The sequence below is a fragment of the Carlito syrichta genome, unplaced genomic scaffold (genome assembly GCF_000164805.1).
Source record: "Carlito syrichta isolate Samal-C Ts95f unplaced genomic scaffold, Tarsius_syrichta-2.0.1 Scaffold315432, whole genome shotgun sequence".
Classification (NCBI taxonomy): Eukaryota; Metazoa; Chordata; class Mammalia; order Primates; family Tarsiidae; genus Carlito; species Carlito syrichta.
The window spans coordinates 196,998-259,716 of NW_007259528.1; the positions used below are offsets into that span (position 1 = coordinate 196,998).

At 37.9% G+C, this 62,719-nt stretch overlaps 1 protein-coding gene and 1 pseudogene across 5 annotated transcripts; both read right to left on the reverse strand.

Moving 5' to 3' along the window:
• Positions 1-1,197: 1,197 nt before the first annotated feature.
• LOC103275407 lies at positions 1,198-1,864 on the reverse strand (annotated as a pseudogene).
• A 14,924-nt stretch (positions 1,865-16,788) lies between these two features.
• On the reverse strand, positions 16,789-33,310 carry ZNF322 (zinc finger protein 322). Of its 5 annotated transcripts, XM_021706327.1 has the most exons (5): positions 33,002-33,310; positions 32,301-32,366; positions 32,070-32,156; positions 24,283-24,353; positions 16,789-21,131 (listed from the first exon to the last, which is right to left on the reverse strand). In XM_021706327.1, the coding sequence occupies exon 5, from the start codon at positions 20,955-20,957 to the stop codon at positions 19,749-19,751; it is 1,209 nt and encodes a 402-aa protein (XP_021562002.1). In that variant the 5' UTR covers positions 20,958-21,131; positions 24,283-24,353; positions 32,070-32,156; positions 32,301-32,366; positions 33,002-33,310; the 3' UTR covers positions 16,789-19,748. The 5 variants fall into 5 exon arrangements, with proteins under 5 accessions (XP_021562002.1, XP_008070999.1, XP_008071000.1 ...); XM_008072808.2 differs by lacking the exon at positions 32,301-32,366 and having other exon boundaries at positions 33,015-33,310; XM_008072809.2 differs by lacking the exons at positions 32,070-32,156; positions 32,301-32,366 and having other exon boundaries at positions 33,015-33,310.
• Between the last annotated feature and the right edge of the window lie 29,409 nt (positions 33,311-62,719).

A 62,719-nucleotide genomic window follows, 5' to 3' on the forward strand; every position in this document is an offset into this window, starting at 1 on the left:
CCCCCTCATCAACAAGGGGACCTGCATAATGAACATTTGTATCCTAACCCTGAATTGTGCCCCCCGTCTTTAAAATAAAAACAGATTTTTAAAAATGTATGCTTAACCTCCACCTCCTCAAAACAGAGACGACTTTCTGTTCCTCAGCCTTGGAAACAAAGTGAAGAATAGCCTATAAGTAACTTTAGGCAGGCGGTTGCCAAAACAAAGCACAAGAAGTTGAACATGGATACCTCAAAAGAATTTGGGGGAAGCTGCTCAAAGGATCCAAATTCTATTTTTTAAAACTGAGCAAAGGTGAAGTGGCTCCTCCTAAGCAGCAGCGCTGCCAGGGCCTCGTCCAGGCCCAGTTCTGTGCTCACCTATGTTATGCTCCCAAGTGAACCCTGATGCTCCTGCCCCAGGGGAAACCTTTTCCTTTAGAGGTTGAGTGTCCAGGGAGCTCTTTGTTTGAATGAGGTGAGCACCGACTCCATGTGGGTATTTTAAGGCTTGGAGTCAAAGTATATTTCCAATACGGTTAGGCAAAGTTCATGTGTCAAAGGCCCATCTCCAGTTTGTTCTAAATTTTCGGCACGCATTTGTAGATCTAGGACCACAGACCTTCACTATATCATCATAATCACATCTAATATCCATCCTAACTTACGATTCATATTCTGTGCCTGGAAACAGTCCCTGTACTTAACACACAAAGACAATTCACTATTACAACTTATATGATCACAAAACATTAATGATCTCTGTAGACCAACCAGATGTTTTTAACCATAAATGTCACGCATCAAATTCAGTCAGAATCCCCAAGATTAAAAAAAATTGCACAATACAAATAACTTTAAAAATACACATATACACACTCTCATACACACTTCTTGAAGAACTTTGTTTGAGAAAACTCGACTTATCGAGTGCCACTGAAGGCATATTTTGCTAAACTGCTGCTCCAGGTATTTTTGTTTGGAAAATCTATTACAGTAGGGCCCAGCTGTTTGTTGTATGAGCAGAAAAGAAAGATATGCTTGTGGCAACCACAAAGTTGTGAGGTCTTCCAAGTTGTATAAAATGGACCTGCAGAAACACTAAGTGTTCTCAGGACACAAAGTTGGAGCTGAAATGTGATATCAAATCAGTTGCAAAAAGTGTACAGCAGCCATCTCTTGAGGTCAAACCTGGTACCCAGATATGCAACAAAGCTCAGGATACATAGCTTGTTGGCCTTGTCTCATACTGTCGCATAATCTGATCATGTGTGAATTTCACAAAAGATTCATATTGTTCTGCGAGTTTGGTATTGAGGATTTGCTCATACTCCTCCCGAATCTTATGTTCACAGTCTTTTAAGAGACGCTCACATATTATTCCAACTTGTCAGAGGGTAAAGGTGGGCTGGTCCTTCTTCATCCAGGAGGAACCTGGAGAACCAGGTGCTGTGAGTGCTGAGGACTCAGGTTGACTTTCCAAAGCACAAGCTTCACTCTGCTTAAGAACAACTTCTAAACGTCTCCACCTCTGATAACGACTATATTCTTGTTTTACGTGCTGAAAAATTTGCTCCGGGGTTGGAAGGCGCCGCTCGCCGCTGGGCGGGGCGGGCTGCTGCAGAGTCAGCGGTAGGGTCCGCGTCCGAAGCGAAGTCGGAGGCGGCTCGGCGGCGGGGGGCCTGAAGGCGGGAGTGGGGCCGGGCGGAGGGGCGCAGCGCCGCCGCTTCGGAGACCCGGAGCTCTGCAGCCGCCTCGAACTCGGTGGGCCGCTTCAGCGTCGCCCCGCACGCCGTGCAGCCGACAGGCCAGAGGACTCGGCGGTAACTGCGGTCCAAGCTCCGGCTCCTTAGCGGGGCTCGCCGAATCAGGAGTGTTATCATTACATTATAGCTAAAAGCAGTAAGAAATTTAAGAACAACTCATTTATTCTTCTAATGTTAAAAACTTCAATGGAGTTCACTTTCTTTTAAAAGCTGTCTAAATGTAAATGTTCCTGTCATGTCAGTATAGAATAATGCATTTTAAATTGATGGACTAACATAGAAAAGAATGCTTTAAAAATCATTCATAATGAAAAGACAGTTGACATTTGGTTAGGATTTACATTGAATCTGTAGATCAGTTTGGGTAGTATTGACATCTTAAGTATGTGAGTTATACCTGCCCTGAACACAGGAAACCTTTGCATTTATTTAGATCCTTAATTTTTCAGCAATATTCTGTAGTTTTCAGCAATATGTTCTTTCACCTTCTTGGTTAAAATTATTCCTAAGCATTTGAGTCTCTTAAATGTTATTGCAAATAAAATTGCTTTTTGATTTTCCTTTTTGGATTGTTAATTGTTGGCGTATATTCCAGGATCCAATTCAGGATACCACATTACATTCAGTTGTCATGTCTCTTTAGGACATTCTTGGGTTAGTTTCTCATTTTTAAAAAATTTTATTTTTGAAGACTGTGACAGTTTTGAAAAGTGAAGATGATCAGGTTCCAATGAAACTTGAATCCAAAGTCCAGAGTGCTAATCATTACACTATGGGGTCTGGCAAATTTACCAATTTTTACTTTTATGGATTGCATTTTTAGTAGCAAGTCGAAGAACTCTTAATCTGGCACTAGACACTAAAGATTTTTTTCCTGTAGTATTTTTTTTTCCCAAAAGTTTCATCAAGTTTCAAAAGTTTTTCCTATTACTAACACATTGCATTAGTGTGCTACATTTGTTACAGTTGATGAACTGATATTGATTATTTAACCAAATCCCATAGTTTACATTAGGATTTAACCTTGTACAGATCTATGGATTTTAACAAATGCACAATGTAGTATATTTACCATTATAGTACCATAAAAATTTAGTTTCACTGACTAAAAAATCCCCTGTGCTCTACTCGCTTGTCCTTCTTCCTCTGGGATCCCTACTTCTGGCAACCATTTATCTTTCCACTGTTTCATAGTTTTACCTTTTTCCAGAATGTCATATAGTTGGAATCATATAATGTGTGACCCCTTAAGATTGACTTCACTCACTTAAACTAATTTTAAGTTTCTTCCATGTATTTTTTTTTGTGGCTTGGTAGCTCATTTCGTTCTCTCTCCCCCCCCCCACCCACCCAATAATATTCCATTGTATGGATTTACCACGGTTTGTTTAACCCTTCACCCAATGAAGGGCATCTTGGCTACTTCTAAGTTTTGACAATTATAAATAAAGCTGCTATAAACATCTGTGTGCAGGGTATTCTTTTTTTTTTTTTTGAGTTGGAGTCTCACTCTGTTGCCCAGACTGGCTCTCCCATTTGTTTGTAAGTTATAGACTATGTATCTATTCTTTTTAAATTTGTTTTAAACAGTTAGCATCCATAATTCATTTAATCATATTTAAAATTAATTAACATGTTTACAATTCTTCAAACAATAGCATGGCAGTAGAATACTTTTGTTACTTTTCTCTCAAACTTTATGTTATTATTCAGTAGCCTATTTTTAATGTAAATTATATTCCATTATTTTTATACATTGTATATTTAACTTACAAAGTGTGTGTAATGTCTTCTTCTTTAAAACATATACATAAGTGTAAAATAAGATTGTACAACTGTATTTCCCTACCTTACCAAAATAATATTTTATGTGCACCAGCAGGTGGAGGCTGCGGTGGCCATGAGAGTGCCACTGCACTCCAGCCTGGGTGACAGTGAGACTCTGATTAAAAAAAAAAGAAAAAGAAAAAAATTGTGTCTTTGTTCTTACATGTTTAAACTTCACTCACCTTCAAAATACTCCATGATTGATGCAATACACCTATCAAGATGCTTTTTCCACTGCTCAAAACAGTTTTTGAACTCATCAATTTTGATGCCTTTTAATGCTTCTATTGTTTTTGTTTCACTTCATCAACATGGGCGAAACATTTCCCTTTGAAGACTTTTTTCATTGGGGAAATGAAAAAACTTCACTCAGGGAGAGAATTGGTGAATAGGGAGGGTGGAGCATGACGGTCATGCCGTTTTTTGATCAAAAACTGAACACTCAGTGCAGTGTAAGCAGGTGTAAATCACCCATCATGAAATGAGCAAACACGTTGAATCTCCCTAATAAAATAATAATAATAATAATAATTCACTGAAGGAAACACAGCATCTCACAACAATGCTAGCTGGTACATTGATCCTGATGAGTTCCTAGAACACTTATCTAGTGGGGGATGTCTATACTACAAGGAGACCACCCTCCAAAAAAATAATTTCAGGTTTTTTTGGGTCCCCTCATGTATCTTATGTAATAAGTATAAAAATTTTCCAGATGGCACTGTATAATTTTTGTGGATATATATAAGCAAAACACAATACCATTTCCAAGAATGATAAACTACAACTTAAACTCTCTGGTTATGGCCAAATAAGAGGTGAATGGTTCAGTTACAGAAAGTTACACAGAAGGCATCAACTTTGAAATTGTTTTTCTTGAAAATAGAAAAAGAGATCAAGTTCTAAGATTAAGATAGAATAAACTTTTATGTTGAATAACTATGAATCTGTTATATCATTCTGATTTTACCATGTATCACTGAAGTGCTTCACAATAACACAAACAGAAGCACTTTAAAAAATAATAAATTATGCTGGACATGGTGACTCACGCCTATAATTCCAGGAATTTGGAAGGCCAAGGTGGGAGGATTGCTTGAAACCAGGAGTTCGAGATCAGCCTGGGCAACATGGTGAGACCTTGTCTCTACAAAAAACCAAACAATTAGCTGACCATGGAGGCATGTGCTTGTAGTCCCAGCAACTCAAGAGGCTGAGGTGAGAGCATTGCTTGAGTTCAAAAATTTGAGGCTGTGGTGAGCCATGGTTGTGCCACTACATTCCAGCCTGGGTGACAGAGTGAGACCCTGACTCCAAATAATAATAATAATGTTAACAATAATACTAATTCTTATTTTTTATTTAATTTTATAATTAAAAATATATCCCAAGTGTCTAAATGAAACTTGATTACATGATTTAATAGTTAAGTGAGAGTTATATAGAGTTAGTTACTTCATAGTCTTTAAAAAGAGAAAAACCTAGCACGACTCAATAAATATAATCAGCTGATAGAATAAATGATCTGTCATAATTTAGCTGTAAGTCTGATTAATAGATTATTTTCTATGTAATATTCATTGAATTCATCAGAAAAATTGCTTTTAATTTGAGATGGGCATAACTTTTTTTTTTCTTTCCATGGAAATGTTAAATAAATGGGATAAGGATCCTGGAGGGCATAACTTTTTTGTGATACAGTTTTAACATTACGCTGTTAAATAAGGCTGGTAGGAGACAACATTTATGTCACAGAAGTCATGGCATATTCTCTACAAATTGTATAAATTATCATGAAATGACTATACTGGTTAACTGACTTGGTACATCATTTTGAATGACATACATTTATCACTATTAGGCTTATTTCTCTGTCAGATGTCACCAAGGTAAACAAATAGCATTGTCCTTTTGAGTTTGCTAATTATGGGAATTTTTACCTTTCACTAGTTGTTACTTCACCTGTAGGTCCCAAAGAACCACATGAAGTTTTACCTTTTTTCAATTAGTTATTTAATTAGGGTCCCTGGGTCTTCAACTTTGCCATGTTCATTAAAACTTTTCAGCTCCCACAAGATATTTCATTTAATGAGTCTCTAAACACTGTTTTTTATAAGTGACAGTCCCTCTCTACTGAACATGGAGTAAAGAGACTTAAGCTTCCAGCGATCATCTGTCTGAGATGACAATCATTCCAACCTATGTCAGAGAACATGAAAATCACAGAACTTGAATAAATTTTAGATTCTAACTTGGATTCCAGACATGTTGAAATTTAAAAGGCACATCATATATGTTATCAATCTCATTATGAAAGATATATTTAGAGATATACATGATACACATGAAACAAACTGATAGATGTGCTCGGTGGCTCAGCCTGTAATCCCGCGCCTTTGGGAGGCTGAGGTGAGTGGATTGCCTGAGCCCGAGGGTTCGAGACCCGCCTGGGCAGCGAGACCTCATCTCTACAATTAAAAAAAAAAAAAAAAAAAAAATCAGCCGGGCGTGGTAGCACATGCCTGTAATTCCGGCTACTCAGAAGGCTGAGGCGGACGGATCGCAGGAGCCCAGCAGGCAAGGGTGTGGTGGCCGGGAGCGGCCACTGCACTCCAGTCTGGGTGACCAGGTGAGACTCCAACTCAAAAAAAAAAAAAAAAAAAGATATGTTATTGTAAGAGAAAGATTTATTTCAGAAAACACTGACTAGGTTGACAGTCTGGAGGTGGTAGGCAGTGGTAGTGAGGGCAGGGCTGATGTTGTAACCCTGGATTAGATTGGAAATCAAAAAATCACAGAATGCTAGTGATCGAGTACTTTTGTGATCAACCAATTCAAACCCATTCATCTTTCTGAAGATAAAACTGGGGGCCAAAATTGCTAAATATCTTACTCATTGTCATGTGGTTTATAAGTGGAGTAGTAAATGTTAATTACTAGATTTCCTGATTCTACTTCAGTATTCATTTCTCAACAAGCCATTTTTCACAGAGACGTCCTCTGAAATCAGGCTGTGTGCATATTATGTATTATTGTGTCTATTCACCCTTCAACCTCCATTAGAATATACATTTCATGAATGTATTGACTATTCTGCTCATGATTATTTCTGTAGCACTTAGAGTATTCAGCATATACTAGGCAATCAATACATGCTGTATTTGTTAAATGAAAGAAAACGTTCTGCAGCTGTGATAGGCTATAACCACCTCCCCCCCTTTTTTTAGAAACACGTTAGCCTTCTCACTGAGACAAACAGCCTGTTTCCCACCCAATTAACTCACCTCTAGCTGAACTTTGTCATTCTGTAGTCCAAGTCATCTTTCACTGAGATCAACATGCTACAAGTGTATGGATGCATTTAATTACAAAACACCTAAGAACTATTAGCCCAGCCACACATTAATACCTCTTTAAAATGGAAATAAAGAGGACTACCCATTGATTTTTTTTCCCATTCTAAGCACAATTCACCCTCAAGAATAAAAGCACTGGACAAAAACCCTGTGAGTTCAATAAAATCTCGTAAGATCCCTTCAGTTCAATCCACGGGACACTCTTTTTTAGCAAACGGGTGTTGAGTCATTTCAGAGAGCATTTTAACACCAGATTTAAATGATCTTTTTTTTAAAAAAACAGGTTTTCACACATAATAAGTGATTAACAAATGTCACTTCCTTTTCCACCTTCATTTCTTCTAGGGAGGTTTATTTGTCCACAGTTGTTTAATTTCCTGTTGCAGATACTTCAGCTCTTAGAGTACTTAGTAGGACAGTGGACAAAATTTTCAAGTGAAGAGATCACAGGGATGCATAAAAGAAACTCTATGTTTTCAGCTGTAAGTTTACCTGCTTAGGGCATAGAGGCTGGGAGGCTCTGGCCCTCAGTGTGGAAACTTCCACCTAACCAGAGGTGATGTCTCAGAGATGGGGCTTTCAAGTTGGTTTCCCAATCAGGGATTAAGCTAGGTGATGCCTCTCTCTGAACTTTGACCAAAGTTTGTATCCCAATTATTTACTGGCATCTTATTTTCAAATCATTTCATGTGAGCCTTATCTCAGTAAGAACAAACAATACAATTTTGAGCATAAAAAAATTAAGAGAAAAATATTAGAAGAACTTAAGGAAAGGAGCACTAAAGAATCCTCTGAAGATCTTTTATTAACATAATAGGCCATTTTTTCAAAAGGAAAACCTAATTGTCAGCTTAATTTTGTAGGCAAAACATAAGAACTTTACTTCATCAAGGTTCCAGGAACTACATGAATAACTATTTTTAAAAATACATGAATTAAAAAATTGAAAACAACTCAAATGTACATCAACAGATGAATAAAATGTCAGAGAGATATATACTTTAATATTATTTAGCCTTATAAAGGAATAAAATTCTGATACTTGATACAAGATAAACAAACCTTAAAAACATTAAAAACATTATGCTAAGTAAAACAAGTCAGACACAAAAGGACAAATACTGTGTGATTTCACTTATATGAGGTACCTACTCTGGCAAAGTCACAGATATTAGAACATAGAATAAAGGTTACCAGGGCCTGTGGGTCAGAAGAAAATAAGGAATTGTTGTTTAATGGGTACAGAATTTCTATTTGGCAGGATGAAAATGTTCTGGAAATGGATAGTGGTGATTGTTGTACAACATTGTGAATGTATTTAATGTCACTGAATGGTACACTTACACATGGCTAAAATGGTGTTATGTATATTTTACAATTTAAAAAATGGAGTTTGCTTTTTTAATTTCAAAAACATATTTACTATAAATATGTTTGGGACATAAACTTATAAACCAGAGATAATTACTGTTATCATTTTAATAATTTAATTACTATCTATAACTATATATCTTAAAATAGCAGTCTTATAGTACATACTATTTTTATAACCTGCCATTTGATTTTAACAATGTATAAAGGATATCCCCTAGTGTTAGACAAGTACATTTTAATTAATACAAATATGTAATAAGCATTCTTGTATGTTTTACCATACTTTTTGTTCCTTTGTAAGAGTATGTCCTTTTAAGTAATTTCAGACAAAATCCAAGAGGATTTGGGCATTGAGAAAAACTAATGAAGAAATTCCTTAGAAACCAGGGGTAAATGTAACTCTTGAATAGGTAAAATAAAAATGAGGAAACACTGAGAAAATAAGTTGGGTTTAAATACCATTTTTTACAACAATGTACTAGTGATGTACATATTTTGTAACTCGTTACAATGAATATATTTTGGTCATTTTATCAAATGGACTCCACAGTTTAAGTAATCTTTTTAACTTGGCATTTGAATTGTTTTGAATTTTTTGTTAATCACAGGGTGGCCACAATAAATATTCATACAGATCTAGATACAAGGGGGACCACCCCTTCCCTGCAAAATGGAATTATCTTTTGGAGGGCAGGTTCCTTGTAGTACACTTGGGATTTGTCTCTCCAAATCAAATGGTCAACCAAAGTTTTTAGCTGGAAATTTTGAGAACATTGCATGACAACTTGCAGATAAAAATATCCCGAGTTGTGATCAACATGTGCTAATTCTTCTACCGTGACAACACCCACACGGCCCTGAATGCTCAGCAATTTTTGACCAAAAATGGCATGACCTCCATGCCTCACCCTCCCTCGTCATCTGAACTTGCCTTGAGTGACTTTTGCTTCCCAGATGAAAAAAGTAGTCAAAGGGAAACGTTTTGCCAGTGTGGAAGAAGTGAACCAAAAAATGGCAGAAGTACTAACAGGCATCAGACTTGACTCGTTAAAAAACTGTTTTGAGTAGTGAAAAAAAGCATCTCAATAGGCGTATCACCTCAAACAAAGAGTACTTTGAAAATGGTTGAAGTTTGACCATGCAAGAATACACATTTTTAAAGTGTATTTTATTTTTATATAATTTATTTATTATAGAGTTGTGGGGTAATGCACAATTTTTTATAAATTCTGGGTTTTTCTGATCCCCTTCATATAGATATGGGGGTGTGTGTGTGTGTATACTTATATTAACAGTCTAAAATATACATACCTTAAATGTGAAAGTTATTGCTCTCCTATTTTCAATAAATGTCATGCATAGTTTGTCTCTCCAATAAGACTAAGTAAAAAATATTTACACTCATACTAGTAGTACACTAAGTCCTCACCTAATGTCTTTGATAGGTTCTTGGAGTTACTTTAAACAAAACAATGTATAATACCAATTTTTTTCTCATCAATGTTATAATGAAACAACTTTTAACAAAATGATGCTATTCCAGGACTTGCTATACTGTATGAGGTCTGACAAATTCAAGAGAACTTGCCACCTTGAACTTACATTGGCAACACTATACAAATAACTCGGTAAGTTTCCTAACTTTGGTATATCAGTGTCTGAAAGCTGTGTTTGTGTTGACGTGTGGCCGTATCTTGCTGAGTGGCATTCATTACTGTTGCAAGTTTTATGTGCCATCATAAGAATGTTGACGCTTGAATTAGAGCAATGAACAGACATTAAATTTCTTGTTAAACTTGGCAAGAGTGGAAGTGAAGTCAGGGACATATTAATCCAAGTTTATTGGTATAATGCCATGAAGCAAACAGCAGTGTACAAATGGATTAAATGTTTTTCTGAGGGGAGAGAAAGTATCACTGGCGAAGAGAAGTCAGGATGGCCAGTAATAAGCAGAACTGATGAAAATGTTGCAAAAATTCATCGAATCTGTGTTAAAATCGTCAGCTGACTGTAAGAAGCATTGCAGACCAAGTAAACATCAATAGAGAAATGGGCAAATCTTAATAGAAAATCTTGGCATGAGACAGAGGTGTGCAAAAATGGTTTGGAGGGAGCTCTTGCATCATTACAATGAACCAACTCACACAGCACTATCTGTGAGGGAGTTTTTAGACAGTAAATAAAAAGCTGAATTGGAACACCCTCCCTCTCACCTTATCTGGCTCTCAATGGCTTTTTTCTTTACCAGAAAATAAAGGAAATAAAGAAAGATATTTTGATGACATTCAGGACATTAAGGGTAATACGATGACAGCTCTGATGGCCATTCCAGAAAACGAGTTCCAAAATTACTTTGACAGGTGGACTAGGTGCTGGTATCAGTGTATAGCTTCCCAAAGGAAGTACCTTGAAGGTGACCATGACACAGCAATGAGGTATGTAGCACTCTCTCTGAGCTCGTGAACTTAATTGTCAGACCTCACATAAGCATGTCTATTCTTCCAAATTGTCACCAATATGGCTATTATAATTACTATCTTTGCTGACGTAAACCATTATGAAGTAGTTTCATAATGCAAAATAATTAAAGTTTTTTACATTATTACTTTGGATATTAATACGACTGAGTCTCTTCTCAAGTGTATATTGGCCAGATGTATTTTCTCAACGAACTCCCCATTCACATCTTTTCCCATTTTAGTTATTCATGTGTAGAAGCCCTTTTATATTATGATTGGGAAACCTTATCTATTTTATATGACAAATACAATTCTTTGGTTTATGGTGCAATTAGATAACAATTTTTTTGTTTCTGTACTATAAGTCTGATAAATCTTGCTTTCATAATTTCTGACATTGGCAAGATATGAAGAAAGGTCTTCACAATCCTGGTCGGTGGCAGGGCTTCTAGAAATTTTTTCTTGCTTTTTAAGAAATGACTATATCTAAAAAAATAAAAATTCACAATCATAGAAAAACAGATGAATGAATTCCTTCATAATAACCAAAGTGTAGGAAAGCCTATCTAACAATGACTTGACATCCAGATGCAGTAAAAGATTAACATATCAACTACGTATTTTTTAAAAAACCTTTTGCATAGCAAAAAATACTACAAGCAAAGAACATTGAGAGAACATACAGTCAGTTCTCCATATTCATGGATTCTGCATGTGTGGATTCAACCAATGGTAGACTGAAAATATTTTTTTTTAAAGGGATGGTTGCATCTGTACTAAACATGTGTGGACTTCTCCCCCCCCCCCGTGTCTTTATTCCTTAAACAATGCAGTAAAACAACCATTTATGTGCCATCTACATTGCATTATATGAAGGGAACTCCCAAAAAATCAGAATTATTTTTTGCAGGGTGGGTTACTTGTAGTACAGGCTTCACCAATTCCGTAAGTGTTCTAGGAACCCATCAGCATCAGTGTACCAGCAAGTATTATCATGAGGCTGCATTCAGCTTCCAAGAATTTTTTTGGGGGGGAGCTTCTTTCAACATGTTTGTCCATTTTTGATGGGTGATTTACAAGTGCACCTCCCCACACTGTGCTGAGTGTTCAGCAGTTTTTGACCAAAACTGGCATGAGCCCCATGCTCCACCCTCCCTATTCACCTGTTCTTGCCCTGAGCAACTTTTGTTTCCCCAGATGAAAAAAGTCCTCAAAAGGATACGTTTTGCTGATGTGGAAGAAGTGGAGAAAAATAAATGGCAGAAGTACTAAAATACATCAAAGCTGATGAGTTCAAAACTGTTTTGAGCAGTGGAGAAAGCATCTGGATAGATGTACTGAATCAGAGTACTTTGAAGGTGACTGAAGTTTAAACAAGCATGAATACACAATTTTTAAAATAAACAAATTCCAGGGTTTTTCTTGGGTCCCCCCTCTTACAGTGTAAGTAATCTAGAGATGACAAAGTATATAGGAGGTTGTGTGTATGTTATATGCAAACACTAGGCCATTTTATATCAGGGACTTGAGCATCTGTGATCTTGGCATCCATAGGAAATACTGGAACCAATCTCCCATGAATATTGAGTAATGACTGTATTCGCAAAATATATCACAATAAAGGATTAATATCCCTAATATAAAAAAAAGCTATCAAAAATAAAAAGAAAATGTATTTAAAACTGAATAAAACTTGGTAAAAGACACGAACAATTCACAGAAAAAGTTACACAAATTGCCATTAAACATTTTAAAAGATGCTCAACTGCAAATTAAAATGTGTAATCTTAAAAATACAATTAAAAATACATTGAAATATCAACTCTTATGTTAACAGACTGAAAAAACATTCAATATCATGGTGACAGACTGATAATAAGACTGGGTAAGCAGGTATTTTCATACATTGGCTGGTGGGATGGTAGGAATAGGGTGGATAAAATAGGGATGGGGTGAAATTTGTTTGAATTGGGAGGGAGGGGCATACCTCATCAACAAAGGTACCTGCATAATCAACATTTATATACCTAACCCTGAATTGTACCCCACATCTTTATAATAATAAAAAAAAGAAATTTATTTGAATAAAGGTTTTTATATTGTTTTGGCTTTTGAATCATGGAAATGTTTTATATATTTACAAAAAAAGGTTAAAAAGCAAATCTTTATACTTAATATAAAAGAAACAAATGAACCTAACTACATATCAAAACAATAAAAAATGAATTATTAAAAAAACAAAAAAGAATTCATTCAGATAGCTTTTGAACACAGTACTCTGTCTCTATTCCTATACTGGGATATAGTCTAAGGACAAAAGAACTATAAATATATCTTAATTTTATTTACTAGATTGTTAGTTTTTTAATATAGTTCTGAGACTATCTTGTTTATATTGTAGATAAAGCAAATGAGTAAATATATTAATACTGAGAATCAAGTCCTTACTATGGGAGAAGATACAAACATGGAAAAGAGGAAGGTGAGGGAGTGAGAGGCTGGATTCAAATTGGATTATCTGTCAAACTCATGAAGGTCCTAGAAGTGATGACACCCTAGTAATGGACAGTAAACCTAGCACCCAGATTTTTGTTTCTAAGTACTATTTCCCACTAAAAGAAACCAGGGATCCTTGGAGAAATGGTTAATTCCAAGGCTGGGGTAGGGAAAGTACAAGTGAACTTGGAATATTATGCTGTGCTAGAAAACAAACAAATGCTCAATGTTTTGTAGTGTCATATCAAGATGACACAGGAGCTGGCTTAATAGAATTTCTACTGATCATATCTGGCATAAATTTAACATTAAAAAATGAGGAAAATAGGGAGGGGGTTACAAAAACTCTTTTTTTTACATATGACTAAATCCAAAATAATAAATATGAAATTATGGAAATGAAAAATACTTATTTTGTGGCTACCGTAATAAGACAAAATCCAAATAATACTTATTTTGTGGCTACCATACATAAGACAAAATCCAAATAATAAATATGAAATTATGGAAATGGAAAATACTTATTTTGTGGCTACCATAATAATACATCCAGGCAGACATCATCATGGATGTTAAAACCATGCACACATTCTTAAAAGTATCATACCACAAATCACTTATTAATTACAAAGAGGAAAATGTAACTTTACCATAGACATATATCGTATAAGCCCCTTAACCAATTGCTTAAACTTAGCATTATCAATAATGGGATAAACATATCATGTACCTCCTGAAATGATCTAATCTGAAGTACACAACATTACCTACCTTAGATGTAATAATGTGAATGAATGTCCTATTCTTAGGAGATATATGTTGAAATACTCAGGGATAAAGGGTCATGATGACTACAAACTACTTTTAATAATTCAGAAAACTATATATACTCAGTATGATACAACAAATGTGACAAAATAATAGTAAGTAGTTAACCTATGCGAACTTTCAATTACTCTGTAGGTATAAGCATTTTAAAAATAAAACATTGAGGATAAAACTCATCAAAACCAAATGAATGAAAGAGTGAATGAGTAATTAAATACTTTTTCCCTCTGAAAAAGTAATAAGGCAGATTTTCTACCCCTACAAGAGAAGCAGCAACAAAAGTTATTTGTTCTCTTAGTCAATATATTGTTTTTTTACTGTTGTATAACAAATCATCACAAATTTAGCTGCCTAAAACAACACAGATTTTATTATTTCACAATTTCCATGTGTCAGGAGTCTGAGTTTAGTTGGGTCCTCTGTTCAGGGTCTTACCAGGCTGAAATCCAGGGGTGGTAATTTTATTAGAGACTCAGAACCCTTTCCAAACTTACTGGTTGTTGGCAGAATTAAATTCCTTGCAACTGTAGGACAGAAGTTCCCATTTTTGTGCTGGCTGTCTATCCGGACAACACTGTTTCCAGAGTCTGCCCTCAGGTTCTTGTGACATGGCTTCCTCCATAGGCCTTCTTGCAACATGGAAGCTTAGTTCTTCAAGGACAGCAGGACAATCTCTTTCCATTCTTCTAGGGTAGAATCTTATAATGTAAGTGATCCAGTGACTATCACATCACTTTTGTCATATACTGTAACCTAACCAAGGGAGTGACTTGTATTCTCTGGTCCCACTCAAAAGGAAAGGATTGCACAAGATATGTACACTGGGTGAGTTCTCTTAGAATTCTTATAGCAGTCCACTGATATAAAGTACTGGGGTGAGGGGGAAGGGGGAAAGAAGCTACTAGATTTTTAACAACTAGCTCTCATAGGAATGAATATAGGGAGATTTCATGCCTGCCACCAACTGCCGAAGGGCATCAATCTATTCATGACCCAAACGCCTTCCATCAGACCCCACCAACACTGGGGATCAAACCTTAACATGAGGTTTGGAGGGGACAAATATCCAAACCATAGCAGGCTGCAATTAGCGTTCCATACAAAAGGCTTCTCCTTGTTTTGATATATTGATGCAACTTTCTCAGACAGGCAAAATTAAGACCAAGAGACCAGAAAAAACAGGGTTGTAGGGAATTTGAAAATGGTACAAAAGACAAACAATGGGAGCTACTCTGAGTCCCCTCTTTCCCCCACTAAGCTCTAGTCATCAATTATTTGATGTTATTAGTCACTGCCAGTGGACTGGCATATGCATTCACTTTTTAAGTTTCCTTTGCCAGATGCTAAAAGGATTCCCTCTGCAAGGGTTAATACTTTCTGCCTCCTTCACCTATTGAAAATCCAAATTCCTAGCCAGCTCCGTGGCTCAGACTGTAATCCCGCGCCTTTGGGAGGCTGAGGTGAGTGGATTGCCTGAGCCCGCGGGTTTGAGACCCGCCTGAGCAACTTGGCGAGACCTCATCTCTACAATAAACCAAAAAATCAGCCGGGCTGGTAGCGCATGCCTGTAATTCCGGCTACTTGGAAGGCTGAGGTGGAAGGATCACCGGAGCCCAGCAGGCGAGGCTACGGTGTCTGGGTGACCGAGTGAGACTCCAACTCAAAAAAAAAAAAGAAAAAGAAAAAGAAAAAAAGAAAATCCAAATTCCTGACTGGGTTAACTGATTTCACAAGCTAGTGTTATGGGGACAAAGAAACCTCAGTGTTTCAGAGACAAGGACGCTTCAATTGCACCGAGTTTCTTTTCTCAAGAAGCGATGTGAAGACCATATCAAGGAACACTTGTGGCATATGTGTACTGGATAGCACCTTTCCCTTTTTACTTTGCCAGAGACACTGGGGCATCACATCTCTTTCAGTGACTTCTAAGGGGTCATGGCTAGTATTTTTGCCAGAAATATTTCTCACCGCAGTCTACCTCAATGTTGGGATGTAGCATCACTTTAACTTAGAAAAAAAGGATAAAGGCTGCAGAACTTGCTCACCCACATCACTACGAACACCTGGAGGAAAATCCAAACTTGAAACTACCGTTTTTCCTTTCCCTTTTCATTCATGTCATGTCTCCTTCTCCTCTGGCAATACAAGTCACTTAAAACCCTGGGACCTATACTGTTGGCAGAGCAAACAGACATAAACTGGGGCAAACTTTATAATGGGGTGGGGGTAAATCTGTGCAACCATTTTTATTCAAACTCCTTCACCCCTCTCTAATTCAACAAATAAGACAAAGAGAACCAAATGTGGATTCCATTGGGAATTCAAGTTCAAAATTTTCCTTTATTTTTAGGATATCAGTTACACAATTAAAAAAAAAAACCAAAATACATAATTTTGTTGCCACTGAATTTTAGCAAGGCCCCAAATATGATCAGTTCAAACAATTACCCCTCCCTGTGCTATTTATGCAATGTAGTGGGGGAGGCTAAAAAAAGAAAAAGAAAAAATCCAATGTCTACAGCTGGGCATAGACAACATACTTTCCATTCCTTTCTGCCTCAGCATCAAAAATTCTTGGAATTCTAGAGATGGTCCAATGGTTACCCCTACCACCAGGTCTAAGTATCATATGAATATTTACTTCATTCTAATGCAAATGTAGGGGAAAAGCTGTTTCTTTTAGTACAGTGGAGACAAAAACTGAGCTTTTCAGAACAAAGGTTTATTTAAGAATTAGGGCAAAAAAAAAAACCAAAAAAACAAAGCTTAAGAATACATCAAATGAATACAAATTATCTAGTTTGGTCTGAAATCTTGAAAAAGTTATTCTAACTACTTACCTGAGGTAGACTTAGGTTGGCACTGCTTCAGGGGAACCTCCATCCATGCCAAAAGTTACCTTCTAGTATTGATTACAGGCTCCCAAGTGGTCCTCTCCAACCTCAGGTTATGCTATATGAATTATGCCAACACCTTTTCCTCCCATGGTTAAAATCTCTCAGATTTGTTTCACACCCCCAAAATTCTCTGCTTGAGGGATAGTCCATTGTTAATTTACTTAAAGACTAGACACAATTAACTAATAAGAATAATTGAAAGAAGGGGCAAATCACTGCCCTACTAATGATAACAACTTTGTCCCCTTCTCCAAGTTCTCTCTAATGACTAACAAGTAGTCATAAAGACTAATTTTCATCACCACCATGCCTTACACCCAACACTTTTTAAGTATATTACAACTGTCAAACATATACTAGTGATAGGCATGATTTTCACCAAAGAGAAAAAATACATCTTCTGTGTCTTATCACACTGGGCAACTTTTCATGGTACAAGAGCTATTTATAAAAATTACTAAAATCCATCAATTCAATAAATTTCCAGGACCTGTTTTCTAATAGAAGAAAAAAAATCAGACTCATTATTATTACTATGAGCTATAGTCACTGGCTCTAATATTCTCACGATCACCAACCAGTCATTAGCATCAAAGCTTAGAGCAACACATAAGGTAGCAGTGTGGCAACTGGCCAACTCCATGAATCCAAATGCCAATTCTCTGGAGTTCAGGGATCTGTTAGGATAAATTAAATCAAAACTGGAGGACTCAGACTAGCAACAAAATATTTATTCACCAGTCTGCAGAGTCCAAAATAATATAGAATTCTGCATTGAATGTCTTTTGAGGGAAGAAAAAACTGAGAAGTGACTATTAATATATCCCTAGATTAATTATAGTATTTCTAGGAAATGTTAAAGACAATCATAATTATCCTGTTAAACTGAAGACAAGTTCTTGCTTATTCTTAAACCTCTGATGAATCTACCTACTACTCTTCCCTTCAAGCATTTTGAATCCTGCATACCAAGCCAAATATATACCTTATATTGTGGTGATTGCAATCCTTTCTCTGGGATTAAAAGGCATTTTCTCTTTCCTTGACAGAACTGAAATAAATGAAAGATGTATCATTATGGGGCTTGATTTGTTATAAACAGCAGGATAATGGAATAAAGGAATGTCAGTTTTGGAATCAGGATACTTAAATTTAAAAAAGGTCTTGTTCCTTTATTAATAATGCATCACTAATGTGTTTGTTACTCTGTCTACTCAGGCCTAAACTTTTGTCTTCCCCTAGCCATTTTACTAGAAGTTGACCTTGGATGTCTATCACTGAAAGAGATGACAGTCACAAAAATATGAATACTAACAACATCACAACCATTATCCTGGAATTTGTATTAAGAGTTAAAAAGAAATGAATCTCTAAAATCAAATTTTCATATACCAGTAATAACCTGAAAGATATTTTAGGGAAAAGGAAACTTTTGAGGATATATCTCAACTCACACTAAGTAAAAGTCTGAGTATTCTGCTTCTTTATGCAGTTGATCCTACAAAAGGAAAACTACTGAGAGAGTTTTGATTGGGGATAACTACTCCCTAGCTTCTTAGTTCATTTCACTGTCAGCAAAGAGTCCCTTGTTACTATCAACATACTAGTTCCACTCTAGCTAAGAATAAAAATAAACCGAGACAAAGTCAATATACTCCTTTTCCCCAACAGTAACACATGCCACACCTTCTATCACAAGGTTACAGTCCTTTCCTTTATTGGATTTCTGAATTTTTAGAAAGTAAAAGCAATAATTAAGTGGTTCAGATAAAAGAAAAGCATCTTTACCTGAGTTACCCATCAGGTCTACTCTGACCTGTCCTAGCTTCTCCCAGAACAAGCTTCTGGGTATCTAAAAGAACTATTTCCATACTGATTCCATTTAAAGTCATCTATACCATATTGGCCAACTAACTATGAGAACAGTTCTTCTCACACATATTATATGTACACAGATTCTCACCTACAATTAAATCTCTCACTGGAGCAAACTTCTTTGCAGAATGGGTTCTTTGTGGCCCAATTAAGAGCTTTTAGCAAAGCTTTTTTCAGACTCAAGGTATTTATGGGGTTTTTCACTTTTATGAGTTCCCTGATATACCACAGAGCTGACATTGACAAGCTTTCTCATTCAGACACTTGTAAAGTCTTTCCTCAGATTGGGTCTTTTTTTGGGTGCAAACCCAAATAAGGCTCTCCAACTAATGCTTTTGCCACACTCAAGACAAATACACAATTTTTCACCAGTATGGCTTCTCTGATGAGTAAGAAAGTCAGAGTTCTGTTAGAAGCCTTTTTCATGCTTGCTGGGACTTCTCCCCAGGGTGGGTTTTCTGAGATCCAATGAGATATGCATATCGTCTGAAGCACTGTTGACACTGAAGGCATTGAAAAGGTTGTTCTCCAGAGTGAATTCTCTCACAACAAAGAGGGCTGAGCACTGCTAGAAAGCTCTCTAACACTTACTGCATTTGTAAGGGTTCCCACCTGTATGAATCCTCTTGTGAGCAATCAAATTCAAGTTCAGACTGAAAGTTTTCCAAAACTCCAGGAGTTTGTGGAGTTTTCTCATTGGAGTGACTGTTACGGTGTTTTATTAGGGCAGCTCTCTGGGCAAAGCATTTCTCATACTCCCTACAATTGTAGGCTCTCTGGTTCCCACTGAATTCTGAGCTCTGAGGAAAGTCTGAGATTTACCTGGGATTCTTAATGAGTTATTTCACATGAAAATACACATTTTAGGTTATTATAACTTCTTATCTGGTCAAGACATTTGTGAGGCTTCTGATGCATGGGGAGGGCTGAGCTCAAGACCTTTCTCACCCACATTACAGATATATGGTTTTTCACCAATGTGTACTGTCTGATGTTGGAGAAGGGCTGAGCTCTGGTGAAAGCTTTTGTCACATACACTGTATTTATAATGTAGCTCCTCTGTCTGAGTTCTCATTTTCTGTTGGGCAACAAAGTCCATACCTAGAAGGAAGCCACTTTCACATGTAGACCACTGATGTGGTTTCTCTTCCATGTGAATTCTCTGATGCACAATAAGATCTGAGCTACAGTTGAAACTTTTCTCATATTCAAGGCATTTAAAAGTATGAGTGTGAGTTGCCTGGTGCCTAATTAGGTTAGCACTCCGAGTAAAACTTCTCATACATTCCAAGCATTTATACGGCTTCTCACCTGTGTGTACTCTCTGGTGCACGATAAGGTCTGATTTCTGGCCAAAGCATTTCTCACAGGCACCACACTTATAGGGTTTCTCCCCAGTATGAACTCTTTTATGTACAATGAAGGCTGAACGGTGTCGGTAACTTTTCTCACATTTATTACATTTGTAGGGTCTTTCACCAGTATGAGTTCTCTGGTGGCTAATAAGATCTGATTTCCCACTAAAAGCCTTTTCACACTCTAGACACTTAAATGGTTTCTCACCTGTGTGAGTTCTTCGGTGCCTTATGAGGTTTGTACTTCTGCTGAAGCATTTATCACACTCACTACATAGATATGGTTTCTCACCAGTATGGCTTCGCTGGTGGACAAGCAGATCAGAACTCTGACCAAAATTCTTGCCACAAATGTCACATGTATAGAATTTTTTACCTGCATGTGTCCTCTGGTGTCCTGAAAGGGCTAAGTGGTGCCAAAAACTCTTCTCACATTTGCTACATTTATAAGGTTTCTCATAATTGTGGATCCTCTGGTGTGAAATAAGATCTGAGCTTTGGACAAAGGTTTTCTCACACATATCACATCTATAAGATTTCTCCCCTGTATGGGTTCTCTCACACATAATAAGAGCTAAGTTTTCACAGAAGTTTTGTTCGCACTCAAGGCACTGGTATATTTGATCATCTATTTGAGTAATCTCATGGACATGAATAAAAATCTTTTTACCCTTCTGAGGGCACATATGATATATTTTCCTTTTTTGAGTTCTCTGGTTACATCTCTCTTCTGAAGTGTACATTTTCTATGGCTCTCTCCTAGGGAGTTTTCCACTGGTCTTTGTGACCCATCATTGCCTTCACAGTCATTTTCTTGATAAGAATTTGAAGATACATCTGTTTCAAGACTTTTAGTCATGAGCCTCTACAAGTTTCCAGCATGGTATACACTGATTCCTTAGTTGGTATTTCCAAACCTGTGAGACAAAGTAGAAATATTTATATTCCTATAACTTCGGTCATATATTTATATTCCTATATCTCCTTTAGTCATTAAGATTAAAAGCATTGCACAAAAGATAGAAATTATGTACAAGAAAGAGTCTATAAGCCTTCTAGGTTTTGCATGGACTGAAATCAGTTATTTGGTTTTCCATTTTGTTAAATATAAAATTGATCAGCAATACATATGAAAAACTACCAATAAGAACTCTTTCTTTTATGAATCTGGGTGATCTCAAAACTGGACTCTTTTTCTTCCCCTTGCTGCAGCTGAGAACTCAACACAGGTCTAATAATTAGTATGCCCGCTTATGGAGAAACTAGACCAAAAGAGACTGTGAATAAATATCTCTGCAGTCCTTTCTGCAGAAATGTTTGAAAGGAAGTAATTAACAACCATTAGAATTCCTGGTGATCAGAAAAAGAAGTAAGGTTCCTATGACTCTATCTTCCTAGCTATGTAATGTAAGGCAAGTTTCTTAACCACTCTATGCCTAGTTTCTCATCTGAAAAAATGAATTAATAATAAAAACTAGGGTTTGAGTTGAATAATAAATCACTATAAATCTCATGGCAAGTACTCTGTGTTAGTTCTCATTCTTATTATTATTATAATAAAGGGACCTAAGATTCTGCTTTGATATAATTATATAAGCACAAACCTTGCTCAGAAAGAAAATTCATGGCTGACTATAGATGAAATCCTAGGCTTGGAGCGCAGCTTTTATACCAGGCTTTTCTTTGTAAAACTTTGTAAAGCTTTGCTGGTAGACAAGTAGATCAGAACACTGTGACCAAAATTCTTGCCACAAATATCGCATATATAGAATTTTTTACCTGCATGTGTTCTGTGGTGTCCTTACATACAGAAAAGTCACAGTGATATAATTCTCTTTCATAACATTAATAAAAACGTTCTGTGCTTAGGCTCCAAATGCTTTCACTTTTCCTGGATAAGGATTAATCTTCAAGTGACTAGAAGATTAAAAAGGAGAGAGGGGGTAGATTGTGATCTCTGTAATCAGTAACTGTTTTCCCTAAGGCAAGCCTACTAGAGAGTTAAAGATGTCATAGAGAGATATAGACTAATGTTAAGGAAAACGGTGAGTTGCTTCAAGAGAGAAGTTCAGAAGGAGCAAGAAGTAACTACATTTATCAACTACAACACCATATTAAAGAACATGAGAAATAAAAGAGAGAAAAAGCCATTTTCCATGTCCTTCATGTTATTCAGTGACCTTTTCGCATGTTTGACCCTCTCCTCATACATTCCTCTCACCCCCATTCTTCACCTAAGAAATATAAGCTGATAATTTTGCTAAGAAAATGGAAGCAACAAAACAACAACACACACATGCACAACAAAAAAAACCCTTTCCAATGCTCCTATCACATCAACCAACCTCCTCATCCAAGTGTAGTCATACACTCCACCTTTCCTTCTGTCACCATGGATGACAAACTGCCCCTGCTCAATCTAAGGACAGTCTTCTATCTGTGTACTGGATTATAACCCCTTTCTTCACAAGGACATCACTTAAGCAATTCTATTTTCCCTCTCTTACATGATCAATTTACTCCCTTCTACCAGATCATTCTAATTAACAAACTGGTTATTATTTCTCTTCTAAAAAATAAAAGCACAACCCACAAGAAAACTTCTCTCAGTCACCTAACCCTGGAGCTACTGTCCTGTTTCTCTCTTTCTCCTCACAGTAAAACTCCTCAAAAAGAAATACACCTGTTCAGTATCTCCAATCCTTGTCTTCCAAGGTTTCTGGAACGTATTGTAATCAGACATTCACCCTCACCTCTCCATCAAAAGTACTCCTCTTAGAAGCCCTCAAGAGCCTAAGAAATCTGACTCCTATTTACCACTCTTGACTCATTTCCCTGCTCTTCCCCTACTTACTCACTGTACTCCAGTTACCCTGGGTTTTGCTATTGTTCAAACAAGCCAGATCCGCTCCCATTTATGGTGTTTATACTTGCTATCTTTTCCTGGCTGAAGGGCTCTTCTTCCAGATTATTTTCAAGGCGCACTTCTTAAAATCTTTGCTTAACTGTCATATTCTCAGTGAGGCCATTTCCAGTCATGCTATTCTAAATTATAACACACTTCCATCCAAGCTGACCCACACAAACAACACTCCTCTCTTTTCTTGTCTTGTTTTCTCCACAGAAGGTAAGCCCCTAAAGGACAGGAATTTTTTGTTTGTTTTATTCACTGCTGTTTCCCTAACACCTAGAACAGTGTCTGACACATAGTAGGTACTCAATCCTAGAACAGAGGTTCTTCTTTGGCATCCATAGACTCCTAGATAGCTTATGAAACCTTTAAAATTGACTATAAAATCTTGTTCAATATATGTGCATTTTTCTAAGGAGGAAGTCCACCATTCATTGAATTCTCAAAAGGGTCCAGTATCCAAGAATTTGGATATTAGACCAGAGGCTACACATCCATTTGTAAAGGAAACAATATTAAAACTCACTAAATACAGCACACTAGAGTAAGTGTAATGGACCAATTAGAAAACCAGCCTCCTTTTTCTACTGTTCTTCTCTGCACACCTTCCAATCCAGCCACAATGGCCTCCTACGGGGAAGTCATCCAGACAAACTCCCCTTAGGGCCTTTGTCCTTCCTTTCTTCTGCTGGCTTTCCCCAGTATGTGCCTGGTTCTCTCTTAACTCCTTCAATGACTATTTTCTCAGACGATAATTCTCAGGAAGGCCTTTTCTGACCACCCTACTTAATGTTGTGAATTGTCCCCATGTCCTAGCATTCCTGATCCCCCTTTTCTGCTTTACTTTTCTCCACAGCACTTATCATCTTCTAACACACTACATAATTTGCTTATTAGTTTATTGCCTATTGTTAAAATATGACAAGGATGTGTTTTGTGTGATGCTCTTTCTGTAGTACAGAGAGTAATGCCAGACACAAAATAGGTGCTTAATAAGCACCTGCTGAGTGCATGAATGAATTCTCATTTAAATTCGGCCTCTCTCTTTGTCTGACAAAAGGACTGAATACCACAGGGGTAGGAAGTACTCTGATAGGATGAAGTCTGAGAAACAGCAGGTACATTTCAAAAGACAGACGGAAATAACTGCAGTTTACCTAGAATCCATACGGAAGAAAACATTCACTTCTTGGTGCTGAGGATTTGATTTCTGAAGGAAGAGAGCAATCTGTAAAACACAAGACAAGAAAAGGATAAAAAGTCATAAATGAGAGAATTTTGCACTAGATCATTTCACTCAAAGGACCTATGTAACCATAGTCTTGAACCACCCCACATGATGTTTTCAAAAAAAGGACAATAAAAAATCTATATCCTATCAAAATCCCAGCAACTTATTTTGTTGATATTGATTTACAGATACTAAAGTTTTATGAAGAAGCAAAACACCCGGATTAGTTAACACAATATTAAAAGAGAACAAAGTTGGCAGACTGGCGCTACTCAACTTCAAGACATACTATACTTGAAGCTACAAGACTAAAACTATAGTAATCAAGAAAGTGTCGTATTAATGAATGAACAGAAAGTGTCGTATTAATGAATGAACAGATAAATCAATGGAAGAGAACAGAGTTCAAAAATACACCCACATAAATAAAGTAAGCTGATCTTTGACAAAGGAGCAAAGGCAATACCCGCTAATGTCTGTCCATATTGCCACAGCCCCTAGAGAAGGGCATGGCAAGGGTTCAAGTGCTCCTGTACACTCCCAAACACATTCCTGAGAGCTAATAAAAGGTGCGCTTCCCTTTATCTCCTATGCACTCCCAGTAAGCAGCTTCCAGGGATCCTTGACTTCCCTGAAGATTATGCCCAATCAACTGAAAGATGTAAATCCCCATTCACTCCCTTTTCTTAGTAGTCATAGGTTTGAATAATGTAGTATCAATGTAATGGTAAGTCTTGTGATTTGTATAACTTTTGAATCAATATAACTTGTGTAATGCATGATGTCTTAGGCCTTGTAAACTCCCTTTACTCTATGGCAGGCTTGATTAACAATTCTACCCGGGCCTTACTGATAAAAGCTATGAGATACCTCTGGTACCTGGCACCAGGAAGTCTGGACTGTAAAATGCCAGCATCAATAAAATGCAGCTGTAACTTAAGTTCTATACAATGCTCTGCTAGTCATGTGGTTAATGTATAGGTACCAATAACTCTGGACTAATAAAAATGGATTGTAAAGCCTGAAGGGTGAGCAGAACCATTTTAGAAAGGCCTCGAGTCCAGCTCTGCTCCCTGGATTCAAATTCAGAAATAAACATCTTTCTACCAGTTTTTCTGCCTCTCAATTGATTGGCATCCAGTGTTAGCAGCTGAGTGTTTACTAGGACTATAAAACATCCACATGTGAAAAAATGAATCTGGACACAAAACTTACACTCTTCACAAAAATTAACTCAAAGTGGATCACACAATGGAAGAATGAATAAAATGTGGTATACATACACAATGGAAAACTATTCAGCCTTAAAAACAGAAGAAAATCCTGTCATTTGCATTAATATAGATAAACCAGAAGGACATTATGTTAAGTGAAATAAGATAGGCACAGAAAAACAAATACTACATGATCTCACATATGGAGTGTAAAAAGATCTAACTCATAGAAACAGAGAATAAAATGGTGATTACTAGAGGCTGGGCTTTAGGGGCTTGAATAGAGGTTGGTCAAAGGACACAAAATTTGTTAAACAGGAGGAATAAGTTCTAGAGATCTACTGTAAAACATGGTGACTACAGGTAATGCATGTTAAATAGCTTGATTTAGCCATTCCACAATGTATACAAATATCAAAACTTCATGTTGTATACCATAAACACATCAATTTTTCTTGTCAATTAAATACAATTTTAAAAACCTCAAATAAATCAGAGACCTAAATACAAAACATAAAATTGCAAAACTCGGCCTGGCATGGTGGCTCAGCCTGTAATCCTAGCACTTAGGGAGGCCAAGGAGAGTGAATTGCCTGAGCCCGCAGGTTTGAGACCAGCCCGGGCAACTTGGCGAGACCTTGTCTCTACAATCAATCAAAAAATTAGCCGGGTGCGGTAGTGTGCACCTGTATTTCCAGTTACTTGGCAAGCTGAGGCAGAAGGATTGCCAGAGCCCAGCAGGTCAATGCTGGGGTGGCTATGAGTGTGTCATTGCACTTCAGCCTGGAAGACAAAGTGAAATGCTAAATAAAAATAAATAAATAAATTCTAAAATGCCCAGAAAATAACATAGGAGAAAATCTAGATGATCTTGAGTACGGCAATGACTTTTTAGATACATTAAAGGCATGACCCGTGGAAGAAAACTGATAAGCTGCACTCCATTAAAATTAAAAATTTCTGCTCTATGAAAACATTGTCAAAAGAATGAGAAGACAAGCTATAGACCATAAGAAAATATTTGCTGAAGACATATCTGATAAAAGACTGTTATTCCAACTAAAAAAAATTCCAAGCAGAGCACAGTGGCTCACATCAGTAATATCAGGACTTCGGGAGGCTAAGGCAGGAGAATTGCTTGAGCACAGGATTTTGAGATCAAGCTCGGCAACATGACTTCATCTCCTAAAAAAAAAATCAAAACAATTAGCCAGGCATGGCGGTGTGCACTTGTAGTCCCAGCTACTCAGGAGGCTGAGGTGGAAGGATTGCCTGAGCCCAGGAGGTTGAGGCTGCAGTGAGTCGGAATTGAGCCACTGCACTCCAGTCTGGGTAACAGAGTGAGACTCAGATGCAACAAAACAAAACAAAACCCAAATATACAAAATAGATGATATTCTCTTAAAACTCAACAACAAACTGGATTACAAAATGAGCAAGTCATGAAAGGCACCTCATCAAAGAAAATATACAAATGGCAAATAAGCGTATGAAAAGATGTTCAAACTGGGCTCAGTGGCTCAGCCTGTAATCCCAGCGCTTTGGGAGGCTGAGGTGAGTGGATTGCCTGAGCCCGCGGGTTCAAGACCTGCCTGGGCAACTTGGCGAAACCTCATCTCTACAATAAGTCAAAAATTAGCTGGGCGTGGTAGCGTGCACTGGTAGTTCCAGCTACTTGGAAGGCTGAGGCGGAAGGATCGCCAGAGCCCAGCAGTTCGAGGCTGCAGTGGCTGGGAGCGGCCACTGCATTCCAGTCTGGGTGACAGAGTGAGACTCCATCTCAAAAAAAGAAAAAAAAAAAGAAAAGATATTCATCAACATATTTTTAGGGCAATGCAAATTAAAATCACAGTGAGATATCACTATATATTCATTAGAATGGTAAAATACAAATACTGCCAACATCAAATGCTAGTGAGAAATGTAGAGCAACAGGAACTCTCATTCACTGTTGGTGGAAACACAAAGTAGCACAGCCACCTCGGAAGAGTTTGGAAGTTTCTTATAAAAATAAGTATACATGGGCAGGGCATGGTGGCCCACACCTGTAATCCCAGCATTTTGGGAGGCAGAGGTGAGAGAATGGCTTGAGCCCAGGGGTTCGAGACTAGCCTGGGCAACTTGGCAATACCTCGTCTCTACAATAAGTAAGTAAGTAAGTAAATAAACAAATAAATAAAAATTAGCTGCGAGTGGTGGTGCATCTATGGTTTCAGCTACTTGGAAGGCTGAGGCAGAAGGATCACCTGAGCCCAGCAGTTCAAGGGTGTGGTGACTGTGAACATGCAATTACACTCTAGTCTGGGCAACAGAGTGAGGCTCTAAAAAAAAAAAAAAAAAAAGAAAAAACTAAACATATGCTTACCATATGACCCAACAAGAACATTCTTTGGTATTTACAGCCAAATGAGTTGAAAAAGCATGTCCATACAAAAACCTGCACACACATGTTTATAGCAGCTTTATTCATAATTGCCAAAACTTGGACGCAAACAAGATGTCCTTTAATAGGTAAATGGATAAAGTATGGAACATTCAGACAACAGAATATTATCCAGTGCTAAAAAGAAATGAACTCTTGGTCAGGTGTGGTGGCTCACACCTGTAATCCCAGCACTTTGGGAGGTGGTGGTGAGAGGATTGACTGAGTCCAGGGGCTCAAGACCAGCCTGGCAACTTGGTGAGACCTTGTCTCTACAATAAATCAACAAAATTAGCCGGGCGTGGTGGCACAAAGCTGTGGTTCCAGCTACTTGGAAGACTGGGGTGGAAGGATGGTCTTAGCTCAGCAGGTCAAGCCTGTGGTGGCAGTGAATGTGCCACTGCACTCCAGCCTGGGTGACACTGAGACTCTGACTTAAAAAAAAAAAAAAAAAAGAAAGAAAAGGAAACAGAAATGAACTATTAAGGCATGAAATAATATGGAGGAACTTTAAATGTGTATTACAAAGTTAAAGAAGCAAACCTGGAAAAACTATATACTGTATGAGTCCAACAATATGACATTCAGAAAAAGGCAAAACTATGGAATCAGGAAAAAAAAATCGATGCTTATCAGGGGTTAGTGAGGAGGAAAGGATAAATTGGGGGAGCACAAAGGCCTTTCAGGGCAGTGAAACTATATTGTGTACTATAAATAGTGGATACATGTCATTATACAATTTGCCAAAACAGATAGAATGCACAACATAAAGAAATTAACACTAATGTAAACTATGTAGCTTGAGTGATAATGTGTCCACCTAGGTTCACTGATTCTAAGAAATGTAGCACTCTGGTGTAAGATGTTGACAGTAGGGGAATGGTGTGTGTGTGTGTGTGTGTGTGTGTGCGCGCGTGCGCGCCCGCACGCGCATGTGTGTCTGCTGCTGGAAAGGGGAGTAGTAGCGGACATATGTGGACTCTCTGTACCCTTTACTCAATTTTGCTGTGAACCTAAAAGTGTTCTAAAAGATAAAATCCATTAAAAAGTGATAAGAGAAATACCATTTGTCAACAATCTTTGTTGTCACCGCCTCAGCTCTAGCACAGATCAGCAGGCATTAGACTCTCATAAGGAGCTCACAACCTAGATCCCTCACATGTGTGGTTCACAATAGGTTTATGCTCCTATGAGAATCTAATGCCACCATTGATTTGACAGAAAGCAGAGCTCAGGTGGTAATGTGGTGATGGAGAGTGACTAAATACAGATGAAACTTTGCTTGCTCACCACCACTCACCTCCTGCCGAATGGCCCAGTTCCTAACATTGGTTCATGGCCTGGGGCTTGGAGACCCCTAATTTAGGTATCTATAGAGACATCAGAAATGCGTGTGTGTGTGTGTGTGTGTGTGTGTGTGTGTGTGTGTGTGTGTGTGTGTGAAGTTGTGTTTTCTTTCTAGTAATGTCTACAGAGAAGTCACAGAAACAACGAAATCTTAGTAGTAATGAGCACACCAGGCACCAGTTCTTGGTTTCTAAATACCATTCTCCCCTGAAAGAAATCAATACTCCTTGGAGAAATGGCTGATTCCAGAGTTTGGAAAGTACAAGATGAGCCTGGATCATCCTGTTGTGCCAGAAAGGAAGTGCTGAAAATGGGGTGGAATATGTCAAAAGGATCCATGCATCAAGATAGAGGGGCTGTCACTATACAAATCTGGAATAAATAGAATATCAAAATAAATAATAATAGTAATAAATTAGTAACAAAACAAGAATCCATGAATCTGGACTCCCAAAAAAATATATAAATAAAGAAGGAGAAGAAAATTTTTTTCACTAGAAAGCCAACAATTAAGTGTAGAAAAAGTGATGAATCTTAAAAAATCATCAGGTCAATCAAAAGAAGAATATTGTGTGAAAATCAAGATATTTACACAATCTGAAAATACCTCCCCGTTAGATATTTAATAATTAAAAAGACAAAAAAGTAACTTCACAGTTTATAAACCTGACAGACAACATCTTAATCAAGTGATTAAAGTTAACACTACTAGTAATGAGAAAAAGCAACATCATGTGTCTCCTAATATGATGTAGAGAAGAATATAACATCACTCCTGTAATATCTTGCCAAAAATGTACAAACTGAATCTTGTCATAAGGAAACATCAGGCAAACTCAAATTGAAGTAAATACTACCAAATAAATGGCCTAAATTTTTCAAAAAATGTCAAGGTTATGAAAGACAAAGTCTGAAAATATGTTCACAGTAAAGAAGATATTATAATTAAATAAAAATGAATGATGCTGAATCAGATCTTGGAACACAAAACAACTTTTTTTCTTCCTTTTGCTAGAAATGACATTAATGGATCACCTGGTTAAATTTGAATAAGGTCTGGAGATGACATAATAGTACTTTGTAAGCATTAACTTCATGACACTGATAACTGTAATGATACCTTAAGAGAATATCCTTGTTTTTAGGAAATAAATAACTGCATATTTAGGACAGGCTTTCTTAAATAGAGTTCTGGGAGAGAAATCTTACAGGACATGTATCTGAATAACTGTTTTCTAAATACTCCCAAGGATGGCATGTAGTTAGTAGTACTGAACATGCATACAAGTTAATTCATTATGTATCTTAGAATCTCAGGACTTAATTCTCTCAGTTTGCAAAGAGGCACTATGTCTACTACTTACAAATGGTTCAGAAAAAAGTTATGTGTATATATATGTATGTGCATTGCTAGGGCTTGAATGTGTCCTCCAAAGTTTCTGTGTTGGAAATGTGATCCCCAGAGCGGTAGTGTTGGGAAGTGGGGCCTAATGGGAAGTATTTAATACCATTATTGTGGGAGTGGGTTCCTTATAAAAGGATGAGTTTCGTCCCCTCTTGCGTACTCTCTTGCTTACTCCCACCTTCTCTTTGCCCCTATGCCATGGGGTGACACAACAAAAAGACCCTCACCAGATGCTGGCCCCTCAATCTTGGACTTCCCAGCCTCCAGAATGATAAGCCAATGAATTTCTGTTCATTATAAATTACCCAGTTTGCAGTACTCAGTAATAGCAGCACAAAACAGGCAAAGACGTGTGTATATAGGGAGATAGAATCACAAGGCAAACATGGTAAAATGTTAACATTTAGGAATTATGGGTGAAGAGTATATGGGAGTTCCTTGTACCATTTTGCAATTTTGTGTATGTCTGAAATTATTTCAAAATTAAAAGGTATTTTATTTTGGTTTTTAAAAAACATGATAGCTAAAGGGTGGTATATTTTGGTGGTTAAAACTAAAACTTTAAGCTCTGGACTCAGATTTTGGTTCAAATTCCCACTCTGCTCCTTTATAGCTGTGAGAACTTGGATTAGTTACTTAACTTCCTTCAACTTCAATTTCCCCTTTGGGTAAGATTACATGACTCACAGAGTTGCTATGAGAACTGAGACACTTGGTAAAGGACTAAACTCAACTGAGCAACATAGAACTTGAAAGCAATACAATTAAAGGATGCATGGGATAATCAGACTAAGTAAAGTATTATCCAAAAACTACGTAATGTTTACTGTATAGGCCTTAGGCTCGGGATTACCTTATTTTTTAAATTGATTACATGGACTACCTTAATCAATCCTCCCAAGAACCCAACAAAATAGGTATTAATACCAATGTTTGTACCTTGCAGACAAAAAAAACCTGATGCTTAGAGCAGTTAGATAAACACCTAAGAACTTAAAACTAGTAAGAAGCAGAGTCAGGATTAAATATCCATCTTTTGACTCCAGTCTGCTGCCTAAGCATTGGACATACTGCCTTCTTTGTGCTGAAATCAATCAAGAAGCAATTACTGCACATCTATTATGAATATGCAGGCATGCAGGAAAGGAGTAAAATATACACTTAAATTGGTAGAATAGAGCCCAGTTTTATCACTCTGCTATTTTAGGAGATAGAAAATGGGCATTCTCTTTTTTCAAGTATCTTCTCCCAATCCTTCCTGTCCTCTGCCCTACACCATTTCCCATCCACATTTATATAGGAACAGAGTCTGGTATGCCACTTACCAAAACAAGAAAGACAAGACTGTCTTCCTTTTGGCTCCCAAAGGTCTCTAGTCCAGAACTGTTCACAGCAATCAATTCTCCTCTCCCCTTGGGGAAAAATTAAAAATGTAAAATATGACTGTGAAATTTATAATTTTTCTAGAGCTGGCCATCTAAACATTGGTCCCATTTCTTCTGCAATGTAATTCTTCAACTATATCTTACCTCTTCCCACCTTCAATCATATTTTACCTCCTTCCATCTTTGCTTACATTGTTTCTCCTGCATAAAGTAACTGCCATTGGTAGCCATTAGTTCCTTGCCAACAGCTCCAGACAAAATATCAAGAATCTTTCTGAAAAATAACTAACTTTAACTTCATAACAAAACCTAAGTCCTGTTTTTCTTGTTTGTTTTAATGTTTCTCTTTCTACTAATTGTTTTTGGTTGTATTATCTCAACTTCTAAGGTTAAGGACCCGTTCTTCTAACATTACAAACCCAAAAATGTGTGTGATGTGTATATAATACAAATGTACATATAATTCAGTTTTCCAAAAAGAAGCGGCTATGGGAAAATCAAACAAACCAGATTCTTCTGCAAACAGATTCAACCGCAACCTAACTAATCTCTGCACTGAATATGAGGGGAAAAACTCCACTAAACGTCCTTGGTTACTTCCCCGATCTATATGAAAGATATATATATAGCTTAGAAAAGTGCCTGACAGTGTTTACTATTATTATCTCTAGGAACGACCGTACTAAGGTTCTCTTCTTTCAACTTTCACTGACCGTCTTCCAGTCCTCCATCTGCCGTCAAGGGGGAGCCCAGACCACGCTCGGTGTGGAGGAACAGGGGCTGCTCCCACTCAGCTGTGGCTGGGGGTCTCCAAGCCCGCAGCGTCCCCGCCCCATTCACAGGCCTGCAGGCCGCGCCCCTCCAAGCCCAACCGGCCGCGCTTACCCTGGCAGCCACCGGCGCCGCCCCTAGGCCTGGGGACAGCACTTCCGGTTACTCTCCGGACACTCGAATCTGGGTTTCTAGGCGGCAGCAGATTCCGCGGTGGTGGACCTAAGGGCCCAGGTCTGGAAAGGAAAAGCGCACCCGGGGACCGACGAGAGCTAGGAACAACTCCCTTCGCGCGTTTCGGCTAGGAAAGCTGGGGTCAGGTCGCCCGCTGGGCGCTTTCAGGGCCGACAAGGCCAGCTACGCAAATCCTTTCAGCCCGGCTGGGAAGAGGCCGGCGCAGCCCCACCCCCGCAAGTCACATGATTCCCGTTCTCCGGTGACTAAGGCTCTCCACCCCCGACCGCTGGGCCAATAGGGCCCAAGCCTCCAGAAAGGGGCGGAGCCCTGGGGCGCCTGCGCTCACGGGACCCGGGGCGCGTTGGGGCCGAAGGTACTGTACTGACGTAGTGGGAGGCCGGGTTGTTGCTGGCCGGTCGCGGCTACCTTGTCTGAGGAGAAAGAACGCCAGTAGCTCTGCAGTTTATATTTGCAGTTTCTCCAAGGTTGCGGAAAGAGGACTCAAGCCAAGAGTACCGTTACAGAGATAGATGCCGCGGATCCTGAGGGAAGAGATGGAAGATTGAGGAACACAGCGGAAGCTCTGTCACCCACGAAGATGTAGCCAGCGAGATGGATGAAATGCTTTTGAAAGTGGTGGAGAAAACAGCCGCGGGAGAAAGTACTGTTGGAGGTTCCCCTGTTCTTTCTGATTATGTTTCTGGGCTGGAACCAACTAAGAGTAATCACGTATGTGTGGGCTGGAGCAGAACTGAGAGTTCCTTCAGAAAGAACAGTGTGTATTCTCCCATCTCAGTTCAATGAAAAAAAAAAAAAAACTTTTCAAAGCCTTCGGCTATCAAAGGGGAAAGTTGAATGATAAGAATACATAAGACTAAACCGTGGCCAGTGTGGCCAAGCCAGGTGCTGGGGTTAGGAAGCAGTGAGAACATCATTGGGCTCACGTGTTCAATATTAATTAATCATGTTCGTACTTCTGGAATTCTTCCGCAGAATAGCTGCAGCTTTTTCTTGTTTCTTGTTTGTTTTCAGTGAACTTGCATAGAAAAGTAGCACGTTTCTTTCTTTCTTTTCTTTTTTTGTTTTTTGAGTTGGAGTCTCACTCTGTCGCCCAGACTGGAGTGCAGTGGCCGCTCCCGGCCACCGCAGCCTCGACCTGCTGGGCTCCGGCGATTCTTCCGCCTCAGCCTTACGAGTAGCCGGAATTACAGGTATGCGCTACCACGCCCGGCTGATTTTTTGATTTATTGTAGAGATGAGGGCTCGCTGCCCAGGTGGGTCTCGAACCCGCGGGCTCAGGCAATCCACTCACCTCAGCCTCCCAAAGCGCGGGATTACAGGCTGAGCCACCAAGCCCGGCCGTACGTTTCTTTTTAATGGAACCTCTAAGTAGGGACAAAATATTCCATTCAGGGTTGTCTTAATATTTAAAATAATAACTTTTAATAATTTCTTTTGAGTATGTAGTATGTACTAAACGCTGTTCTAAACACTTTACACATATTATCTCATTCAGTTGTAACAAAAATTGTATGAGATGTGTATTATTCTCTTAGGAGGAAGCTGGTGCACTGAGAGATTAAGTAATTTGCTCAAGATTACATATTTAGCAACTGGTGAAACTGAAATATGAACAGTCTGATACCAGATTCTTTGCTCCAAATCACTATACTTATGACTACCTTAAAAGTGGTGAATGTATTGTGGAAAAGTCTTGGAATAAAAATTAAGCAAACTGGATTCTAATCTGTGCACTGTATATAAGAAGGTCTGAATAAGTTTTGAATTGAGCTCTTCAACCCTTTCAAGAGACATTAGCCCAAGTAAAGAACTTTTTATTCATTGTTTTATTCACATAAACATTTGTTGAGCACCTACAGCCTACCTGACACTATGCTGGGTATTAGGACTTTGAAGGTGGGTAAGACCCAGTACCATTCGTTTAATGACTCACAGTCTAATATGGAGTCCACAGATGTCACAAGTGATGTGGTAAGGTAGAAGTTGCATAAGGTAGTCTGGGAGCATACATGTGGAACACTTAGCTTAGACTTTCAGAAAGAGTTAGAAAAGGCTCTTTAGGGGGTAAAGCATAATGTGAGGCTTGAAGGAATAGAAACAAGGAGTTGGCTATACATGAGACTGAAATGGAAGACAGCATATAACTCACAGGGATATTTGAATGTGATTTCACTTAGTGGATTTTATCGTGTAAGAAATGAGAAGATTCCTGGAATTTCAAGCCATGGAAATAGTTCAATTATCCCCATACTTAAAATTTTTAGAAAGATTATTTAATTTTAATTATGGAGACAAAAATTAAAAACAAGGAGCACCCAGCAATTATCAGGAAAAAAAAATGAATTATGACAACCAAGGGAGGAAAGTTCAATTCAGAGGACTGGATGCAGTGACTCACAACTGTACTTTGGAAGGCTGAGGGAAGATAGCTCAAGGCCAAGAGTTGGATACCAGCCAGGGCAACAAAGTGAGAACCCATTTCTACAAAAAAATAGAAAAATTAGCTGGGTGTGGTGGCACATGCCTATAGTCCCAATTACTTAGGAGGCTGAGGTAGGACAATCTCTTGAGCCCATGAATTTGAGGCTACAGTGAGCCATGATTGTGCCACACTGTACTCCAGCTTGGGTGACAGAGTAAAACCCTGTATCCAGAAAAAGAATCTCAATTCAGAGGTTGTTGGTCAGGTATGGTGACATGAGCCTATAGTCCCAACTACTGGGTGGGCTGAGATGGGAAGATCACTTGAGTCCAGAAGTTTGAGACCATCCTGGGCAATATAGTGAGACTCCATCTCTAAAAAAAAGGAAAAAGAAGTTATTGGTAGTAGTGTCAGACATTACAAAGAGATCAGAAGAGACAGATACACCAAAGAGTATTATTGGATAATATTTACATGGTATAGTATTTACTATGTCCAGGCACTGTTATAGGCACTTTAATAGCTCATTTAATCATCCAACAACACTATGGTGTTTAATCTTAACAATAACACCATTTAGTAAATGAGGAAAGTAAGGTACAGGAAGGTTAAGAAATTTGAGAATAGTCGTGCAGCTGATAAGGAGCAGAGTGGGGATTTAAACCCAAGCAGTCTGATTTCTGAGTCTGTGCTTGTTACCACTATCCTATACTGCTTCCCTGAAAGAAATCTGTGGAGTTTAAGAATCAAGAAGGTTTTTTTTTTTTTTTAACCTTTAGTAAGGGTAGCTTCTGTGGAATGTGGTGGTAAATCAAACAGGGGACACAAGAAGTTTTTTTCTGTTCTTTACTAAACATCAAGGTGACATTTAGCAAAGCTTGGCTAGGGAGATGAACATAGAAAATCCATCTCTATCATAGAACACAGTACTCATACAAGGAGCAGGGCCTAGGGCCTCATGGTAGAAGAAATTTGAACATGTTAAGGGAAAATATCAACAGTGAATGAGGATGAGGATTCAGAAAAGGAGCATTTGATATAGAGAGATCCCTAAGAAGATAGGAGAGGCTGGAATCTGCAACACTGGAGAGGAATTAGCTTTGAACAGGAGAATGAATCTCAAATCAGAGGAAGGAAAATGGATCTGAATTGCTTTGGTCTTGTTCAGAAACTTGTAGAAATTTGGAGGGACCGACCCCAACTAGTCACAGGTATCAGATTCATCAGGCTCCCCATCTGTTGTATTAGCCACTCACCAGAACCTGATTCAGAGGAGCTATATTTTCGGAGAAAAATTGTCTGTCTGATTGGCTCCAAAGATAATCAATAGTATATTTTTAAAAATAAATCACTGTGTTAGTGGTTTAGCAATTCTAATAAGATTGTATTATTGTTCTTCATCTCCCAGTTTCCTAGAACACCTTAGATTTTTTTTTTCACTGGAGTACACCACAGTAAGAGGAGAATGACATACTAAGTTAATTTGGTGTAATATTAATTTAGAGGTTTATTTTATCTTTAAAATTCATGCAATTTGCATTTTGTCTTATGATCTAGTTGGATACTGGAATTAGAAAAGTCAAAAAGTTGGTCCCTATCCTTTAGAAATTACAACTGAAAAGGAAATAGATACATGCATAGTTCAGAGGTCCCAAATCTTTGGGTAAAATTACTGGCATCCTGCTCATCTCCATGACCAACACCAATCAGTGGTGACTTTCTTTTCTACTCAACAAAAACTTAGACTAAGGGTCCTTTTCAATACAATATCCATCGTCAGTCAATCAGAATGCGCTTTGATTTGCTATCTTTGTGCATAACAGACAAGTTTAACTCAATAGGATATGTACTAGAGGAGAGATCTATGCTAAGCATATAGTAAATACTTTAGAGGAATTAGATTACTCTGTGTGGGGGGAGGGGCAATCAGAGGAGACTTTAAAAAAAGAGGTGGACAGTCCATGGCTGTTGTGATAGCTTTGTTCCACAAAATCTTTGGGGAACTCTGCTTTTTATCCCACCATCCCTTATCTGACAGGTAGAGTTTTAACCATCACATTCAGATTTCAGACAGAAGGATGAAGGAAGAGACAGAGAAGAAAAGGCAAAGGGCATGTGCCAGCATTAGTATATCTTGTCCTATCCCATTAATGGCTCCATACTTTTTTTTCTTTCTTTCTTTCTTTTTTTTTTTTTTGAGTCAAGAGTCTCACTCTGTCACCCAGGCTGGAGTGCATGCTCACGACCACCCCAGTATCCACCTGCTGGGCTCAGGCGATCCTTTTGCTTCCATCTATCCTTCCGCCTCCACCTTTCCTTCCGCTTCTGTCTTCAAAGTAGCTGGAACTATAGGTGCGCGCTACCATACCCGGCTAATTTTTTTTTAAATTGATATATGGTAGAGACGAAGTTGCCCAGGCTGGTCTCTAACACCTAGGCTCAGACAGCCCTCTGGTCAGGCCTCCCAAAGTGCTGAGATTACAGGCTTGTGCCACCGTGCCCAACCTCCATACTTTTTTTTTTTTTTTTTTTTTTAACGAGAACACACCTCTGTCCCAAGGAGAATCCAAGGAAATAAATGGAGTTTCTGTCTTGGCCCTCTATCTCATGGCCAGCCTCTTGCTGAAATGGACTTATCTCCCCTTCATGAGTACAAATCAGATTTATAGCCGAAGTGACATTTAGCAGCATCTGGGGCATCTGTCTGTTGTTTTGTCTTGGCAATTATCCTGTCCCTCTTGTGTCTCATTTTGCTAACATCCTTCCAGACTTTTTCTCCTTTTCAGAGTTCTTTGGTTTTGTTATCTGGGAAATCAGTTCGGGTAAGGGATGGAAAACTACCAGATTCCTTTGGTTATGAAGAAAGAAAAGAATACAGGATACTCAATTGTATTTGATTTTTAGATAAACAATGCATTTTTTTTTTTTTTTTTTTTTTTTAGTTTTTAGAGAGTTTTCCCCCCCTGTGGGCCATACACTAAAAGGTGATTCATTGTTTACCTGAAATTCAAATTTAACTGGGCATCTGGTATTTTATCTAGCAACCCAACAAGTAGTTTTTATTTGGAAAGAGAGATATCGTGTGGAAGCAGTTCTTTTACAAGGGGCAGCATTTATAATGAGATGAGACAGAAAATTCCAAATTTTCCTTGGATACCTCCATTTTGGGGGAGTGAAGAGATATCACATAAAAAGGTTAGAACGATGGGAGTGATTGAACTAATGTGATGAGATGTGATTATGGAAGAAAGATGTTGATTTATCTCTCCAGCAGGGGTCAAATATTTGGTAGGAGTAAGGATGTGGTAATTTGGGAAAAAAGAAATACACGTTTGGGGGTTGATGGCAGGTAGAAGGACAAGGGGCTGGACATCCAAGGAAAAGGAACAGGATCAGGAACCAGCTGAGGTTTGGTGTGTGAACCATGTTGAAATGGAAGGGTAAATTTGAGAATGAAGTGACTTCAGATAAGTATATGATCAATTCATGTTCGTTGGACAAACATGCTTTGGCAAGCAAGTCAGCGGTATGAAGGGTATGAGTTGGGATTGGACATTTAAAGTATGGAGAGTTGATAAGCTGTAGAGGAAAGTGATCAATGGATTTGAGATAAAGGAGAGGTGTTTTTGGAAGGAGTATTTCATAGATCCATTGGAATTCCATTCAAAAGCCTTTGAATCCTTATTAGAAACCATGCAGTCTTTTTATTTTTGTAAATCATTTTCCCAAACAATTTACACACTAAAGAGGAAGACACATTGTACCCTTAGACATGCACCAGAGGACAGACAGATTATCTAAGGGACAGGATACAATCAAAATTCAATTGGAACTTTCTAGGACACTTAAGGAAATAGTTGGGATCAGAGGAGGACTAAAGGACACTATGTCATATTTTGGCCACATTAGAATTTTTCTTGCCCAAATCTAAGTTCAAAATATCTAGGAACAGATTCTGAAGAAGAGAACAATCTCTTCTTGTGTCTCCATGGCAGGTATATTTGTAATTCTTGAGATCCTGGTGAACACACTGCTGATGAACTCTTATGGGAGTCAGACCCCAAATCAGCTGTCAGGCTTCATATTTTTGTCCTTGTATGCTCCAACTATTTAGTGAGCGTAATGGTGATTGTCCTCACACCTGTGAATTCAACTAGATTTTTTAACTTAGTCAAGAAAGGGTCTCAATCCATTTTCTATGCTGGAAACAAAACAGGCAGAAACTCAGGGTGGTTAGCAACATACTAAAGATGAAAATAAAAGATTAACATAATGAATCCAAAGAATAGATAGGGAGGAGATAACAAAGATAACAAGATAAACTAATAATACATTAAAACAAATATACAATGAAGAAGATTAACCATGCCAAAAGAAAAAATTAATAAAGTATACAAACACTTGGCAAGATTAAAGAAGAATATTGGATGATAAGTAAATAAGATATATATTTTAAAAGATACAACTATAGATGATGCCATGATTAAATAACTTTGAGAAGATGATGAAAATGCAGTGCTAATATCTTAAAACTTACATATTCTTGAAAAATACAATTTACCAAAAGTTCCTTATAATGGAAAACTTATTTTCATAAGCATCAAAAAAGAGCTGTGATTTTGTCTTCCACAAAAAATACCTGACCCAGAATATCTTAGATATGAATTAACCAAATGTTCACAAAAGCAATTCTGATCTTACAAAAACTTTCAGACAAAGGGATGAGAAAAAAATTCCCATTTTATTTTATGAGATTGTCAGTAATCTTGATACCCCAAATCTAACACAGACTGAAGAAATATCTTCCATAGAAAACTCTCCAAGTATCATGACCTAAGAGATCCAATATGTAAGGAAAGAAATCTGATTTCTATGTCAAATATGAATTGCAGATTGTTACATGAAGCTCAGCATCTTAATTTTGGAACTGAGACTGCATTAACTGAGATAAGGCATAAAACTGCCCAAGTCTTCATATAGAGGTAGGGAAGAATGCATCCCACAGAATAAAATGAAAATAATAACAGAGACCAAAATATACTTTATGTATTGTTATGTCTCGGGGATTGGCCACAATCATTTTACAGAATTTGGAGAGAATGTATTTATAGAGTTAGTGGCTATCCCCTAATGAATTTTGTTATTATTATAATTTTCTCCCATCTGCTTATATACTGTCTATACTGTAATTTTATCCTATCAAGAAATGTCATATCAGTGATCTGAGAGTCAGTACTTCATTTGATATTCCAACCACATTTGGCAAATACAAAAGTGTACATGTCTTAGTCTGTTTTGTGTTACTATAAAGGAATACTTGAAACAAGGTAATTTATGAAGAAAAAAGATTTATTTAGCTCATGGTTCTGTAGACTGTACAAGAAGCATGGCACCAACATTTGCATCTGGTAAGGGCAGAAGGTGAAGTGTAGCTAGTTGGGGGAGGTGCCAGACTCTTTATAACAATTAGCTCTTCAGGGAACTAATAGAGTGAGAACACACTATCCTCTTCCCCACAACAAGGGAATTAATTTGGAATCTATCTCCATGACCAAACACCTCTAATCAGGCTCCACATCCAACATTGGGGATCAAATTTCAACATGAAATTTGGAGGGACAAACATCCAGACCATGACAGTGCAAAACATAAAGAAGCCATTTCACATTCCCAATTTCTGAGTATGGATATACATATGATAAAAAATTTTATTTATAAATGGCAAATAAAGTAAAAATTATGTATTATATGAATAATTCATGAATTACATGTGTCCTAATTATTCTCACATTTAGAATAATATTTTTTCTTGCCTATGGCTCCCATTTATCTGCCTTCAGATAGTCTATACATATGTGAGGTTTTGTAGTTAATACTGGCTACACTTCCTTATGGATATAACTACAACATAAAGATTGTTTAAGACCAGAGCAGAAAGCAGATAATCAATGCATTGTTGTCAACAGTTCCCTATTTGCATTTGTGGTATATGTTTTGACATATAAATATATTTTGTTTATCATTTTAGGTTTCTATTCAAGCTTAAACGTAGGTGTAAAGTAACGCAGAAAGCAGTTGTGGCAAAAATGCTGCCACCCACCCTCACCCTGAGAAAAGGGTCTGAAGAGGATGCTGCATAGAGAAGAGGTTTTATATAAGAAATATATCCACTTGGAATACGAAAATGGAGAAAAAGAACTTCCCTAAATTAAGAAAAATAAAGATTCACCCAAATTTGGACAAAAAGTAGAACATTACATGTACAAACAAGGATTTTGACATAAAGACCCCTTACTGACATGGACCAAGACAGTTCATCAAGGAGAAAGTTCATTAGAAAAGATACTCCTAACATTAGGAAAACTCCTGAGTGTATAGCATTAATTACCCATGGCATGAATGCTATAGGGCTTACAGCTAACAAAACCAGGCAGGTAGAAATAGAAACAGGTTTGGCATTACACCTCTCCCTTCTTTTCCTGTGACCTGCAATGGGTCCCAAAAGCTTGGCATGAACCTGAGTGAATAAGAGATAGCAAATGACTGATGTTTACCACTACCTTCAGAATCAGGATTCAGAGTTAGGAATTTCTTTAGATCATATGAACAGTCTATACATATGTGAGGTTTTGTAGCTCATACTGACTACACTTCCTACACTTTACACTTTACGACTATACTTTATGGATACAGTAACTACTAGATAGAGGATATTAATGAGAAATATTGCACAACTATACTGAATGCTGTAACAGCAAAACTGTAAGATAGTTACTGACAATGAGTCATGCAGCTCAGAAAAAAAAAAAAGCAAGATCATATAAGAATGAAAATATCAAGAATGGGCCTTGAAGATTGGACACGAGGAGAAATCATGGGTATATGAAACCAGACATGGAGGTAGGAATTCCTAGACAAAGAAAGGTGTATATATGATCTGTTTAATGAGGAGACTTTAAAGTACTCATGAAAGCAAATAGTGCTTGTCAGTAGTTACAATTTTGAGCATATTATGCCTGAATTGTGCCTACCTCCACCTTTTATCAAATTCATGTGTTGAAACCTTAACTTGCAGTACTTTAGATTAAGTCAAAATGACCCTGTTGTAGAGGAACCTAATACTATCTGACTGATTTCCTTATAAAGGAAGAGACTGGGGGAGGAGGAGAGGGAGGGGAAGGAGAGATGGGGGGGGCGGGAGAGGTTGACCAGATATGTGCATACACAGAAGAAAAACTATGAGAGAATACAGCAAAAAAGTAGTCATCTGCAAACCAAGGACAGAGGCCTCAAGAAAAACTAAACCTGCCTATACCTTGGTTTTGAACTTCCAGCCTCCAGAACTGAGAAAAACTTCTGTTGTTTAAGATAGGGCCTGTTAGGAACTGGGCACACAGCAAGAGGTGAATAGTGGTGAGCAAGCGAATTTTCATGTTTTTACAGCCACTCCCCATTACTGGCATTACCATTTGAGCTGCTGCTTCTGTCAAATCAGTGGCAGCATTAGATTACTATAGGCCCATGAGCCCTGTTGTGAACTGTGCTTACGGGGGATTTAGGATGTCCACTCCTTGTGTTAATCTAATGTCTGATAATCTGAGGTGAAGCTGAGATGGTGATGCTAATGCTCTCTCACAGCGCCCCCAACTAGATGGGACCATCTAGATGCAGAGAAACAAGCTCAGGGCTCTCACTGATTCTGCATTATTATTGTATGTGGTATAATTATTTCATTATATATTATGATTTAATAATAATAGAAATAAAGTGCACAATACATGTTATGTGCTTGAATCATCCTGAAACCATCCTCCTCCCTTCCATGGAAAAATTGTCTTCCATGAAACCGGTCCCTGATGCCAAAAAGACTGGGGACCACTAGTTTAAGTCACTCAGTCTGTGACTTTTTTTTATGGCTGCCCTAGCAAACTATACAAAGCAGAAGGGTTACAATATTGAAATAAAATATTTAGGAGGATATATTTAGCTGCAAGAATCAGGAAGTTTGGGAGTATGGGAACTGGGCCTTTGTTTATCCTGTCACCTTCTGAGGTCAGGGATGGCTCAGTTCCTATGAATCCTCAAAGCCTAACATAGTATCTGAAACAGAACATATCCTCAATAATTATGAGTAGAATAAATGATGAAATGAAAAGGAAGAGAGAACTTTAAGAGAAGTTGTGCAGAAATAATCTATAGTGCTCCTCAAGCTTTCTGGTGTCAGAATCCTTTACATTTTAAAAAATGTGAAGCCCAAAAAGCTTTGTGGATTATATCTATCAATGTTTACCAAATTAAAAATTAAAACTGAAACTTTGAAAATGTTAACTTTTTTCTAAAATAATAATGATTAGCCCACGATGTGTTGAAAAATAACTACATATTTTATTTTAAAATGTTCAAATAATAACTATATATTTTTAACACTCTTTAATGACTGGCTTATTAAAAGATGGCAAAATTTTTATATATGCTTCCACCTTCAAATTGTTAAGATATAATGTTATGGTTTATGTATATAAAGAAAGTCTAACTTCACACTGATACGCAGTTAGAAAAGAGAACTCATATTTTAATTGCTTATTCGGGTAATTGTGAACATTCTTTTAATTTATACCCAAATTTGACAGGTGGAAGTTTCTTTGGGGTTGTTTATAATGTGGAACCTGAATCTATATCACAGACTTTAAATGGATTTCTTTTGCCCCTGTAGATTTTGTTGATTGGTCATATTGGTCCACTGAGATATTTAGCTCTTTTAAAATGTTGAAACATTTCAGTATATGGTACCAAACAAACAGAAAAGAGCTTTAACTAATACGTTCTAATCTCACCAGAAATCTCTGGTAATTGGAGAGCTATCTGCTCATGAAATTTCCTAAATGCAAATTTTCACTTGAAAGCTATTTTTTAAATTGCAAATGCTGTCAACTATTTTTCTTTGAAGTGATAATCTCTCCTCTTTCACTTTTGAGAAAATATCTGCTAATAGCCAAAGTCTAAATATAACATAGTTTTGACTGTTACTAATTCTTTCAAAGAGAAAAGGTGCTCTACTGTAGGGGAGGGGAGGAAGCAGCTCACAACTCAAAAAATCATCCAAGTGTTTTTCCTAGACACAATCAGCAATTCCCATGCAATTTCCATGTATTCATGCAGAATATTAAACAGATGTGTAATTAGAAGTTGAGATTTAACTAAACAATATTTTTTACTTCTTCATCGATGATGTTCTTATTTTTTCCCCTGAGTGTGTGATAGTTATGAACATGGCTATTAATGTCACTGCCCTGATCCATATAAGGCAGCAGTAGTTTTACCCACCATTGTTTTTGTATGATCAGCTTTTTTCATATAAAATAAAGCTTTGATATTATTAAGAAAATATAACTGGCCTCGAAGATACTCTGAAAGCATCTCAGAACCTCCATGAGTATGGACAGCACACTTTGAGAACTGATGATTTAAGGTATTTGTAGGAATTTGAAGGACAAAGGGTCAAGGTTACCTCTGAAGTTTTGAACACAAGTGCCAGGTACTTGGCATGTTGTGAATTAATGTCTTTGAATGGAATAAAAAACCCGAAGTTCTGTAAGTATTTGTTTAATGACTGAGCGTGGTGATGTGGAGAAGAATGGTGGAGGGAACATGATCTAGAGAATCAGTATACTTTTTGGAAATCCAAATCTGCTTTCAGGGTCTGGCTTTGTCATTTATCAGCTGTGGATTTAGTTCTACTGAGCCTCCGTCTCATCAGTAAGGAGGGGATTATGAATATAGGTTTATGGCACAAAAAATTACATTGGACTAAATAAAATCATGTGAATAAAATCTTTAATAGAGTTTTTGAGATATAGAAGTGAAGAAAATATGAGGACGCATGAAATCAGTTTATGATATTTTGAGGGGAATATCTCAGGCGACAGAGGTGGGAATGCAGATTTAAAATAAGACAAGTAAATGTAGACTGCAGGCATGTTTGGGAGCTATTTATTCTTTCAGCTATGTAGTGAAAACCTATCATTCCAACTAAGGAAACTATGAACAGTAACATATCGACTGATGTATCTGAAAGAAGACAGTAGATACACCATGGCTTCCAGGTGTGAGGTTCTTTTGCTCTTGAGGCTACAAATGAATCTTTGCGGGCTGGTTTTGGATATGTGTTGGAGAACTAGCGACCCTGAGCTAAGAAAACTGGAAATCCAGAGAATAGCCCAAGGAAAGAAATTTCATGCTTCCTGTGGAATCTGGACAGGTACATTATCTTGTTGCCCTCTTGGTGCAGTAGGCAGCGCGTCAGTCTCAAAATCTGGAGGTTCCAAGTTCGAACTCAGAGCTGGCAGTTTTTGCAAAGAAAATTACTTTCCTTGTTCTTGCTCCAAGTGTAGCCGGTAATCATCACACCAACCTTTAGAGATAAGATCATCAGACAATCCTGAGATAGCTTTGCCTTTTAGCAGCTGGGACGTAATTCTTTTCTTAAATATCAAGAAAGTGAAATTGTTCAGGGCCAGAGTTTTCCCACAGTAAACTTCCCCGGTTCCCCAGTTGACACGCGCTCTGGGCTCCGCGCAGAGGCTGGTTCTTGAGAGGATCTGGAGACTCTAGCTTTGGTGGTGGTGGAGCTCCAGAATCCTGAGTGGGCCTGAAAAAACCCTGTGGGGCATAAAATGTCTAGTCCAGCCACGTGCCCCAAATAGCCAGTAGCACGGACTGAGGCGTGGGGCCAGCGGAATTATAACTCGTTCGCTTGGGAGGCAGTAGCTCGTGGCGCCCGCATTCTCCAGCTTTGATCCTTCCTTCCCTCTGCTTCCCAGCTGACCACTTTGGAGTTGTACACTTGCATGCACATGTAGAAAACATTGGCCTTCCTTTTTTTTTTTTTTTTTTTTTAATCTTTCTGTTTTTAATTTTATGGTACACAGACAATGGGGAAACATTGGACATCTTTGAAGAATAATAAATCAGATCTTTTTCTCTGCCTGGAGTTCCCATGACAGGCCTGACCATCTCTTGACCGACGCTCCATCAGACGATGTGTAACCAATAAAGGCAAACCGAGAAGAGAGATGGGGAGAAAACTCCTGGAAGGCGGAATTGCTCAGAGGAAGAAGGTCTGTGCTGGGCAGAGGCAGTCATTTCCTTCACAGCGTTGCAGAGTGCTATATGGCGGAAAGAAGGGCAAGCCCCCACTCCCTGTTATGGGAGCCGAGAGATGTTCATTTTCAAGAAGGTATCTTCAATACTTGGAACTGGGATTTATTAATATGATTTAACCTGGAAAGCAAGAAAAGGCGCTGATGGGAACCTGAGTAAACTAGAGTACAGAGAATATGTGAACTGAGATCTCAGGAGAGATCCGGGCTTGGAGATTTAAAATTTTATATATTTTAGAATAGGTAACAAGTTTACACAATTCATTGATTTTGAAATGAGTTTAGATAATGCGAAAAGTCAGGTATGTTGAAGATTTCTGAACCTTCCAAGCAAAGGGAATTGTGCACAGGCGCTGGCGCAAAATTAACTTTGGTTATTGAAAGGGGAAAATTTTAAAAGGCTGGTGTTTCTAATTTGGACAGGGAAGTATTGATGAAATTTAGTGGAAAAACTGGTTGAAGATGACAAAAAATATGACATCCTTCGGACGCTGGTTTGAGTAGTTGCATAGATGGTAGAGTCTTTCTCCAAGATTGAACATTCTTTAAAACAGTTTTGGGGAGGTAAATTACTGGGTTGTCATCATGTTCTATTTGTCCTGAGATACTGTGAGACGTGCACATGAAGCTATCAGGGAGGGAGTCATGAATGAATGTTGGAGCTCAGTAAAGATTGCCCACCAGAATGAGACAGCTATTGTAGCTGAAGTCAGCAAAAATAAAATATGAATGGCCGTACTAGTTAATATAGTAGCCACTAGTGACATGTGGTTATCAAGTGTTTGAAATGTGGCTGGTATAAAATAAGATGTACTGTAAGTATAAAATATGCATCATATTTCAAAACTTAGTATGAGAAGAATCTAAAATAGCTCATTAATAATTTAATATTGATTACTTGTTGAAACAATGATATTTTAGATATATTGTGTTAATTAACATATGGAGTTAATATTAATTTCACTTATTTCTGTTTGATTTTTAAAATGTGGTTATTGAAACACTTAAAATTATATACCCAATGCATATTTCTATTGAATAGTACTTGCATGATATAATAGTTTTGAATCATTTTGTGGGAAGGGGTCAGATTTACAGAAATATTTACATACAATATTAGTATGATCACAGATTTCCCAAAATTAGCTTGTGATGATAGGTGACCCAAGTATACAGCCTGAGAACATTTATATTTTAGAGAAAGATATATGAAGACTTGAAGGAGATTTAAAATTTCAAGAACTAAATTGTGTTATATAAATCCAGGGAAGAGACAATTGATATAGGAATAAAGAATAATACTAATTCAAGAACTGCATTTCTTAAATAAGAAAAAATGTCTTTTGTATTTTACAATTTTAAGGAGTTTGTCACAGTGGCCTAGATGAAAGGAGTTTGAATAAAACACCCCATGCAAGTGGACTGCATTAGGTTGTGATCTGGAAGGAAGATTGGAAAGGAAAGAGAGTAGTTAGGACCACAAGCACACACCACCACACCCGGTTAATGTTTTTATTTTTATTTTTGTAGAGACTAGGTCTTGCTATGTTGCCCAGGCTGGTCTTGAGCCCCTGGACTCAAGGAATCCTCTCATTTTGACCCCCCCAAAGTGCTGCGATTACAGATTGAGCCACAGCGTCCGGTCATCTTCAAACCTTTTAACAGAAAAATGTGATCGATGATATTGTATGCTTTCCATGTGTTGATAAATAATAAATAAAAAGTAAAATAAATTTTAAAATATTATTGAAAAATGGACATAAAGGAAACAATAAGAGATTAACTATCAAATGCAAACCTTAGAAAAAATCAAAAGTATACTTTCAAACTCCTTAGAATATAATGAAAATGAGGACTTATAATGATGTATTTCTTAGGATTCTGCAGAAACTGCTCTCTGATTTTAATTTTTTCTATCAAATTTTTCCTCAAGGCAAGAGGATTACTTGTGTCCAGGAGCTCAAGACCAGCTTGGGCAACATAGTAAGACCTAGTCTCTACAAAATAAAAATAAAAACATTAACTGGGTGTGGTGGTTCATGTTTGTGGTCCCTTTGTACCTTTAAAAACTCAAGGTAAAAAGCATTTAAAAAATCAGTTTATTCAATATAAGAAGACAGAAGAAAAAAAAAAAGCCCAAAAGCAAGAAAATAAAATGACAAAAGGCAAGACACATAAGAATTAACTAGAAAATAGCAAAATCTGATTGGTCATTTGAAAAAATACAAAATTGCCAATTACTAGTCAAATGTAAAAAAAAAAAAAAAAAGAAGAAGAGGGATGATGGAGAAAGCACAAAGAAAAAATAAAATATATTAGTGAATATTACCATTAAGATTTTGGAAATATGGCAGGATAATTGTTGAAGTATTACTTAGTGTTTGATCTCTCTATTTCCCCATACTACCCACCTGATCAAGACAGTAGCCATATTTTATAGAACCTTAACTCTAGACAATGGGGATAAAGTGAGATTCACACAGTCTACATAGAAGATAATTTCAGTACTCAGGAAGCTCCCATTCCAGGGGAGAGAAAAACAAACTGATAACTTAAAGGCATACTTTCCGGAGGTGACAATATTTGTAAAGATCTAGTAAGGTGTGAGAGATCGTGTAGGCATCACTTTAGCAGCATTTGTCTAAAGATAGGAAATTTGCATTGCGCTTGAGTATCTGCAGGGGACAAACCTGGGGCAGGAGTAGAAAAAAAAAGAGATACTGGAAGCAGGGGCAACAAGGGTCTCCGGGCAACAAGGGTCTCCGGGCAACAAGGGTCTCCGTTCGGGGGCAATAAAACGGACACAAGAGCGGCGCTAAAGTTTCTTAGATCTTTGCCCAGGAAAGAAGCCCCAGTGAGTAAGATAGACCAAGATCAAGAAACTGGAGAATATAGGCACGGATCTTGTTATCTCTCGCACGCTAAGCGAGCGCTCTACCACTTGAGCTAATTCCCCATGCTGAGGGTATGAGGGCAGGTGCCACACCCGACTCATTTTCCTGGTTATAGGAAAGCTCCCGGGGAAGTTCGGGCCACCAAACCCCAGGAAATACAAGATTGAGGGTGGAACTTCTCAGATATTGCCTTGCTTAAAGTTTTATGAGCCTAGAGTGTGAAGACTAGGAATCTCAAAGAAGGTTACGGCTAAGGTAAACAAAGCGCATTCCAGATGTGGAAGTACCACCCGTAACTACCTGGCTTGCTGGCACAACAATTACAGCCTGCTGCAGAGCTGTAATTATCACCCTTTCCTTGTAGGCGTGGCCGCCCCGAAGTGGTGATGCGGCAGCTTCTTCCAGCCCCAGATCCTCAAGCAATCCCTGCCATATCTGGACAAGGTTCAGTTTCCCGAAAACTTAATTTTCCACGTCCCTAAGGTGCAAACTGGTAGTTCAGAGTGGGGAGAAGAGGAGGAGCGGGAAGAGAATTTTAAGAGGTCATTGGGTCTCAATGAAAATAAAGTCTTGACCTCAGTTGGACTGAAAAACGATTTTAAGGAAAGGTAGAGAATGCAAACCCTGGTGTCAGTTCCTTCTCATTCCTCAGTATCTGTTGGGACATTGAATCTGAAATAATAATTTCCCTTTGTCCTCAATTCTCCCGCACCCCCCCCACCGTCTGCTTCTAAGTTCAATAGTTGGGAAATCTTTTCCATATTCCTCTCCAATTGTGGCTATGAAATCAATACATTTGACCTTAGTATTTTGTCTACCACAAGCCTTTAGTTCTGATCCATGTATTCCATTCAAAGATCTTGACTTCCTTGCTGCCATCTGATCTTAAATCTAAACTTCTATGTGATCCCCAGATATGCTTGTCTGTAGTGGAGAATTCTTGAATTTCACAGAGAACACCCAGTTCCTGAGGCTACACACAGCATTTTCATCCTATAGACTCAGGGAATGATGGAGAACCTTGGAGAGGTAGAGGAAGAGAAAGCTTGAAAATTTTAATCTTAATCTGTGGATTAATTCCTGAAGCTCTTATTGAGCACCAGGCACAGTGGTTGAGGCCAATGATCCATACCAAGCTGACATAAAAAGAGTAAATACTAGTACTGAGTAATTGTTGTGGATTGGGCCCTATTTTATATGCTGTACATGTATTAATGCAGATAAAATGCCCAGAAATAGTCTATAGTATTCATTTTCTCTGGAAAAACTTGTGAAAATGTATCGCCACTGAACTCAAGGATCTCCCTGCCAAACATAGGTAAACAGATGGAGGCTATACAGAGTTTGCTCTTTGGGTGCTTGCCATCCCCCCACTCTCACTCCTTTCTTCAGTCTTTCTTATGCCTGTCTAAGTCTCAGATCCCTAGACCAACAGAAGAGGACTTTCCTCTGTTATCCCAGTGAAGGCTACACTAGCTCAATTACCTCCAAGTTGTAGTGGATTCCAAATCTGTTTTCCACCCAAGCAGAATTATCATTTAAGAAAGAAAGGTAGTCATTTTCTCTGGGTATAACTAGCATCAAGTAAGGATTTTGCCTGATTGATATTTGCAGAATGAAGAAATGCTATACAGGTAACTTAGAAGTCTCAAAGGAGAAAGTAGTTTCAGATCAGTAAAGACTGAATCAAGGATGAGAAGCTTGAGCCAGGGTCTAACAAATCCATGGGGATTTCTTTATCTGAAAAGGAAATGTGGTTGGGAAGAGTGGGAGGGCATTGTCTTCAGAGTCACTGGTGAGTGCAGACATGAGCCACTGGTCTTTGTAGAACTGTGGGTGGTGTGGGCTGTTTAAGGGCTCTCCTTCATGGTCCCAGTTTAGGAAGAGTGCATATCCTAAGAATGGGAGCGGTTGCTCATATGAAACATAAATTCAACAACCTGCTTTATTATTTATAACTTCTCTTGTTTCATTTACAAATATGGACATGAAATAGAAAAACACATTAATCAATAAAATTATATTTCTATTATGATCAATACAGGGTCATACTGGAAGGAGTCAAATCGTGTCAGAGAGAAATTTGGGCTATGGGAAAGAGAGAAGGATGGAAAGAGGAGCAGATCCCTGGGAACTACAGGAGTTTCCTGAAGCCACCCATACAAAGATCAAACACAACATTTTGAGCTCTGCTCTGGCCAACTGAGCTAAATGTCACATGATGGGTTGTTAATACAGAATCTCACAGTTCTGTAAGTTTCTTCAAACGGGATAGTGTTACAATTTCAAAAATACATTTTTTAATGTGGCTCATCTTGGAAGTTAGAGAAAGATCTAGGTCACAATTTATTTTGAGCACAACATTTTAGTCAGATTGAGCTATGAAAAGAGATGAAGAGATGGATTAAATCTCACCTTAGAGAGCAAATCTGACCATCAAAGTTAAAATGCTGGCTCCTACCATCACTCTTCCTTCTTCCTTGTCTCTCCTTCCTGTTTTGTCTTTCTTCTTAATACCTGGCCAACTCTCAGATAATCTGATAGAAGACAGATTTTCATTCTCTACCTGACCATGGGTTGTCAATGTGACTAAAAGCAAAAGGTCAGCACATTCAAGCTTTCCTGCTTTGTACCTCCTGATACAACTCCCAGGCTATTTCTCACACTTTGTACTCAAAAACCTAAAGTTTGTTTTTCCCTCAAATAAACTTTTTAACTTCAGGCTGAAGCCCCTGAAACTTGGATTTGTAAAAGTCACTTTTGACTTATCTCTTGCTTTTTTATTTTGCACATAATAGTGTATGTCATTTCTTTTTTAACTTAGTACAGAAGTACAGAACAGGGTGACATTAGACTAAAGGAAGAAAGGTAAATACTGTTGAAGTATTTACCAGGTACCAGTGGTAGCTTAGGAATTGGAGGAAGGAGAGGACAAAAAGCTGGAGAATGCAGGCATCCATCCTGCTACCTCTCACATGCTAAGCGAGCACTCTACCACTTGGGCTAATCCCCCCCGCCAGGCCTTATTTCTCGGCCTATTTTTCTAACAGAGATACAAATATTATTTCGTGCTCCACTTCATTCTCCAGGTTTTTCAAATACCTCTGGAAACTTCCCCATCAAAACAAAGCCAGGACTGGAGCGTCTCCGACGCAGTCTCACACCTGTAATACAGTGAATCTTTTGCTCCAAGTCAGGAGTGTGGGGAAAAGGCAGACAGAGAAAAGATTGTATTAGGAAGCCTCTAGTTCTAATTCGATTTCACTCTCCTGATTAGATAAAAGAGAAGGAAGTATGATCCCTAATCAGCAGTTACTTCAAATGCTCTGTTGAATGCATCGCTTTTAATAACATCTCCAATCTATGCCATAAACCTGGAAATAAACTCGAGTATCTTTTTATATATTGATCCTCCAGATAATTTATCTTTTATTTAGTATCTATGTTACTGACTCTTCATTTAGAAATGTTAAGATCTGTTGTTACCTATTTCTACCTTGAGTCTGGAATCTCTAACTTCAGATCATTGAATTTGCAATTTTTTCCCCTCAAAAGTAACTAGACTGAGGAACTCATTTATGTTTATTTATTTTTCACTGCTCTTTATAGTGATGTCTATTTTTAAGAAGTCAACTTTATTGAGGCATTCCCATTATGTCAGTTTTCTAGGTAGGCATAACAAAATACCCAGAACTGACTGACTTAATACAACAAACACTTATTAACTTCATTCTGGAGACTAGAAGTCAGAAATCAAGGTTTCAGCACTCTCTCTGGTGTCTCTAGGGGACAATTCACTTCTGGTGTTTTTCCAGTAATCTTTGGAATTTGTTTGTTTTTAGATTTATCATTGCAGATGAGTGGTCATCTTCTCCCATCTTCTTCCTCCTTGATCTTGTGTATCACTCTGTCCAAATTTTCCCTTTTTATAAAGACAACAATCATATGGGATTAGGGATTTACCCCAGTGACATCATTTTAACTTGATTACCTTTGTAAAGAGCCTATTTCCAAATAAGATTCTAGAGGTATGGGGCTGAGGGCTGGTTGAGACTTTAACATATCTTCAACAATCATACATTATCTTGGCGTCTCCTCTTTGATATTAATCTTGCCCACACACCTCAACCACAGTTTCAAGCAACCACTGAACTGATTTCTGTGAAAAATGAGTTTTGATTGTTCTTGAATTTCATACAGTTTGTACTACTTAGTATCTGTTTTTTTCACTCAGCATATTTTGAAGAGTCTACCAAATTGTTGCATGTATCATTATTTTTATTTTCATTTTTATTAATGCCAGAAAATATATTATTCATTTGCCTGCTGATAGACATTTGGCTAGTATGACTAAAGCTGCTATGAAAATTCATGTGGAAGATTTTTATGAACATATAATTTTATTTTATTTGGGTATAGAGGGGTCATATGTTAAGCATATATTTAACTGCCAACTATTTTTCCAAACTGGGTTGCTCCAATTTACATTACCACCATCAATGTGTGAGAGTTCCATTTTCTTCATATGTTTCCAGAACTTGATATTTCAGTCATTTTTAACTTTATTTCAGTTCACGAGTAGTATTAATCTGCATTTAGATTTAATTTGCATTTTTGTACTGAATAATGTTGCTGAGCATCTTTTAATTGGCCTATTGGCCATATATGCATCTTTATTTTGTGAAATGTATTCTCAAGTTTTTTGCCCATACCCTTACTGAGGGTTTGACTTTGTATCACTAATGTATAAGAATATATTTTATATTCTCAATTCAAGACATTTGTTACATATGTGTATGTAACAAATATGTGTGTGTATAAAACACATTAATTTTTTTTCAAGTCTATGTCTTGCCTTTTCATTTTCTTAATATTGCCTCTTAGAAAGCAAACATTTAAAAATTTTATTTAAATGCTTTATTTTTTTTAAGGATTCACACTTTTGGGGTTCCATCTGAGAAAGCTTTGCCTACATCTAATATGTGCAGACTTATTTTCTTGTTTTCTTTTACAAGTTTGATAGTTTTAGTGTTAAGCTTTATGTATATAAAATATTTTGATTTAATTTTGCATAGGATGTGCAGTAAGGGTAGAGAATCATTTTTTTCATATTCAGTTGCCTAGGACTATTTGTTAAAAAGACTTTTCTTTTTTTCATTAAATTACATTTTATCTTTGTCATAACTCAATTGAACAGATAAGTAGTTCTATTTCTAGTCTACCTTATTCCATTAATCTATATAAGTATCCTTGAAACTATATCATATTATTTTGATTGCTGTAGTTTTATAATACATTTTGAAATTATGTGGCCTAAGTTCTCTAACTTTGTTTTTCTCTTTCTAATTATTTTGGTTATAGTTCCTTTAGAATCAGCTTGTAACTTCTATAAAAACTTCTGCTGAAATACTGATTGGGATTTCATTGAATCTATAGATCAATGATAAAAAAAAACTGACATCTTAATAATATTGAATTTTTCAATGTGTAAAAAATGGCAATAATAACACCAATTATTTAAGTTTTCTTTAGTTTCTGTCAACGACCTTTTGTAGATTTTTATGTACAAGTTTTGTACATATTGCCAAATTTATCCCTAAGTATTTCATTTGTTTTAATTCTATTAAAATGGTAATTATAATTTTTTGTTGTTGGTATGTAAAAATACAATTGATTTTTGTACATTGTCACAGGATATAATGCTTATTTTTGTAGTTTCATTAGAATTTTCTATATACCTGATTATGTTGTTTGCAATTGAATATAATCTTCTTATTCTAAAATGGGTGTGACATACATTATTCATTCATTCATTCATTCATTCATGCATTCATTAATTTTTTTGTACCAGCTAGGGCTTCCAGTAAAATGTAGTAGTGGTGAGAACAGAAAGTTTGCGTTTTTTTCTTAATCTTAAAGGATACATATTTATTTTTCACCATTAACTAAGTTGTTAGTTGTAGAAGTCTCTTAAATGCTCATTATTCATTTGAAAAAATTTTCTTCTATTCTTAGTGTATTTATTTATTTATTTGATTTAGCGTCTCACCCAGGCTGAAGTGCAATGGCATGATCAAGGCTCACTACAGCTTCAACTTCCTGGGGTCATGAGGATCGTCTCAGCTCCCAAATAGCTGGGACAACAGGTATGCCACCACACCTGGCTAATTTTTTAATGTTTTTTTTAAAGACAAGTCTCTCTATTTTGCCTAGGCTGGTCTTGAACTCTTAGCTTCAGTTGATCCTCCCACATTGACCTCCCTGTTGGGGTTACAGGTGTAAGCCACTTTTCCTGGCAGAGGTTTTTATGTTAAATCATGAATAAGTGGTGAATTTGGTCAAATAGATCTTATTACATATATTTTTGTCTTGTTAATATGGCATTTTACATTAGATTGACTTTCCAATGCTAAACTAATCTTTCATTTCTGAGTCAACATCCCCTATGTCATGGAGAATTATTCTTTATAGATGATGCTAGATTCTATTTGTTAATATGTTAAATTCAATTTATCTGCTGGTAAATGTGTCAGAGAAGAGTCCCCAGGTGTGGACCTTTCATAGCCTAAACCGACATGGTGAGCATAGTGCTTCTTTCTAGTAGTGGGAGCATCAAGATGAAACAATGTGACTTCTGCTTTGGAGGAAATGTCCCCGGATGCCATAGATCCTTAAAATGTCATTCATGGGGCAGATCCCTGGATTTTCTTTATGTTTATCTCCCACTTTCTGGTGCATACAGGACTTAACAAAATCTATAATTTACTTGTTACTTCTTGCTCATTCAGTCTGATCTAAATAATACTATCAATACTGTGAGCCAATGTTTTGTCAATGGGCCACACAATTCAGTTCTTTTTAAGCTAGATTATGAAAAAAGGGGAAATTAACATAGCCCTAGAGCAAGAACATAAATGCATACTTTTATCTATTCCCTGTGAATACCAACAGCTTTTATTCCTCCTTGATATTAATAATAGAAAAGAATGCATTCCCCAAATCAATGACTGCATGCCAAGGGCTATGCAATTTTTACCTCTCTGTTCATGTTGTTTATAACCTGATTAATTTATTGACTAACATCACATTCCAATTTTCTATTTATTTATATATATTTAAATTAAAAGTGTTGATTATAAGAAATCCTGCACTATGACACTATTATATTGCAATCTATATCCCAGGTTTCATCTTAACTACAGAGGAAAGAATACCCTCATCTATTTGTCATGTGGAAGGAGAGAGATGGGTTCAGAGTGGGATTAATGACTAACTCTACCAATAAATTTTCAGAAACATGTTACATTTCTTTATGTGGATCCACTCTTAGAACCAAAGTGAACCTTTCTTTCTCTTGTCAAACTAATCATTCTTGAAACCACATTTCTCTCTTTTCTCTCAGTACCTCCCAGTGGAATAAACTATGAAAATGGTTGGGCTTGCTGCAGACTTAAGAGGAGAAGCAGTATGTCATACTTAGAATCTGACTAAACAGAGTGCCAGTAATGATTACCTCAATGTTTCTTGAGCTGAGTTTGCTCAGCTACCCTCCCCTGAGTAACAGCAGCATGTGGGTATATTTAGTGCTAAGTTTAAACCTCCCCCCTTACTTTGGATCACAAATGTCCTAAGGTAATTTTAGGGGTCATTGGGAAAAAGCAGTTCACTCTGAGGAGGTTAGATGGAGACCAAGAAAATCCTGTAGAATAGAAATAGTGTCATATGATAAAAATGCATATCCAACACTATTACATCTTGGATTTCTTCTCTACTTCCACTCCAAAAATCTGGGCATAATGCTAATTATGATTATCTTCTGGTGTCTGTGGAATTACCTCTGGTGTCTGTGGGATTATTTCTTAGGGACTAAGACCTGCTATTATTTATTACTTTCCTCAATTTCAAGATTGGAACTTACTAGTTCAGTTTCCCATGATTGAATTTAATACTTTTTTAGAGGTAAAAAAAAAATGGGGAACCCAGTTATGCTAATTAACATAATGATGCACTGGAAATGTCTATTTATTTGTAAAAGCCCATAAACAAAGATCAGAATCAACATTTGGTAGACATACTCCACTCAAAAAGATCACCAGGGAAATAAGTTACTTCTACCAAATTGGATTCATTAAACTTGCTGGGCAAAGAAGAACCCCACCTTGACAGAGTCTCAGTAGTGTCAAGAAAGGATGAGTCAGAGACCAGGAGTTAAAGAGCTTGGTTGTTGGAATAATTCAAAGTATAGTTTTAGGGGAAAAGTTAGTAAGGTCCTTCTCAGCAAGGACTGGACAAATTCTAAACTTGACCAACTTAACTGGAACACAAAGACCTGCACATTTGTTAGATTACTTTGCCTTATCTTGGATCATTCTGCCTGAACAAGCTGGCATTAAAACTATCTGAGCTACAAAACATACAAGGAGGATCTGATAACAATCCTATTCAAAGTATTCCAGGCAATTGAGAAAGATGGAATTCTCCCCAAACCCTTTTATGAAGCTAACATCACACTGATACCCAAACCCAGTAAAGATCCAACAAAAAAGAGAACTACAGGCCAATTTCCCTAATGAACATAGATGCAAAAAGTCTCAACAAGATTCTAGCAAAGTGGATCCAACAACACATCTCAAAAATCTTCTTCCCCAGGATGCAGGGTTGGTTCAACACCTGCAAGACCATAAGTGTAATTAAATATGTCAACAAATGTAAAAACAAGAACCACATGATTATATTGTTAGATACAGAAAATTCTTTTGATAAAATCCAGCATCCCTTCTTGATAAAAACCCTTGAAGGCCTAGGTGTAGAAGGAACATACCTCAAAATAGTAAGCACCATCTACAATAAACCCACAGTCCACATACTGCTAAATAGACAGAAACTGGAAACATTTCCCCTGAAAACTGGAACAAGGCAAGGCTGCCCAATCTTACCTCTCCTGTTCAACACTGTGATGGAAGTCCTAGCTAGAGCAATTAGACAAAAGAAGGAAATCAGGGATATCCAAATAGGAAAAGAAGAAGTTTAAAGTTATCCTACTTTGCTGACAACATGATTCTATACCTCGAATATCTAAGAAAATCTGTCAAAAACCTCCTTGCACTGATAAAGGACTTTGGTAAAGTCTCAGGATACAAAATAAATGTGCAAAAGACCATCACATTCTTATATACCAACAACAAACAGGCAGAGAACCAAATAAAAAGCATAATCCCATTCCACAATAGCCACAAAAAAATGAAATACCTCATCATCTTCCTAACCAGAGAAGTGAAAGACCTTTACAATGAAAACTACAAAACACTGCTCAAAGAAATCCAAGAAGGCACAATCAAATGGAAAAATATTCCATACTCTTAGATAGGAAGAATAGACATTGTTCAGATGTCCATCCTACCAAAGGCAATCTACAAATTCAATACAATAACCATTAAATTACCAACATCATTCTTCTCAGACCTGGGAATGACAATACAGAAATTCATATGAAAACGTAAACAACCATGAATAGCCAAAACAATCCTTAGCAAAAGAAACAAAGAGGGAGGCATCACACTTCCAGACTTTAAACTTTACAATTAGGTTACAATAATCAAAACAGCCTGATATTGTTACAAGAACAGGCATATGGACCAATGAAACAAGATAGAGATTCTGGAAGCAAAACCAATTTCTCAACAACCACTGAGGAAAGGAGAACCTATTCAGTAAATGATGCCAGGAAAACTGGCTGACCACATGCAGACAATTGAAATAGGATCTCTACCTATCACCATATACAAAAATCAACTCTAAATGAATCAAAAACCTAAATGTAAAACCTCAAACTATAAGAATCTTAGAAATCGCAGGAGACACCCTTACAGAAATCAAAATAGGCAACCAATTCCTGATCAAACCCCAAATGTTCATGCTATAAGAGATAAGATAGATAAATGGGACTTCATTAAATTGAAAAGCTTCTGCAAAGCGAAATAAACCATCCAGAGAGCAGGGAGACGGCCCACAGAATGGAAAAAAAATATTTGTCAGCTGTATATCTGACAAAGGCCTAACATCTAGGATCTACAAGGAACTTAAGCATGCCAAAAAGAAAAAAAAAAAACAGTCCTATTAAAAAGTGGGCAAAAGACATGAATAGACACTTCTCAAAAGAAGATATAAAGACCGCCAACAGACCCATGAAAAAGTGCTCAGCCTTACTAATCGTCAGAGAAACACAAGTCAAAACCACACTGAGATACCACCTAACCCCAGTGAGAATGGTCATTATCAGTAAAACAAACAACAGTAGATGCTAGCGAGGATGCAGAAAAAAGGGAATGCTTCTACACTACTGTTGGGTATGCAAACTAGTTCAACCTCTATGGAAAACAGTGTGGCGATTTTTTTTTTTTTTTTTGAGTTGGAGTCTCACTGTCGCCCAGACTGGACGATTTTTAAAAGAACTAGAAATTGACCTTCCATATGACCCAGCAATCTCTCTACTGGGAATATACCCAGAGGAGCTCATGTGTATTGCAGCACTATTCACAATAGCAAACGCTTGGAAACAACTGTGCCGCCCATTGAAACTGGACTGGATGAAAAAACATGTGGTACATATACCCAAGGGAATATTACATGGCAATAAAGATGGACAAACATATGGACTTCGCAGCAATGTGGATGGATTTAGAGTCTGTAATACTTAGTGAGCTATCACAGAAACAAAGAACAGAGTACCACATGTTCTCACTCATAAGTGGACCCTGAACATTTATCATAATACTATAAGAAAGGGATTGGCAGTAGCAGGATACTGCCAGGGTGGTGGGGGCGGAGGGAGGGCACAACATCAATAAGGGTACCTGATTTCAAACCAGGCAAAGTGGAGACCAAAGGGAGGCCTAAACTTTACCTGTACGATGTCCACTTCTATACCTAATCCTGAATTGTACCCCACATCTTTAAAATAAAATATATGTATATTAAAAAAGTATTTGAGCTTAGTTTGTAGATTTGATCTGTGCTGGGAGTCACGGGGCTTTTACAAACTCTCTATTCGTTCATTTCTCAATGTGTCCTCTTTCCTCACTGAGACAACCCAAGAGAACAAGTTACAGTATAGTTACATGAACTTGACTGAAATGACGCTCGGCAAATCTAGAGCAATTGTCTTTTTACATATAAGAAAGTTGAGGAGCGAAATGACACTACACATCAAGCTACAGACAGGGGTTCTGACAGCATGAGTTTGCTCTGTCCATCACAGTACTAGGATAAATACAGCCCTCCTTACAGCAATAGGAATGTGATGTCTTGAGATGCTCGGGGCTCAGGAGATCCTGGTGGTAAGTGGTGCTTGTTTTGGATTTGCACCTGCTTGGGCCAGGGCAGAATCCTGGAGTTAAAACAAACCGCATGGCACAGTTAACCCCTTTGCCCCAGACGGTATAATGAAGACAAGTCAGAACCGGCAAGTGGGAGACTGTTACACAGAAGGGAAAAATCAAGGCCTCCGGGTAGAGCAGAGGCATTTGGGGCCCAAAAAGAGCCTTATCGCCACCGCCCACCTGTTTCTCAGGCTCACACCTCCTGAAATTCTACAGATGGCCCAGGTATTCTCTTGTCATTCTCTAGGATGTAATAAGGCTCAGGGTCTCCTCAAGGATCACTGGAACAGTCCTTGCCTGGAGACTTCCACGGTAATGAAAAAGAAAGTGGGTGTCCTCTGCTGCAGAAATCCATGGGCGCCCCAGGCAGGCGACCTCTTCGCCGCAGCTGCTTAGTCTCTGCATTCGGGCTGGAGGTTTGTTTGTTTGTTTCCTGACTTAAACATACTTACTTCAAAATTTTAATATTCTCTCCTTCTAAGGAGGTTTGGCTGGTGGTGGGTTGGGAGTGATCACTGGGGTTGGTTACCAAATTTAAAATTGGAAGGAATGGAAAGAAAGAACTTCCCTCTGCGACCTGTTCTCCCTAGAAGAAATTCATGGGGGAGGTAACGGAAACGCAGCAAAATGCAGCATTCTCTAGAGTTCCTGGAACGGCTGTGGGAATCCGCTACACTGGAAAACACGCTCGTTTCATCCACTAAATTCGTGCTGAGTTTATAGTCCGCATTACTACGGCTAAGGAATAACTCGAATGTGGCTCGTGGTTTCTAGAGGCCTGCGGGGACCAAACAGTGGTGAGTGCTCTGCGTCACCGCCGCAACAATCTCCGAAGTTTCCGGAGTGTTTTCCTTTTTTCCTTTTTTTTGAGTTGGAGTCTCACTCCGTCGCCCAGACTGGAGTGCAGTGGCCGCTCCCGGCCACCGCAACCTGGACCTGCTGGGCTCCGGCGATCCTCCCGCCTCAGCCTTCCAAGTAGCTGGAACTACAGGCGCGCACTACCACGCCCGGCTAACTTTTGATTTATTGTAGAGATGAGGTCTCGCCAAGTTGCCCAGGCAGGTCTCGAACCCACGGACTCAGGCAATCCACTCACCTCGGCTTCCCAAAGGCGCGGGATTCAGGCTGAGCCACCGAGCCCGGCTGTTTTTCTTTTCTGTCCTTTCTCCTCTTTTCAGGCGTCTTTCAAACCAGACAAATGGCATAAAGAGGGTACTTTTTCGTCGACCCGTCGTCTCGTGGACTCCTCTCCTTGTCTTTACCGCCTCTACGCAAGGCCATGCCCACAGCTAGCTCTCAGGAGGAGGAGGCCTCCAGCCTTCCCACGGAAGCATACCCGCTCGGGTGCGCAGCATGGAACAGAGCAGCAACGCCACGTGAAGGAGGATGAACACGCGTCCATTTCAGAATTTCAGAAGTGAGAGGACAGAATTTCAGAAGTGAGGCGGAAAGACCGAAATTCTACAGATGGCAAACGTCACCCAGCCAGCCTCGCGAAAGATGGAATGGCGAATGATGGGAGTCTGGTCCGAAAGCCAGAAGGACAGAACATTCGCAAAATGGCTCAGGCAGAGAGGCTGACCATTTGTAACAAAGCAAGCCAGTGGGCTGAGAGTAGCGTGTTTATTCAATTATTCAACCTGGATCTACTGAACTATTTATTAGTCCCTGGGTACTATGGGAGTCCCTAGGTATTCGACCACTTTTTATTTTTATTTATTTATTTATTTTTATTTTTTGAGTTGGAGTCTCACTCTGTCGCCCAGAC

Bases quoted from the DNA above. Each gene is read 5' to 3' on its own strand.
- ZNF322 (XM_008072809.2), bottom strand. From the start codon at position 20,957: ATGTACACTTCAGAAGAGAGATGTAACCAGAGAACTCAAAAAAGGAAA.